Consider the following 72,089-nt stretch of genomic DNA (forward strand, 5'->3'; position numbering starts at 1 on the left):
GCCACTTACGATCACATTGGCCTTTATGTGGGAGATTCTAGAAATAAAGACATGTGGCTATAACACCCTCCTAACCACTAACCCATTTGCCTTATGTACAAAGACCATAATGGGTTAATGGTTTGTTTCCTCTATCTTCTTCTCAAACATAATGGCCTTTCCCTATTTTCCAGTCAACATTAAAAAGGATAGTCAACACTAAAGCTCATGCCCTTGGGAAGGCCAAAAACTAATCACTATTTTTGTAAAGAAAGCCTCATCTAGTGATGCCACTTTAAGCTTGAACAAGGAATTGTTTGAAAAGAAGCCCTAGGTGGCAGTCACATGAGGCTCGTTTATCAATAGCCTGAGCGGATAATGGAGTCTGAATTGTGGTCACGCACATCTTATTGAGCCATGTGGGTTCTACTAAGCTCATGCTTTTGTAACCGTGCCAAATGGGGATAGTTGCAAAACAGAACTGAGATTGTCTCCAATGCAGCACACATTGACCCTTGGTAGCCCTTGCATCAACAACACTGCAGTCTAGACAGCATAGACATCTTGGAGTTTGTGGTTCCCAACACCCCCCCCCCCCCTTTGGTGCATATTGTCTGGCACTTGGAAATTAGTTGGTGCCATGAGTTCGATCTCCAAGTTCCATCGAACGTGCCTCAATTATCCTCGTGTGACCAGCAAATGTGGCTCGATAGCCGCTTTTAATTAAAATTACAACATAGTAGGTGCAATAGGATGTTAGTGATAATTGCGCATCTTGTGACCATGCCCTTACCTTGTCATTTGCTGCTTTACAAACTTTTACTATTTCACAAAAGTTTTGGAAATGGAGACCACCTCCCTATTGTTATTTGGTGATTATCTATACTTTAATAAAAGGGGGAGGGATTCCGGCTCCCTCCCCTTGACATGTGGCACAATATCCTTCATCCGACGGGTGTGGACTGCAACCCAATTGAGAGAGAGAGAGAGAGAGAGAGAGAGAGAGAGAGAGGGAGGTTCCTTTGTATGTGATAAAGGGGGAGTGTTAATGTTTCTCAGTGCGCTCACTATGGGGGCCCTGCTCCCCCCCCCCCCCCCCCCCCCCCCCCCCTCCCTCCCAATGGGCCTCTGTTCCCAATATAGCTAGCTGTTTTACGACCTGTTAATGAATTTGAATTTGAAATGGAGGTGAGGATCGAGTCTATGCTGGCATTTGTGAACCTGTAATGAAAGCCGAAATCTAACAAAGAGAGGGATAGGAGGCAAGGAAAGTCGAGGGCTAGGGTGGTGAGGTCATTGTCAGTGATGGATGGTGATCTCGCTGCTCGGCCTTCTAGAGGTGTTGTAGGTGGAGATGTGTGAGAGACGGGCAAGCTAAAGTGAGGGTTATGGCCCACTGTGGGCCGATGAAGGAGAAGGTGGAGGGTGGTGAGGCGGGCCATTAAGCTGGGTCACTACGACAGGGGCATATGAATGTCACGAAGTCACCCAAGAGAAGCCCTCTATGGTGAGCGATGAGGTTGTACGACACATAGAAAGTGCGTTAGAAAGTTGGGCAGGCAAGTCCCACCCTAGCTGCCTCATCTTGCGTATCTGATATAGAGAGGTCATGTTCGTAGGCGTGCAAAAAAGTAGGGTGCCCCAATGACGACAGTTGAGGCGGCTTCTTTCGTGTCATTGATGTTGGCTAGGAAGCTGAATATGCGCATCAGGCAACGTCTGGCATATGGCTCTCCCACTGTTGCTCTGCTTATGTCCCCGAACCCTAACACCAACCTATCGCTCCTCTCCTATTGTGCCCCCTCCTCTTCACAAACAAATTAGCACCCCCTTTTTCCTCGCCACAACGATAAAGAGTGTGTCAACCCCAGTGCAAACGAGGTTGGATGCTCCATTGGTGGAAACCTTGGGACGGAGCTCAAAATGGAGACAATCAACATAGACAAGGTGCCATGTTCTTGCAAGGGCAACAAGCTTGGTGGCTGCAATCTTAACGTTCTACAACAACAATACTCTACTATCCTTGACAGCTTTCAAGCGAGTGTGCCGTGCGCAATGCGACATAGGAGAGAGGTGTACTAAAGTTAAATCAAAGGCAAAACGCAGAGCAAAATGGGCAAAGAAGATGCGGAGAGCCTACAGAAGGCAAGCAAGAGGAAGCTAAGAAGGAAAATGCAGAAGGTGCAAAGGGATCCAACAGAGTGTGTTGTTGGCCATGATGGAAAGGACGTTAAGCAAAGCACTAATGTATTCGTCTATTTGGATTATGTCGTAGCGTTTGTCACCTTGCTCACCTTTTCTATGCTTCTCATCTCTAGCATCATCCTGCCTGATGAAAAAACAAAGTTCTTTTCCGTCGTCCCCCAGACCTACGACAACACTATAGTACTTAAAAATTGATATGGGTAAGGTTCGACTCCCCATTGAATTGTTTTCGTAGAGAAGAAGGAACCCTCACAATGTCCAAAACTCTACTTTGTCATGGCCTAGGTGCTAGCTTTCTTATGTACCGCTCTCTCATTTCAAGCTTAGCTTTCGATGGTCTGCATGTCATTGTGCTGCATTTCCTAGTTGTTAGGAGTTTTGAAGAGCTTGCTGTGAATCAAGGCGGCCATTCTTGAAGCTCAGAGAGGTCTACAAAGAGATCTTAGAGAAAGATTTGCTTTAGAGGTTCAAACAAATGTTTGAAACGGGTGCTTTTTCCAAGCAGACACCTAGGGAGGAACAATGGATGAAGGTGGGCACAAGAAACATCATGTTCGGGAATCGGGGGAGAACAAACAGCAACAAACGTCTCCACAAGTGGCTCACCAAATGACAATATCCATGTGGAAAAGGAAAGGAGAAGTCCATATTGATGGTGATACTTTTCATTTTTACCAAACAAAGGCCTTATACTTAGGAAACTATGTAAATTCTTGAAAGGTTAGGTGTTTAGTATGATTCCAAGGAATTTGAGTGATAAGCTTGCTAGCTCCTTATCATGATCACGTAGTGCTTCACAATACAAGTGTAGAAGTCGGCTTGACTTGGGCCACTTTAAAGTTTAGTTTGAAGCATCACACTTATTGACACTTATCCTGGCATTCCAAGTTTTCGTGTTGGCCTTTCAAGTTTTCTAGGACTAGGTTTTTTGATCCTCATGTCTTCAATTTTACTGTAGATGCTGCTTCAGCGTGGTTGTGTTACACATGCTGAGGCCCATTCTCATGCTTTTTTGCTTGGGATCCATGGTAGGCAAGAGTCACTTGTTCGAACGTGGGAGATAGCAAATGCCAGTTCTGATTTTCATATTCTCCTATAGAATAGGGGGACTTGGGTGTTTACAGGTACAACCTATAGGTTCCACATTGTATCCGTCTGCAGTAATATACCGAGCCTGGGATTAGCATCCTTCATCAGAGAGAGAGAGAGAGAGAGAGAGAGAGAGAGAGAGGGGCCGCCGAAGGTGGCTGACCATACTAGTGAGACTTAATGTCCCGACTCCTTGCACACAACATTCCAAACCAAAAGCCACACAAAGAAAGTAAAAGATCTTTCCTAAAATTAATATGGTATTTTTCATAGTAATCACATGCTGTTGAATATAAGGGTGTGGTCACACATAGCATAGTTATCCGTTTGGATTCATTGAGGCGAACTAAGCCTCCTCTACTTTAAATGCATGCGGTTGGGTTGTTTGAGTGGTAACGTAAGAGCATACTCTTGTTAAGCCTTGTGTACCTTAAATGCATGCAAGTGGGTTGTTTGAGTGGTAACACGAGGGCATACTTTGCCCATGACAATTGGCATGTGTAGGTGCAAAGGGAGTTGGTCGTCAATTGCAGATGAAAGATGACACTGAGGTGATGGAGAACCTGTACATTGCAAGATAGAGAGCCACCTATGCATGAGCCATGTAGCTCTTGCAGCCCTTTTGTAGGTAGACTTCCTCTTGTAGATAATGCTTGAAGAGGTTATGATTGCAACATGTAGACTTTGACATAGTTACATTTTGGTAGCATGGTTGAGGCATAGTTATCAAAAAAGTAACAATGTCTTGCATGACCACTGCCTTATAATTTTCAAATGATGAGTAGAGGTAGAGATTAATATAGCATCCTGCGGTGGTAGCCTTACAATAGATTCAACGAGATGCTATCACTCCTCACTTCAAATGGAAATGGGAAGCTCTTACCTCTCACCACCCTTAAATTGTGTCACTCTCTTGGGTGCCACGTGTGGGAGACTACATAAGTGAGCCCAACTAACACGATTCAACCAAACTTGGGTGCTTGATTTGTTAAGTATACTTTTGTGAGATGATGGTCCTGTTTCATGCAAGGTATCAATATATATCCTCGACGTGTGTGTGTGTGTGTGTGTGTGTGAGAGAGAGAGAGAGAGAGAGAGAGAGAGAGAGAGAGAGAGTCAAATGCAACCATTATGTATGGACTCCTTGTGATGCAACCACAACGTGTACGTCTCTCTGATAGCTGTAAAACATACTGTCGAAACTGGCATGCTTTCATAGAAGCTCATGTTATGTTTTAGTAGTGAGTTGCGTTGCTATTTGTAGGCATCACTATTTATAAGTGGGAGGCAGACCAACTCTTGTTTTGTAGACCCAATGTTAGAAGACCCCTTGAATCAAGATTAATTTTTAGCTTGCCCATAGATTACAAAGATATTATAGGTTGATTTAGTGTATTTTTTGAATTGTAGTTCACACGTTCACTCGATGAAGCTCCACAAAAAGCAACCGTCCCTTATGGGAATGCGCCCCAATAACTGCACACTCACCAAATCACCATATCATGGAGTATATATTTGTCACTGCAAATCTCTGCATGCAAAGATGTTGCTTTAGATGACAATGCCACTTTGGTGTGATGGAATCCCAAGCAAAAGCCTCTCTTTCAGTTCTTTGTTATGCGGAGCTGTCGCACATAAATGTAGTTGCTCGTCCCAAACTCATTCATACAGAGAGAGAGCGACGACATCTGCCTCTCTCTACACACACACACACACACACACACTCTCTCTCTCTCTCCCGCAATTCTCTGCCCCCTCCTCGCACACAGAACTCGTCCAGGTGATAATGCTAGCAAAATTCCCTCACGAGCTGATCCTGCATTTCGCATATCTGAGGAGAAATGGGCATGTGGCAAAGGCATGATTTACAGCTCTTTCCAGTAGCAGGGTATGGCAGCTTCACCGACGCAGGCGGCAGCTTTGACACTTGAGAAAGAAGAGGAGAGAAGGGCCGCTATAGCCTGAGCTTGTAAGGTCCATTCTTGAAAGCTGCAGCAGAGCTTGATGTGCACAAGAGGCTGAGAATCTGCTCCCTCAGCTTGAACTTCGATTAGGTGATACTTGAGGGAAAGGAGCAGAAAGATCGTTGGTCATGGCACTTGTTGGTTGAAGAATAGGAAAGGTTGACAGCGATTGAGCAGCAATATTTTGTCGTCCCTTCGTTCAAAGCCCTTCTTTCTCGCACGCACTCTGTCTTCCATGCTTGAACCCCACGTGTAGCCCAGACTCGTTTGTTTTGAGAGAGAGAGAGAGAGAGAGAGAGAGAGAGAGAGAGACGCTTTTTTATTTCGCCTCATCAAAATGCAAACGCACCACTGGTGTGCTGGCGAGCTAACTGCTTCCTTCACAGAATGGCAAAATTTTTGCAGCTTTCAGCATCTGCAAGCATACTCTTATGTAACAAGCCTTCTTCACCTCTTGTTAGAACGCACAATCTTGGCTTCCCAAACTGGATGTTTGGGGCGTCTCTCTCTTCAACAGACTTGATGCTGAACAACGTAATTTGAGAAACCTTCAAAGAGAACGGGCACAGGAAATTATCTCCTCACGAAATGGATTTGCAGACTGCCCTGGATCATGCCATCTTCCAGCTTACGCCTACGCGCACAAGGTTTGATCCCTCATTATCTGAAGCTCTCTGTTCTCCATCTAAGTCCTTGACTATTGTAGGCACGAAGGGTACTAATTCATCACATATCAATTTTACTTTTACTAGAGACTGTTGTAACAAGCTAACTATGTTTGTGGGCGTTCTTTTGATTGCACAGATATGAACTGTTTGTAGTTGCAAGGGATGTGACGGAGAGAATGACATCTGGACTACTCAAACCATTTTTATTACATTTACAAGCAGCTGAAGAACAGCTTGCTAAGGGTGGCTACTCCATCAAGCTTGAACCCCCTGCTCGAAGCAAGGCTCCCTGGTTCACCAAGGGCACAGTTGAGAGGTTAGATCAGAAACAACATTAGATGGGTCTTGTGGCATCTTTGGTTTTGGGAGTGTTGTCGCTTATTTATTGGCTGTGGTATCAGATGTCTACAAATGTTGAATGCGTAAATTTATGCATCAAAATCAATATAGATTGCATCTCTTAATTATTGTTAGTATCATGTAATGCCTTCTGTTACTGAAATAAACATGCAAGAAGCTTATGACTGCATTTGACAAGAGCTTGTAAAATCAGATTTGTGAGGTTTGTTAGCTCACCGTTAGTGATTGAGCGGGGCAATACCATTGAGATGGAGCTAGTTCAATTGGAGGAGACCATAAAAATGCAAACTCTGACTGCGGCAAAAGTAAATGTGCTTTCCCTATCTCTGTAGGGTGAAATTCTTTCTGCGGATGTTTAGATTATTTAATAGCTGTATTTTTGTACTGCTCCAGGTTGAAGACCCTCTATTGGATGAATCCTCCTCAATCTATCTTCTGGGTATGCTGATCAGGTTTTTTGCAACTGTAATATAGACTCGTCACTTTGTATATTTCAGAGATTTTGCTTATCTAGATTCCATGGAAAGAGATGCAATGGCCTCGGCCTTCTTTTATTGAGCAAATTAAGTCTCTGTCTTGAAATCCAGCTTGGATTATTCAATGTTCCCTGCCTTGCCTCTTTCCCCCCCCCCTTCCCCCATGCACTGCGTCCCTGTTTCTTCTCTTTTGTGCTATGCTGGCAGTCTTTTTTGTTTAAAGTCTTAAGGATGTGCTGCTATAAACTTCACAGGGATAAATACCAATTTTGCTATTGGGATGTAAACTTGAATGATGTTGTCATCTTCTAGAGAAACTATTGGACCATAAGCATAAGGTCTTACAAATTTTGTATTTTGCAGCCGTATCTCATACTAATTTATATGCTAAAGTGGTGTCCGTGTTTGTAGTGCTGCTGTTAACATAACAAACATAGCATAGGAGAGTATATGCTAGTAGGCCCATTATGTGGACTGTCTTGAAAGGGGTGGCAGGTAAGGATTAATGAGCCAAACCAAGCTTTAGAATCCTTCTGATCATACAGTGGTGGTAGGAGTCAGCTCCCAACTTTGCTATCAAGTGTAAGTGGCTAGCCGGTACGGGGCCATGAGTACGAACAACTTGTTGAGCTGTCAAGCTCAACACTTCAAAAGAAATGTACGGTAATCTAGAGTCTGACCATTGCGGCTTGCATAGTGTCACTCTTGTTCTTGTTTAGCCTTTAACCCGGGAACAGTCAGATTCTACCCACAATGGCCAGGGCTCTCCTTCCTCAATGGGGTTCTGGTGCCCGGGGCATCAGTGGATGCCTGAAGGCCAATGGAACCCAGTTGGGTCTGCACCAGTTATTGCAATGTAGAGCTGGACTTGAGGGCCTGGTTGGCTCCATGAGTGGTTCCTGATGTAATCTTCTCTACGCTGCTCAATTTGAGTTGTGGTGAGTGGGGGTGTACTTTGTGCATTGCCTAGATTGATAAACAAGATCAGTTAATTGATAAATCTGCAATTGGCAGAAGCGTGGGGTTAGATTGGGGAGGGGGTTTGGAAATATGTTGGAACTCCTACTTTGCCTGCAGTCAGACATTATTTCCGCAAAAAGGCAAAGCTCAAGGGGAAACCATTGGGTGGGACTTTGAACTTGTCAAACAGAGCGAATTGTGATTTACGAGACCCTGGTAGATTCTCATCAGAGAGGGGCCATATTTCTATGAGAGTGCTTGGTTGTGTTGGGTAAGCTGAGTTTGTTGATGTGGTCCTCTTCATGTGGAATTATTGTCCATAAGATGCCCCAAGTATTTTCCACAAGGTTTCTTGGACTCTTGTGTGCAATGGCAGACATGTGAGACCACATGCTATATTCCAGGTTTCGTGTTTGTCATTGGGCAAACACGAAGGTGTAGTCCTGCAAGCTGTGGATTTGTTAGAAGCAGAAAGGGACATGGCATAATCCATATAAGGAGTTGCCTAGTTCCAACATTCTATCTGAAAGTCGGCCGAGTTTCAACATTTAAACTGAAAGTCTCCTCTACAGTTATCATGTCAGATTGCATTAGGTTTGTTTATTCTGGATAAGCACCACTGAAATGCATCATGAAAAATACACGGTTCTGGAATGAGTTTTAAATTTTCCTTTTGTGTGACTGTTTAAGAATCCTAATCATTATGGGTGTTGCTGATATACACATGCATTCCCAATCTGCAGAATTCTGCTCAGTAATTTTGTGGTAGCCTTTCTTCAATTAGAAAGTGAAAGACTTACATGTCTGCTAACAGGTGAGAAGAGTTTATCTCCATTTGGAAAACCCAGACCTCTTAAAAAGGTAAGTCTGTATCCATTTCTTACATGGCTTCCTTCACACTGATGTTAGAATTAAAACCCCCAACAAACCACCACCACATCCCTCCCCCCCCCCCCCCCCAATCCCCCCAAAACTCCCGCTGCCCCGGGTTCAACTTCCAGGCGTCCTAAGAAAAACTTGACTAAAGTTGTTCTCACTGCAGATAAGACAGGACTCTGCTGAAAATGACTCTGGAGCGATCAGCACAAACTCGAAGTAGGAACATTTTGAGCTCTTTTTTCCAGATTGCTGGTTTGAGTAATTCCGCACCTTCAGAGTCTCATTGTCGCGTCTGGCTTTTAATTCAGGCAACAGCTATTGAGAGCTCTACAGGCCCGCCGCTTGGTCTTGCAGAAAGAGCAAGGTATGGCGTTTGCTCGTGCAGCAGCCGCAGGATTTGAGTTGGTGCCATTGTTGCAATTAATAATGTTTGCTGAATGCTTTGGAGCTCCTCGTTTACGGTAAATCAGGACTGATGTTAGGTTTTGGTCAAATTGGGTTTAGGGTTACTGCATTTGACCTTAAACTTTAACATTGTGCAGGGATGCTTGCTGCAGCTTTGTAACCTTGTGCAGAAAACGACAGATTGCTGGTTTTTGCATTGGGGAGTTAAATTTGATAGATCAAGACATTTCTTGGGCTCTGCTAAACCCTGCTTGTGTTAGTATTTTAAAGTCCATGGAAAAGGGCGAGCCTCTCGAGGGAAAAAGCGATGAAAATGACGCAGTTCTTTTAAAGACAGTAGGTGATCCTAGTGTGGAAGGGGATCAGAAGGTTTTTAGTAGAGCCATAAACTCTGAGGATCCAAGTTTAAAAATACAGTATGAACAACAGCTTCCTTCATTTCATGCCCATCTAAATCCATCTGGCCAGTTTTCGGATTGGTCGAACTCTGCAGCTGTATACCAAGGCTGGCCTGCCATGTACATTGACAGGAATGGCCCCTCTGCAACCTTTAACGGTTATCATTATGGATATAGTCCAGGTAGCCAACAGAGTTTCACTGCCTTTTCTGATATGTCTCCTTCAGCCACAGGTTTATTCTGCTACTCTGCGGGTGTTACAAGTCATGAGATACAAGCGAACCAACAGACTTCTCCATCACTGGATATGAATGGATTCCCAATATTGAAGAAGCTCCAAATTGGGCATAGAGGCAAGAAGAAAGGTAGGATGGCCACACAGGATGTTAAAAGTGACGAGTCATTCACACATGGTTATGAGAAGGATAGCAGCAGTGACATGACAGATTCAACACTAGAGAGGTCTGACTCATCAAAGGCAGCACTCGAGGTTTTGCAGGATGATTATGCTTCCAAAGGTCTGGTTGCATATGGCCTGAAACAGGGGGTATCTAGTACTGCAGAGTTTAGAAAGAACAGGCTTAAGGTAGCAGAGGTGGATTCAGGGTTTATTGGAAGAACCCACTTTAGTGAGTTTTCTGAAGTACCAAGTTGCAGGGATGATGCTGCACTAACTGACGCTTCGGTTACTCTTTTACAAAAAAATGATGTACCACACTTAAATGGAAGTTTTGCCCTGCACCAAGCCTATGAAACTACACCGAATGTGCAGAAATCTTTTAGAGAAGTTTCAGATGACAAGGCTTTGTTTTTGTTCGAGCAATGCAGGGATGATAGCATTGGCAGTAGATCAAAGAAGCGATTGGAATTTCAGGAGCCAGAAACTCACTGCAAACAAAAAGTCGTCGGGGAGATGAAGGTGATAGATGATTCCTTCTTTGCATGTTCCCCTGCTGTCACCGGAGAACATAGAATGAAGCCAGCCATCGAGTCTGAACTACAAGGCAACCAAATTTATGATAAGATGTCTAAGCAAGCGCTCCGAGTCAACTCAGTAGTCTCCTCGAGACATGAGCCAGATGACTTGTTAATGTTGCACAGGCAACGGAACCATGAACCTTCTAGAAATACAAGTGATGTACTGAACTTCGACGCTGAGCTTCGTGATTCTGGAAAACATGCAACCCTTCTCAAATCGCATAAAACATCAATGGATTCTCAGAAAACATTAATGGGTTCTGAGCCCTCTCAGGAGCGGGTGAAGAATTTTTTGAATCACTATAACGAGAAAAGAGAAGCCAAGCTTAGAGACAATGCATGTAGCTCAAAGAGGGCAGAAAGAGAAGGAAAGCTGAACGCTATCAAAGAAGACTTAGATAGAAGGAAAGTCGATCTGGCCAAGGTGACAAGGCCAGAAAGAGCAAGACTGCAGACTGAGGCACAGCTGCGGGCAGATAAACTGCGGATGTACAAGGCTGACTTGCTCAAAAGCAAGAAAGAAAAGGTGCTTTTTTCACTGCTTCAATAATTTGCATTATATAATTGCTATGGTTAGACGCGTTACTGTGAAAGCTTTCCTTCATCCTCCTGTTCTTGTGCGTCTAGATAGATTATATTTTTTTGTGATTATTTGCAAGTTAGTCATGTTTAACCTCTTGCTGTTCGTTAGTGTGCCCTCTAGTTAGTCTGTCGTCGTTTCCTATTTAGTCCCTCACTGTTTCCTATGCTTAGTGTTATTAGCAGCACTTCAGCTTCTGAACAAGGACATGGAAGTGCAGTCTTTACCTCCAACATTTGCTTCCTTTATGGTGGACTAGGGTTTGTTTATGTTTTACTCCTAAGGTGCTCTAGTTTAATAAGTCAAGGATAGCAGCTGCAGGAAAATAGAAAGCTTCGCCTGTCAATATGCTTTTGTAGGCTCTGTTGAAAGAAGCTTTACCCCATGGCTAAGATACTTCGTTTCCGTCATTCTTGACACCGTCGAAGAAATGCCCAACAGGCACCTAATTTTCAAGCCAAAAAAAGGAATTCTGTTAGAAGATGAAGCTGTTAAAAACAGGCCCCCTCTTCTAACATTGCATTTTTCCCTAACATGTTGAAGATGGGCTCCCCATGTAACTAGATTATAAGTCACACGTGTTATGGGCATCTATTGTTGAAATTCAGCCATTTCTACTTGTATATAATTTTATAGAAATGGGAGTCTTTTAGGGATGTTTCCTTGTTTATTCAGGCACATCGTCAGCGTTTCATACTATCTTGTTTGTAGGTAAAGAAGTATTGATTGTGAGAAGTGTTACACTCAGCAATGTGCTTTTTTTCCAATCAACCTTATTATGGAATGTTCTCAACAAAGTGCATTCATACATACATAGAGCTCAAGTTTCCACTGCAACTCGATTTGTCTTCTAATTGCTTAAGCAACTACCAACGCGTCCTATGCCGGGAAATTATTCCTTTTTCTTTTATGTTGTTCTGCAAAAAAGAATTTCATTATTTTAGGATTTTTTTCAGGTTTTTGTTATCAAACTTCTACTCTTGTGAAAGTAATTTTCTACGGAGTGAGAGAACAAGATGGCTTCAATGGGTTCCCTCATATTATCCAACATGTCAATGTTATGCCAAGTTCTGCTTTAACACAATATGTAATGGTGTGATGATGTTTCTATCTCTTGCAGGAGGAGGAAGAAAAGCGGCGTTTAGACAAACTCAAGGCTCAACGACAGTCAAGAATTGCTGCTCGCAGCAACCTTGTTGGTCGTAGCAATGCCAACTCATTGAATCCAAGAGGACAAATGAGCTCACAGTCTTCAAGTTTGAAGCTTACCCCCGCTGCAAGTAGGAAAAGCAGGAATTCACTGAGAGATTCTCAGGGCAATATATCTTCTTCGCAGTTGGCTCGACATCTCAAGGAACATACCTTGTCAAGTTCTCCAAAAGGTGCCATACGCCAACCGGTCAGAAGCTCAACCTCATCTATATTGAGACAAACGGGAAAGGCAAGCAATGGATCCCAATCATCCATGAAAGCTGGAACTCTTAAGAGTCCCCAAAGAACCACATCTCCTCCTATCAAGAGCAATCGTGTGTTTTCTGCAGTTTTCAATAGAAACATGCAGACGAGTAGACCATCCTTTATTGGTAAAAAGGAGAACTCTACCATTGTTGACAAGAAGCAAGGGTTTCTCCCAGGCTCAGGTTCAGGCTTACTCTTGGATAAAAGGCTAAAAAGGTTACCTTCCAAAGAAATGCTGAAGACTGTAAATGAGCCTAAGCAGGAAGGAAGAACTTTTTTAAAGAAAGGAAGCGGTGGTGGTGCTGGAGTCTCAAGCAGAAATGTTCAGAAACTGAAACTGGCCAGTCCTCACCCAGCAATGAAAACTGACAAGACACCTCTTTCAACATCAGGTACACGAGCTTCAAGGCTAGATTCAAAGCAGAGAAATGAAGTCAAGATATTTGAGGGAAGTACTAGAGTCGCTACCTCAGGTTCAACCATTGAGAAAAATAAGATGTCCTTGTCCACACCTTTAGCTGTCGGTGGTCAATCCACAAGGGTGTCTGCCACTTCTAAACTTGCGGACTCAGCCAAACTTGAGGCAGGTCAGGCAAAAGTGTATTTGTACACCAAGCCTTCAGGGGCAGAAGGAATGATAATGCAATCCAACAGTACTCAGATTGGGGCATGTAGTGCACCCGAGAAGAATCATCTGAATACTGAGAGATCGACACTGAAGGGGTCACTAGGGAACTCTGCTATGTCCCGACTAATGCTATTTGATACAAGTTGTAAAGTTAATGGGGATCCAAACATAAGTTCAACTTTATCGAGTGCCATGGACTCTCCTCAGACCTTGTATAATCAACAGTCAAATGGGATAAAAAAGCTGTCAAGTTTGGGGCATATGAGCTTGCCCATTATAAGCCCAACAAGATCAGAAGATCAGGAGGTGTTTAAACGCCTTTCAGGCAAGGCACAGGCACCTTCTAATCAGCTTAAAGGGAAACCTGTTTCAGGCACATCTTTGAGTGGATTCAAATGACCACTGCATATGTCGAAGTAAGTACCTCAAGGAGATAACTTGCTGCAGATAGAAATATGTCCAGGCCTCTTCCAAAATGATATGTATTATGTCGCTGATATTTTTTGCAGACATACATCAACTGATGCTGGCCAAGAATATCGTTCTAATTACTCTGAAAGCACGCTGGCCAAGAAAATCAACTGATTAGAAAATCATTCTAATTGCTCCGAAAATTTAAAAAGACATGCTTTCAGTGGAAGACCTGGGCGGGCTTGCCTGGCTCATATAAAAGTCTGATATACACTGATGCCAGCTTAATGGCCTTCATTTTGGGGAACACTCTGAAGCTAAGCAAAGCCTTCATTTTGGGGAACACTCTGAAGCAAAGCAACTTTAGTGCGGTGGAATGAGTAGAGTGCTGATTGCTGTGTTGGCAGGGCAACATTTGGGAAGGGACTGGAAACCCGATACCAGTGTGCACTACGGAGTATGGAAAATGCTTTACAGGCTTTATGTGAGATGTTCCCAATGTAGAGAGGAAACAATTGGAAAGAGAACACTTTGATCTGTGCATAGTGGAATAAGGGAGGCTATAATTGCCCAGACTTCTATCAAAGCCTTGTCTATCTTGTAGTCCTAGCGACAGAATGATGTATGGTGTCTTGAGGCCAAGCTTCTTCTTTGTAGAAGAATCTTGCAAACCATGTTAAACCATCCAAAAACACAGCCTCTGGTTTTCATCTTCGAGGTGAGTAAACCATTCAGAAGAGCAGCATCTGGATCTTCCCTTAAAGTAGACAGGAACATGGAATATCCAGTGTCTAGAGGAGGAGACAAAGCTCATCTTTCACAGTTATCTTGGCATGGAATGGCAATAGCTTCTGTTATATGCCCAACTTACCTTTGAAAGAATGGGGCTATGAATTTTGTTTGTTCCTTATGTGGATCTTCAGCAATGCAGTGAGAAATGAAATGAAATGAAATGTTATATTAACGTCTTCAAAAGGCCAAAGTGACCTATGAGACCAGAAAGTTACAATGTGGTGGATTTGATACAAAGTTTGAGTAACAAATAAAAATATTATAGAATCCTAAATTGCTAGATGTGAGCTAAGCAGCTAGCTGGACTTGTGTAGTTTATGGGTAGGGGGTGAAGTGAGTGGATAATGCAGTGTGGGTGTATCCTCCAAAAGAGCTAAAGCAGAGGAGATCCAACATCAGTCGATGGCGGCTCTCATCAATCTTCTCTATGGTCAGTAGTCTGACCGTGCGTCGTGCATGTCTGGCCAAGTGATTTGAATTCTTTGATGCAGCCTCCGTCGATGTTGTGTAGTCCTCCGTAGTTGTGGGCGTTTGGATTTCCCTAGCTCGGTCGCTCGGTTGATCAATGTGCTTTTGGTGTGAGGAGAATGTGGCCTCTGGTGTGGTAGTAGCTCCTCCAGGTGTCCAATGTCTACTCTAAAGAAGTCTGTGATTTGTCTTTGAGATTGGCTAGCCTCTCCTCTCATTAGGCTCTCTCTGTGTCTGCGTAGCTTGAGAAAAAACAATCCCAAGCATCTCGTCCTCATACCGAGTGGTCCAAAGCCTTCTCTGAACAGGCAATGAGTGGCCTCGTATCTCATAGTAGATTGGGCAGTGGCATGTATAGTGCAACTCCGTCTCAGGCTCCATGTGACACAAGGGGCATGTCCTAGCCTCTGTTGGCACTTTGTTGTATCTCCCAATCTCGACCCGAAGGTGGTGTGAAGATGTGTGTATCTGGCCAATAACACATCCTATCCCATGAGACAAGTGGGTATCCATGTATTTGGGTCTTGTCACAAAGTCGTCCTTTGTAAGCTAGAGAAGATGCTCTCTATAGAAAGCCATATTCGTACCCAACTCTTGTGCCGGTTGAATCTGTTCTCCTGGTGTCTAGCTGAGTTAGGTCTTGGCAGATGAGTCTAGTGATCTCGGATTATGTAGTAGTCAGAGAGGGTGTATCGAATGAGTACTGGAAGGGGGGCAATCTGTCCATGCTGAACCCATGTGCCTGAAACCATGATGTCATCTCCCAATACCGGCATGCTGTATCTCCCTGCATGGCTAATTATCGGAAGGACTCAATTGCTAGGCGGACATATCTGTCTCTGGGAAGGTCCCACAGGCCGTGTATAAAGGAGACTGATCTGGTGAGCACCTCAACCACTAGTGGGGGGGGGGCAGCTAGTTGTGCTCGGATAATGTCACGTGGTGTTGAAGCCTTGGCTCTAATAAGCCGCAAGATCGTAGAGACCAGAGGCTTCTCCATGTCCCCCCATCCATCAGTACGACCCGACCTCCCATGATGGTCCAATGAAGGTCCCCATATCTCAGATCCATAGAGCAGTGCGGAAGCCACCAAAGTGTCAAAGAGCGAGAGCTTCGTCCGAGGCTCCTGAAACTAAACTTGTGATAACATTCTCTCCAATCCACATACATACCAAATGAGTAGGAGAGAGTGGGCAACACTACTTCACTTTGATAGTGGAGTGAACTAATGTAGATAGCCCCTCTGAAGTGCGTACATGCCCCACTACTGACTTGTATAATGCCATAATCCCCCGGATCAGCTATGTAGGTACTACCATCTCCTGTAGTCTGCGCATCAATCATGTCTGGGTTCTGTGTCAAATGCTTTGCGCAAGTCTATAAAACTACAATAGATTCGTCTCCCATGTGATCTGCCCTCCTCAATAAGGGCTCTGAGTGTTAGGATGCGGTCAAGAGTAGAAAAACCTCTCTTGAACCCTACTTGCCTGGTTGTGCGTATACCCTCCTCTCTGCCCATGTACTTAGCAGCTGCTCAAGAATGGAAGCGTACAACCATGTCAATGTGTGTCCAATCATGATAGTGCGATAATTCCCAAGCTCCATAGGGTCTCGTGATTTGAAGATAGGTGCAATAGTAGATAAGCTCCAAGTATCAAGCAAGCCCTCACACATGGCACGGTTGAACATACTGCTAGAAGCTCTGCGAGCAGATCCCTAGCATAAAGTTTGGTCCATAGGTCTCGCCCTCCTCTCATGTAGAGTGTCGCTCTACAATCACCACCCCTCCCATCTCTATAGAAGGCCATCTTTCCCTTCCCTAATTTCCAGCATGACTTCCTTCGTGCAAGCAAGCTTTGAAAGAGTAAGGTCATCAAAACAAAGAAAATTCCAGTCTTCTTTAAGGTGGGTCTCCTTTTCAAAGAGTCTCTCTTCACCTCGATAGAGGGGGAAGGACAGTACGAGAGGTCTTTCCTTTGATGCTTCCCCATTGTTTCCACTCTTTTTACCTACTCTCCATGCTTTTCTGTGTCTGTGGATCAATACTCATCAATCCCATGATGAGCTCTTTCTCTTCTTCATCAACATTATCCCGATCTTTGAGGTCAAAAACCCTCACATGTGAGCCTCGCATTCGTCGCCTTATCACTTCCTCCAACGTCATGTTGATGAGGTTGGGATTAGTGGGCGTTAAGTCTTTACCTTTCCCCTTCTTAGCTCTCTCTCTGTGTGTGTGTGGAGGTGCTTGCCAAGTGCTCACTTGAGAGAGAGAGAGAGAGAGAGAGAGAGAGAGAGAGAGAGAGAGAGATTTTGTTATCGTCCCTCGGAGGTCAAATATGACCCATGCGACCAAAGTTACATGTGATGTAGTATGTATGGGGATGGTAAGTGATTCTCGATGCTAAAAAATTGTGGGGATGCTACTACTCTTATCTCTTGAAAATTAGCACTCGAGTAACTACACCTGTGGTTTAAAATATTATTTATTGCAAACACTAGTGGAGTGGGTTTAACAATGTGAGGTTGGCACCGATTCCTATCGAGCGACTAATAGTTCAGTAACGGTTATGCCTTAGGCAAGTCTTGAAAGACTCCATTATTAAGACCACAGATCGTAATGGTGTCCCCCGTACCCTGTAAACAAGCATACAAACCAAGTTAATAAATCCCAATCCCACTTACCTTATTGCAATGGGATTGCATTGCAATGAACAACTCCAACATTTAATAGGTTACTCAAGGACCTTTCTTCTTAGGCAAGAAAAGAGAAACCTATCTCTGATACCAATGTCAAAGAATCTAATGCGTACTTTCAAATTCAACAGAATTTAACTATGAGAGGAGAGAGTTATCCTTAAGAGAAAGATAGCACAAGGAGATTATAGGTTGTGTCACGCTAATTTCTTTACACAATAACACATTAAAAACACTAAAATCATGCACATAATTAAAAAAGAATACACATTTTCTTGGAGCGCATCCACATCCAAAAGGATTTGTATTATAATCCTCTCAAACGAGAGCTTTGTTACAAATACATGCTTGTGCTCTTGCGGAGCCTTTTTTGAATCAAGAATATGGTGTTCTTCAAGATTCCATGGTATAACTTTCCTTCCCAAATCCTAAACACCCTATTGGTGGGGAGAAAGGAACTCTGGGAAAAGAGGAAAATGAGGGTGAAAAGAAATATTTTTCAAGCAAGAAAATTAACAATCTGTGTGCGCTTGCTCATGGACAAGCTCTTAGCATAGCTTTGTAATAGAATAGTAGAGACAGAGAAGAAGAAACTTTCATTGGCTTGGATTTTCTTCCATAGCCAAGAGCTTGAGTATAGAGTCCGTCTCTATGTGAGTGAACACGGGAGCGTGTGCGTGTGCGTGTGCGTGTGAGTGCGAGTGTGGTGCAGTGCAACAGAGACAATGTTTGGTGAATCTCTTAGTGTGAGAAGATAACTCACCACTCTTTATTCTTCTATATTATCCAAAGAATAAGGTATGGTTAGTGATGGACATCCGGCCACTTGGCCTGAACCCTAACAATCTCCCACTTGAAGGCCGATGTGGCCCAAATGGCTATAAGTGTAAAGGTTAGTATGTACAACTATACAAGTATGAAGAATGACCATAGCTTCATCCTATGCCCATCATCACTATGAAATGTACAAACCACTTTGAAGATAGGCTCTTTGTCAGAGCATCCATTGGGTTCTCATCCATGTGGACTTTGGCTAACTCAATGCGTTTGCTAGTCAAAATATCTTGTATACATCATACTTGACCTTGATGTGTTTTGATTTGGATGAAACATGGGGTTCTTTGCTAACGCTATTGCACTTTGGTTGTCACAATGTAACACTGGAGTCTAGTGTATAAAAAGGTCTCCCACTAGATGAGATAACCACACAACTTCCTTGCTGGCACTAGAAACTGCAACATACTCAGCCTCAATTGTGGAAGACAAAGTGCAATTTTGGAGACACGATCTCCAAGAGACTGTCTCTATAGCAAACAAGAAAATGTAGCTAGATGTGGTTCTCATAATGTCCACACAACCCGCATAATCAGAATCAATGTGTCCAACTATGGATGCATCACTATTCCCAAAGCGTAAGCACTTGTTGGATGAACCTTGGATGTATCTCAAGATATGCTTCACTGCTTCCCAATGCTTTCTGCTCATATTTGCCATATACCTATTGACCACTCCCACTGTAAATGCAATGTTTAATTGCATGCTAACCATGGTGTACACGAGAATTTTGATTGCTGAATATGGCACCTTTTTCATCTTTACCTTTTCAGCATCAGATTTCTTGCAATCATTCTTGCTAAGCTTTACATATGTAGCCATTGGGGTACTCAATGCTTTCCCCTTTGCATGTTAAAATGTTGCTGTGATAATTCAAGTATTCCACGCTTACGATCTCTCTTGATACGCATACCAAGAAAGTAATGTGCATCACCCAAATCTTTCATGGAAGACTGCTTGCTTAAGGTATCCTTGAGAAGTGCAATCTCATCTTTTGACTTCTTGGTTATAAGCATATCATCCACATACAAGATTAGAATGATGAGGGAATCATCATTTAACCTCCTTCTGTACGAGCAATGATCCTCTTGGCTCCATACATAACCTTGGGATTGAATGTACTTATCAAACTTAATGTACCACTACCTTGAGCTTTGCTTTAGTCCATATGAAGCTTTCTTGAGTCTACACACTAGTTATACCCTTATTGGCTTCTCAAGCTTTATCTCAAAACCTTTCGGCTGCATCATGTAATCTTCTTCAAGATCCCCATGAAGAAACACCATCTTCACATCCATTTGAACCAATTCAATGTCATCAATGGCTACTAAAACAAGCATAAGACACAATGCAGTCATCTTGACCACTTGAGAAAAAAATCTCATGAAAATCTATGGCCTTGTTCTACTTGAATCCTTTAGCAACCAATCTAGCTTTATATTTAGGCTCGGGATCTTTTGTTGTGTACTTCTTCTTGTACACCCATTTACAAGGTAATGTTTGTTTACCCTATGGAAACTTTTTCAATTCCCAAGTCTCATTGGCTAAGCTCGAATTATACTCAGATTGCATAACATGCTCCCAATTCATGCTATCTTACATCTAAATAGCTTCTTTATACAAGCGGACTCACCTTAGTCAATGACTAACAAATAATCTAATCCTAGTTGAAAACGCTCAGGTGCATGAGATATACGATTAGATCTTTGAGTGGTTGACAATTGGATTTCGCTCTCTCTAGAGCAACATTTGTCTATGTACTAGTGGAAGGTGCATCACTAGGACGCCTAGCATTTTGCATAACTGGTGGTGAGACAACAACCGCAAATCTTACTTAGCAATATTCAATCTGTTTCACTGAGTTCTATTCACCCTTTCTGCTATACTGTTCAGAGTAGGTGTGTAAGGTGTGGTGAACTGCCTTCTAATGCCTCGTTCATCGTAGAAGTCCTTGAACTAAGAGGAGATGTACTCACCTCCATTGTCAATTCGCAAAGCTTTAGGGTTTCTACCTGATTGGTTTTCTACCATTGTCAAGAACTTTTCAAAGACACTAAATACTTCGATCTTTTGCTTCAAGAGATAAACCCATACCTTCCTATTAAAGTCATCTATGAATGCTAGGAAGTATAGTACCCCCTAGAGACTTAATATGCATATGTTTGCATAAGTCACTATGAACAAGATCTAGAGGGCTTCCTAACTCCTTATCTAAAGGCACTAAGGTCAACCTAGTCTTTTTTTCATAAATGCAATGCTCGCATAAAGACAAGTCAGAGTAATCTAACAGAGGGATATAACCAAAACATTGCAATACTTTCATTTCTTTCTTACTCATATGTTCCAAGCTATACCATACATCTATAGACCGTAGCTTGGCTACACAAATAGATTTGTCTTTCATTGAAGAGACATAGAGTGAATACAATGAGCCAAACTTCAAGCCTTTAAGCATGACCATGTTTTATTTCTTGATGATCCAAGAACCATGTGTAACCCAAGTTATCTAATTGCCCGATATACATCAAGCTCTTTGTCATTTTGGGTACATGTTTGACATGCTGCATCATAAACTCGGTGCTATTACGCATACAAAGTTTTATGGTTCCAATACGTCATATATCGAACTCATAAGACTTTCCAAGTTTCACTGTATCATATGTAGCAATGTATGTGGAGAACCACTCCTTAAGGAGTCACATGAAAGCTAGCACTTGAGTTCACTATCCAATTATGAGCATACCACTTGTCAAGAGCTAACAATGCATCATCAGAAGTCAAATATGAGGTAAAGATCAATACATTTGATGGCTTTGTCACATCAGAAACAATCTCAACAACTAGAGACTCAATAATGTTAAGTTCTTCTATCTTCAGATGATTTTAGGTGTGTCGGACTTCGCTTTTTCTTTGCCCTTTTCATGTTGTAATGCGCGACAATATTTCTTCACGTGTCTCTTTTTATGGTAGTGATAACATTTAACGTTCTTTATGGCTCTTCCATGATGTACACTGTGCAGTACATGTCAAAGACTAGGAGCTTGCTTGTGCATTGTGTGCGAGCCTCGAAAGGCTGCAAACACACATCTAGAGAGTCCTAGCAAGCTCAAAGAACAGTGGTGTGTCACTCACCTCTCAATGCTTCTGTCATAAAGGACCTTGTGTTGCAAAGAAGAAGGAGCTGTTGCCAATGTTGTGCTCTAACGCCTCGCTGCTGTCGATGTCGTCGCAATGTTCGATCACAAACACACACACACACACACACGCACTCTCTCTCTCTCTCTCTCTCTCTCTCTCTCTCTCTCTCTCTCTAGCATACACACACACATAGAAGGAGAAGGAGACAGAGATGGAGCAAGAGCACTTCTTAGCTTACACCTTAGAGAATGAGGATTTTTAGGTCAAATGGACCTTTTATAAGAGTTTGGTCCATTCACACATAGGCATCCACAGTGGCCGAGCGTTGCAAAACTTATGTAAAAATAAGATAACTGGTGCGCCTCTCATCGGCGATCGCCTACACACCTATTGGGCTGACAAGCCCGGTCCATGACTCTACCAAATAAATAATACGGTGTCCGTAGTGGGTGATAGGTGTCCGTGAGGGTTAACACGCCCCCCTTTCTGATGTAGATTCCGTCCTCGAAAGCTATTGAGGTGAAGCTCGTTCGTCGAGGTGGAAGAGCATTTGCGATGAATTTCCTTAGCCTTCTTTAGTCACTACAAAATCAAACAAAATTGGCATGGTAATTGCATTTTCATACACAATTAAATAGCATACGCAGTAGTAGGCAGACAAATTGATTGGTAACAAAATATTAAACAATTTTTCAGCAATAAATATTAAACTGTAATATAATCAAACACATAAACAATTGTAAAGGTCAAAAACTAATCAAGTATGGGGTCGCTAATTTAACGGTCGAAAGGCACTAGAGGTCAACTATTAATACCATGGACAAGCTTCTCAATAATTTTTTCTGTCAATTAAGTTGTTTAATCACGAGATCCAAGTATTTTATGTCTGAGGGCTAACTAGAGGCTATACCTAGAAGACCTTGTAGTTAAGCTACGATAAAAGGAATTGCTCATGAAATCATCGCCTGACTTATTTCCTTTTCTTTGACCCCCCAAAGTCTTTTCACATTGATTCAATTTTGATGTGTGTGCTTATTTTGTATGCTTTGGGTTTTTTGCTTTTCAAGGAAAAGTGTCCACACTGGGAACCTCTAGGGCTCTAGTACCATATGCGATACATGTGACTGAAGTACCAAATCAAGCCGGGATTTCTCTTTCAACTTAAAATTTTACATTGTGGAACTTTTTTTTTTTTTTTTTTTATTTATAATTTTGGTTCGTTTTCAACATTTTAATTTTGTAACTTTGGGGGGTCATATAACACTATTACCCTCCCCAGACTCATCACACTAGTAAACTCCCTTTACAATACTTAAGCTAAAATTCAATAGGGACTAAGCCCACTAGAAAGCCCTAGTACATTGCACACAATGCTGTCTAAATCGGATTAAGAATCTAAAATTGATTATTAGGAAGGTATTCCCCATGGTGTTAAGAGAAGATCTCTAACTTCTAACTTGGTCAAACTAGCTTAGTCAGACTTTCTAAAACCTAGACAAGGGATTATGACAGAAAATTATATAAAATCTAATGTTTAATCTAGGCAAATGTGTGGAATATTATGCTACCAATCACAATTAAAGCAGACAAACATGGATGCAAAAAAAAGACAAGGGACAATGCTAATGGATAAGAAACACCTGTTCGTGTTGATGATCACGCTTGATTCAAAGAGTGAACGAGAGAAAGAATCCATGAAGGTCCAAATTTTAACATTAACAACATGTTCATACTAGAAAACACAAAGAATAATTCTAGGAGACACATCAGTGGGAAGAGACACCAATCCTTATTGAACACAATCAAACAACATAAAGAACCCTAACCTAATTATTTGCACTCCCCCTAGAGAGTTAAGGGAATATGATATTCTAGAGATTGGGGGGGAACCCTAAGGATAAACCCCTATCCTCATCATCATCAAGATAAACAAAGTCATCATCCGTGAGACCATATGTGCCATCCATGTAATCACGTAACTCTTCCTCATCATTAGAGGCACAAATGTTCACTAAGAACATCACTAGACGTTTATAGTTATCTTGGTCAAGAGGGTAAGTTTGTGCAATCGGAGAGACGTCCTCTACTAAGTATGGATCTGTCGTGGTCAAGAGACGTATCAGCCATTCTAACTCCTCAAAATTCCTCTCACACGCTAGCGTATCTACCAAATCCCATTCACATGCAAGCACTAGGTAGACTATGTGAAAAACTTGTGCAAAGTAAAGAGGGTACCTCTCATCCAAGCTAGGAGTGGATGACTCTATTGTACTAATCATATCTGTACACACAAATAGATGATGGTTAGAGTGCAAATATTATAAGGGTCGTGTCCTTGTGCCTAATATGTTTTTATGATTTTGTGTTATGTATAGAACTCGTAGGTATCCATATTTTTGTTTGGTGGCTCTTGCTCTTTTACTTTTTTATTTTTGTCTTGTGAGTATAAGGATTTATATATACATTTCCTAAGATTGGGAGATTGAGAGGTTAGCAGGGAGGGAGGTTAAGAGGGGAGTGAGTGAATGATGACTGTCAACAAACACTCCCCCCTTGGGTAGATTATACCTTTTGGAATGATGTCGTCATCTTTTGAAACCAATTGTTCCAAGTTGTTATGGGTGAAGGCCTTAACAAATAGCTTTCGACCTCCCTATGCTTATCATCTAGTTGCAAGGGTGGTAAGGTACTCTCTCATGATTTTATTTGAAACGTTGTTGTAGGTGGTGAACTTACAACGGGAGGTGCAAACTCTTTCTTGTTTGTATGGATATGTACAATGGTAGGTGGAGGTTGTGTCGAAGCTTCTATTTCCATATAGGAACTACATGAAGAGCAAGAAGCTTAATTTGACTTCCCCGTTCTTGTGCTAGGTGGAACAAATTGTTCTTTCTTTGGTACCTAAACTAGCTCTAGAGCAGGTGTGTAGCATTCCGTGATTTTTTCCTTTCCGCAATCTTCAACTCATTTTGGAGTTAATGGATTGGGTTCACATGGATCAGGTGATAGATAAGAGCACAATTTACATTTTGGCACCCAAATTTGATCATTTCCTTCATTGTAACCTCGGGCTTCCAATAGTTTTTTAGGAATCCAACGCAACGTTTCTTTACATTTCTTGGGGCGAGTGGGAAGTCTCTTACTAGGCTCCTGTCTTTTAGCAATATCAATGGTCGCTAAAGAAGATTTAGGGACCCACTTGTATGTTTTCTTTGTTATATTAGGATGGGTCTTGTGTGTCTCAAGCTTTATCTCAATTACAGAAGTTGAAGCTCTAGAGAGTTGGGCTATGGGGACATATGGTTCAACCTCTTGGACATGCAATGTTTTGGGTTTTATTTCCTTAAGAGACAATATCTCAGGGACTATGGCTTGAGTGGCACGGTTAAGAGTTGGTTTTTGCGTTGTGACCCCCCCAATTCCCCAATCAATAGTGCATTTGGTGGCTATCATCCACGTGCGTCCTAGGTTTATGTTACCCTCCATAGTTCCAACAGGCATGACCAAAAAGTCTTGAGCTACAACCCCGTTGTCATAACTGATAGAAGTGTGCCAGATACCAAAAACCGTGGTTTTTTTTCTTGTTGACACCCTTGACTTGGATAATACTCTCAGATAAGATGGCTTCCCTAACTGACACCACACCTCATATAAAAGCAAATTATACTTAGCACCCGTGTCCAATAAGGTGTTATATAAAACTTTTCCATAGTCGCTATTTAGCTCAATAGGGTATTGTAGAGGTGTGTCAGAGTCCCACCAATCATCTTCTGTTTCAACGTGGAATGCATGTGCAACTCCAAGGTTGGACTCTTGTTGGCATCTTATGCGATGTTGTCGCTCCTTAGCCTCAGCTTGAGCTTGTATCTTCTTCAATTTTGTTTGTGCCTTGGCTGTCTTTTTTTGATGGATGGCACGTAGCTCCTCTTGGCTTAAAGAATCATAATATCTTTTAAATTTGCTACCATTGAGGAATCCAATGGTTTCAACTCCATCAAGAGTCTTTAAATGAATGGTTCCTTGTGGGGTGATCTCACATACTCTATATGGACCTTTTCCCGCATATTTTAACTTTTTCTTTTTGTTACGCACTCCATACATAAGGACTTTATCACCAACATTGATATATTTGCTCTTTAGATGATGGTCAAACCATTTCTTTTGCATAGCCAATTGTCTTTCTTCATCTAATCTCTTAAGGATATATAAACCCTCAACTAAATGGTTACCATCTCAACCTTCCTGTGAAGCTATGCGCAGACTAGGAATTACAAACTTCCATGGCATAACTGCTTCTTGGCCATATACCATTTTGAATGGTGTACAATTAATAGTCACTTTGTAAGAAGTACGATAAGCCCATAGAGCTAATGTCAGCTTCAAATCCCAATCTGTGCAATGAGCTTCCACAGTTTTGGTCAAGATAGAGATTAAGGTCTTGTTAGTACTCTCAGCTTAGCCATTTGCTTGTGGATAATAAGGTGTGGACTTATGGTGAGCTATCATGAAGTTGGTAGTGAGTTCTTTTATCACTCCATTTATAAAATGAGTGCCATTGTCACTCACAATCTCAAAGGGATAACCAAATCTTGTAATAATGTTCTCAAAGAGAAACTTGGTAGTCGACTTTGCATCAGTCTTATGTGTCGCGCTGGCTTCCACCCACTTTGTCACATAGCCAGTGGCAACGATAATATATCAAGATTGAGTGCTACTAGCTACCGGACTGATTAAGCCTACAAAATCTAAACCCCATTTTTCAAATGGTTGAGTCACTTTAACCGGATGTAAGGACATCTTATCCTTTCGTTGTGTGATCTTGTAACGTTGGAATTCATCACATCCTTTTGCAAAAACTGATGCATCCTTGAATAAGGTAGGCCACCAATAGCCTGATTGCAACACCTTTCTAGCAGGTAGTTCCCCTGAGAAATATCCTCCGGCTATACCCATGTAGGCTTCTTGCAGTATGTATAAATACTCATCCTCACGGGCACAACGTCTAAGAATATCCTCCTTCCCTAGCTTGTAGAGAGTTCCTGCAATGGGAGAATAAGGTTCACACTCTTTTAACAGTTTTTGAGCTATATCCTTATGAAGCTCTTTGGGTGGAAAACCATTAACTAGAAAGTTCACAATCTTCTTACTCCATTCAGACATGGTCTTGACTAGAAATAAGGAAGTATCGAGAAATTCGTCATCAACTCCAGTAGGGGCTTCACCATTGGGTATGTGAGACAAATGATCCGTCATGACATGTCTTTTACTAGGTGTCACCACAATGGTAAAATCAAACTCAAGGAGAATTAACAACCATCGTGTAATTCTTCCCGTGGAACAAGGTTTATTTACTAAATACAACAAGGCTTGATGATCCACATAGAAAACAAACTTGTTGGCAAGAAGGTAGCAGTAAAATTTCTTCACTGCGTAAATCATAGCTAAACCTTCCCGCTCTGTAGTGGTGTAGTTTTTCTTGGCATCATTCAATTGACAGCTTGCAAAGCTAATGGGGTAGTCCAATTTATGTTCTCCTGGTTGAACTAGAACACACCCAATAGCAAAGTTTGATGCCTCAATATGCATATGGAAAATTTTATTCCAATCGGGCACTCGTTAAATGGGAGCGCTTGTCAAGGTCTTTTTTAATGACTCATAAGCATGGTCACACTCCGCGGTCCAGTGGAACTCAATAAGAAGCTTGTACAAAGGACGAGCTATCTCGGCAAAGTTTAAAATAAACCATCGATAAGAACCAACATGGCCCATGAACCTTTGAACTCCTTTATAGTTTGTAGGTGGTGGTAATTCAGCAACGGCTTTAATTTTTCCTTCATCTGTGGGAATCCCATTTTTGGACACTATATGCCCTAAAATGACTCCATGTTTAGCCCAAAATTGGCATTTGAAAGGGTTTAAGGAGATGCGATACAATCTGCACTTCTCAAACACTTTTTGTAAATATGATAGATGTTCTTTCCAAGAAGAATAAACACAAAGGTCATCTAAAAAAGCTTCGCAAAACTCCCTCAAAGATTCTCTAAAAGTAGTGTTTATTAATCTTTGGAAGGCAGCAGGAGCATTGGTTAAGCCAAAAGTCATTTCACAAAATGCGAACACTCCAAATTCGGTTATAAAAGCTGTTTTAGCTTGGTCCTCTAGTGCAATTGTGATTTGATTGTATCCAGAGTACCCATCTAAAAAGCTATAAGCTTCCTTTCCTGCAACTCTTTCAAGCACATGTTTTGAATATGACAAGGGGTAATGGTCCCTCCTAGTGGCGGCATTGATCTTCTTGAGATCCACACACACTCCGAGTTTCCCATTTTTCTTTGACACAATAACTATTGGAGACACCCATTCTGAGTGCTCAATAGGGTATATGAAGCTGCATTTTACAAGCTTTCCAATATCTTCTTGAACGATCTTTGCATCCTTAAGATTCATTAGGTAGGGTCATTGCTGAACTGGTTTAGCCATTCTATTCATGGGGATTGTGTGTTGCACCACGGAAGGTGGAACACCTTTCATATCATGATATGTCAAGAAAATATATCCTTGAATTCCTTGAGAAGTTCTTTAAGTACATACTCCTCAGTCTCTGTCAGATCTTGGGCAATGAAAACAGGTTTGGACTCTTCTCTTGGGTCTGCTAGCTCTATCTCTTTAACTATCGCTGGACCATCATAAACTCCATTGCTTCCATCAATAGGTTTTCTTTGAGCCTTTGTATACACAACCTTACGTTCCTCTGTGGTGTAGGATTTGAAATGTTCCGGTGCAGGTGTAAGTCTGTGGGGTCTTGTTGTTCTATGGATTGTGATTTCTCTTTGGCTTCCTTTTGTTGTTAAGCTAACTCTCGATTTTGTCATCTCCTTATGATACAGCTCAACTTTGGCTTCTCTCTAGCCTCTAGCTGTGCGATATCAATGAGGATTTTTAGGTCAAATGGACCTTTTATAAGAGTTTGGCCCATTCACACATGGGCGTCCACAGTGGCGACCGTTATTTTTGTAAAAACAAGATTAGTGGTGCACCTCTCATCGGCGATCACCTACACACCTATTGGACCAACATGCCCGATCCATGACTCTACCAAATAAATAATATGGCATCTGTCGTAGATGATAGGGTGTCCGTGAAAGTTAACAAACGACTCTTGTTCTTGTGATTTTGATAACATTTGTGTCTGTGACGATGCTGCCTTGGCTTGTCATGACGACTGCCACTAGCCATATACACATTGCCATGCCCACTCACATAAAGAGATTGACATCCAATCTCCTCAGTGAACAACGTGCTAGTAACGTCATTGAGCACTAGCTTCACGCCAACTGTTGAGTTACTTATGGCTGTATTGAACATATCCCATGACGATGGAAACAACGAACATAGAAATAAGATGGCCTTCATCTCATCATCAAAGTTAAGACCTTTAATTAAACTACAAAAAGACATTGTTGAACTCATTCAAATGAAAGCTAGCATTGCTGCCTTCTTTCCTGTTTATGCACATAAGTTTTTGCATAGCAAAAATCTTGTTTGAGGAACTTTTACCATCCCATGCTGCACATAAGGTATCCCATAAATCTTTGGCATTGGTATTATCCATTATTGTGAAGTAAATGGATTCACCAAGGTGCTCCCGCAAATGGTTGCCATAGCACGCTCATTCAAATCTTTCCATTGATCATGAGTGTATGCATTCTCTTTTCTCTCATGCTGTGGTGCCATCAAACCCTTATTGATCAACACATCGCACATACGCCACTTCCAGATAACAAAGTTTCTTCCATCAAACTTCTTAATGCAATTCTCATCCTTGTCTGAAGCACTACTAGCATCCATATTTGAAGAGAATGTGACCAAATAGACTTATGTGTAAATTTATGGGAGAATTTTGACAAAGTTTGCCCTGTAAATAGAAGCAAAACCTCAAAAAAATATGTAGCAAGATCACTGTGTGAATAATCAAGTGTGCCAAGAATGCGTATGGATGACTCGCAGAAAAATTTGGCACAGTCTCCTCTATTCAAAGATCAATATCTCAAGCAAAATTGAATAAAAAATAGCACATAAACCAACAAAGTATAATTACTAGGCATATACTGGCATGAATTTCTCAAATAAACTATCAGATGCCAACGCGGCATCAAAGCACCTATACTCGTCTATACATAACCTATGGTGAGGCCACAAAAGGGGATCTTTAGCGACCTAATCCATCTCACAATAGGTAACCTGGTCTTCAATGCTTGGCTTCAAAAAACCTCACACAACGACCCTCACAAAAGGCTATGCAGACTCAAAGACTAGCCACAGTCTTAGAAAGGGCTCTTCCGAATTGAGTCTCAAAAACGGCGGAGACTACCAAGAACAAGCCAAAGTTGGCTCCACAACATCATACGATGGCACTATCTGCAACTCAATGTACATGCGATGATAGTCACCACTACTAGTGTAGCAGGATCTACACACAAACAGGCATCAAAATAGTGCAAGCAACTCTAAACTAACCTCTCCTTGTTGGGAGTGAAAGCTGCTCTCAACAGAGCACAGTAGCACCACAAGTGCTAATCATGCATAAAGTGATGCATAAAGCTACCACTAGAGCAAGAATTGCCAAGCGTAGGCAAATCTGTCAATGGCATAAAGAGGAAAACACTAAATGAAAATTTTGACAAAATTTTGACAGCATAATGAAATAAAATTTCTCACAAAACCAAAAAAGACCAGCCACAATGAGTAACTGCAATTTCCATTCATGTGCCAAAATAGATATGCAGTAACAAGCTTTCTAAAAAATTACAGAGAAGAGTGCAAATCTTGTAATAAACAAGCACATCTGAACCTGTATCCATGTGTATCTGTAAGCCGACACAGCTATGGTAAAAAACTCAAAGAAAGTCGATCCCTGAAACACAAAGAGCGTACATCACTGTGCGATCCTATGTGTGTGTCAAAAACTGCTCGTCATCTAAAGTCGATGCCAAGAAGAGTATGCCAAGCTTGTTGAAAGCTGAAAATTGGGGTGTGTGTGTGTGTGTGTGTGTGTGTGTGTCGGGCGAGCGCCATGCTGATCTTTCTGTGTGCCAGATAAGCCCTCCCTCGATCTCTCTGATGTCGATGCCGATGCCGAGAGAGAGATCGGCTGAGATATTTCTTCTTTCTTCTTTGGCTTCTCTTCCTTGCCAAGGATGTATGCATGTGTGTATGTGCGTACACACACACACACACACACACACACACACACACACACACACACACACACACACACACACACACACACACACACACACACACACACACACACACACTTGTTGAATTGCCGACACTCGAGAGCTCACACTCTCTCTTCTGCGTGGCATTGCCTTCTCCCTTTCGTTGCTTCTTCGCTCTTCTTGTTCACTCTCTCTGTAGCTTTGTCAAAGGTGTGTGTGTGTGTGTGTATGCGTGTACACACACACACGCACTCTCACACTCCTTTACTACTCTGCTTGTTCCTTGTCGTTCTACAGAGAGACTTCAAATTCACCAATGTTGCTTGTGAAATAAACTCCAATGCTATGTGTTTTGAAAAACAACGCTACTGTCGGTAATCACTTAGCGCTACCTTTTGCAATGTTTCCATTCTACTTGGTTCTCAATTTGCCTTGCATCATAGATTTGATAAAAAAGCCTTTTTTTCGATTCCCTATAATGCTTTGTCCTTGCATTGCCAATGTGCAAACCTTGCATAGTCAATTGTTTGAATTTCATGCTCAGCTCTATGCACCAAGATCCAACTACGTCTTGGAGCTTGTGCACGCACGCACACTGAGAGTGGATCAAGAAACCCCTGCAGCTTTAATACCACTTGTGAGTGAGCATGGGAGCGAGTGCGAGTGTGGAAATATAAAAGAAAGAAAGAAAGAAAGAAAAAAAACACGCCATCATGGCAAACCTTCCACAAGCACCCACAATTACTGAGCAGCTTGCCAACCTCTCACGTATGAACGTATGCAAAGGCAAGAGCTTGAAGATAAGTTATTGCATTCTGCACGAATAGAATTTTCACTGGCACCCAAGCAAAACAAAATTAGCAAAAAAACCTTCACTTTCAAGGATTTTGATGGCACTAAAGATGCTAACACTCTTCTAGCATGGGTTAGTCAATTAGATGACTATTTTCAAGGTGAAGAGTTTTTTGAACGTGAAATGATAAAGTGTGCATTAAATCACCTCATCAGTAGCACTGCATTGTGGTGCAATGCCACCAAACAGCATGGTGAAAGACCATGTACCTTGCATGCATTCAAAAAGTTGTTTCTACCTCAATTTTTGCCCACACAGTAGAAAGCTAAAGCACGAGGCCAGTGGGAATTAATTTGACAGGGTCAAAATGAAGATGTAGAGGGCTACACTGATCATTTTTGGAATTGTTTAATTCAATTGCAAGCTATTGAATATGTCAGTCTCAGGAAATTAAAACGTAAATATATATCTGGCTTAGCACTACAAATTGGTGCTGAGATAGACATGTTTGAACCGGATTCACTGTCAAAGGCTAGTAATTTGGCCCTCAATGCGAAGAAGAAGAAAGGTGGACAATCCTCTCACACCGAACAAACTACTAACACTAACCGTAACAAGAGAGCTTCTTTCTCTCCTAACTTTGACATAAACAAACATCAAAGCTATACCTTTTTCAAGATGCAGATTTGACAATTCTGCCACAACTTCTTAACCTTATGGCAACAACAACAACAACAACAACATGCATCAATGAGGCAACCAAAATTCTTCCAACCAACGTCCTGCTCAAAATTCTAATGGTAATAAAAAGGTAAAGTGTTTCAAATGTTTTCAGTATGGTCACTATGCAGATAAGGTCCTACTAAGAGCAATGGCCAACCCAATGACCAATCTAATGGAGTCACCCGAAATCGAAACCAAAGACCCTTCAACAACAACCACCCCAACTGTGCTATTATTAATCTCATGGAAGATGCTAATCTCGATGACAATGAAGTGGAATCTAATTATGGTGAGGGATATTATCCTTAGTATGATCATGATGACAACTCATCTTCAGGTACTCCTATATCTCCTCACACTTTGTTTAAAGTGCAAGGCACAATCAAGGGTGAAAGTGTCACCATTCTTTTAGATGATAGCAACATCCATGATTTTATTTCTGCACGGTTGGCACAACAAATCTCTCTCTCTCTCTCTCTCTCTCTCTCTCTCTCTCTCAAATTTCTTCACCTCACAAAGTTAAAATTATCTTTAATAATCAATGTATTAATTGCAAAACCCAAGTCACTGTTGAAGTTTGCATTGGTGAATTTACACACACACGTACATTTTTGGTAGCACCATTGCATGGTCTTGATATGATTTTGGGAATGCCATTTCGTTACGAATTTGATCCGTTGATTAATCATAAAACATGTACCATGTCTCTCACTCATAATAGTCAAAATTTATACATCCAAGCAACACTAGCACATAAAAAATTTCCACTTCTCTCTCACACTCAAGCCAAAAGAGCAATTCAAAAACAAGGAAAAACATATGTGGTGCTGGTAAATCAAATTTCCGTTGAAAATGAAACCTCACATAATTCTTCACATGATGATTTTCTCTCACAATTTAAGAATTGTTTCATGCATGATCTACCACCTGGAATTCCATCTTCACGCCCAAAAGATCACAAAATAGATATTATACCGGGTAGTGAACCCCCTTGTAGAGCACCTTATCGTGTAAATCCAACTGAACACAGGGAGATACAAACTCAAATCAATGACTTTCTTGATTGAGGACTTATAAAACCTAGTAGTCCACCATATGGGAACTTTTTGTATGTGTATTGACTACAGGGCTTTAAACAAGAGCACGATCAAGAATAGGTTCCCTATTCCTAGAGTGGATGATCTATTAGAAAAACTGAAAGGGGCAAACATCTTTAGCAAAATTGACCTCAAATCAGGGTATCACCAAGTCAAAATGTTTGATTAAGATGTCTACAAATCTGCTTTCAGAACAGAAATGGGACATTATGAATTTCTTGACATGCCATTTGGTATAACGAATGCACAAACCACTTTCACATGCATGATGAACAGAATTTTCATTGACCATCAAGATTTTGTGATTGTATTCTTTGATGAAATTCTTGTATTCAGTAAATCAGAACAAGAACATAAAGAGCACTTAACACATGTATTTGAACTGCTTGCACATAACCACTAGTATTTGAATCGCGCACACAAGTGAGTGTGTGTTGGCTAAATTATCCCTCAAGCTAATAAGGTTCCAAGATTAATTAACTTGGACTCGTAAACACAATCTTGAGTATTTGCTAAGCCATCACAAGCTCACCATAAACAAGGGAGATGTATTGCAAAATAGACTTGTGTTTATTCATTATGAAATGAACTTTAAGTAGCTCTATAGCATTGCACCACATCATGTGGGATAATTTCACTCCTCTCCTTGACTCACACTTTAGGACAAAGTTCACACTTTACAATCCTCCCCTTGAGGTTTGGACTAAGACAAAATACTGAAGATGCAATATCCACAAAGATGATAAATTGGTATCCACACAAGATGGTAACATCCATATAGGCTGACAAAATCCACACAGGATGATAATATCCACACATGAAATTAAAAGTCCTCCCCTACAAGTAGAGAAGCTGCATCTTCAAAGTATGTCGTCATAGAAGACAAGGTTGTTCTTGCCTTCGTATTCTTGTTCGTATTCTACCATGTGAGCTGATCCTTTGATAGGTCTCTTCCTTCGTAGCTTTTGATGTTGCTTCTACTATTGCTGCTTTCTCCACTGCTACTGCCTCCAGTTGAGTAGCAGTGAGAAGGGGGGTGTCCCTTCTTACCGCATTTGTTGCAAGGTTTGTTTGTGTAGCAGTCTTTTGCTACGTATCCCATTCTTCCACATTCATAACACTTTCTTCCAGTTGATGATGTTGATGGTGAATATCTTCCCCTTGAGGATGTCTTGACAAAAGCCCCTCCTGATGATGTTAATGAATCTTTCTGCTTTCTTTCTTCTGCTTGGATTGAGTGGATGACATCTTGGAAAGGTGGAACCAGTTACTTTTCTTCAAGAATTGTGACTAAGTGGTCATATGACAGTGGAAGTGCACTTAATAGTACGACCACTTTGTCGTCTTCTAGTACTTCGACCTGGATGTAAGTGAGCTACGTGACAATGCTCTTAAGCCTATTTACTAGGCTAGCAATGTCCTCCCCTTAAGTCATAATGATCTTGTGAAGTTGTCTTTTGAGACTAACTTTACTTCTTTTGGCCCTGGCTCCAAAATTACTTTCTAAGACATGCCAAGCTTCATGTGCATGCTTACATTCGTCTATGAAATGCACATAGTTGTCATGCAAGGAGGTGATGATGATTCCTAATGCTTGTTCCTCTTTGGCCGCACTTGCTATGAGTGTAAATGCCCTAGTATGTACTCCATTGGGTTCGGCTTGTTGTTCTAGGGATGTGCTGATAACAGACCATAAATATTTTTTCATCAACTAACCCCTTAACTTTGTTTGCCATGTGTGAAATCCTTCCCGGTTGTACTTTTCAATTCCATTTTCCCCCATTGTGCTAATAGAGGGGTCTTAGCTTAGGAGACTCTCCTATCCAGTACACGGGCACAAATTCCCCTTCGAAGATGATAGAAAATTTATTTGCAAATTATTGTGCTTGGTTGCAAATATTTAGGGTTCATTGCACGCGTGCACGCATGCACGCGAGAAAGAGAGAGAGAGAGAGAGAGAGAGAGAGAGAGAGAGAGAGAGAGAGAGAGAGAGAGAGAGAGAGAGAGAGAGAGAGAGAGATGAAATGAAATGAAATGTTATATTAACGTCTTCAAAAGGCCGCAATGACCTATGAGACCTGAAAGTTACAAAGTGGTGGATCTGATACAAAGTCAGAGTGACAAAATAACCTAACAAAAGTACAAAACAAAGATATATACTATGCGGTCCTAAGTTGGTCGATGTGAGTCAAGCAAAAAATAAGCAGAATAATGGGTGGCTTGTTGGGATCACAAGAGATCTAGCATCGGTCGTTGGCGAATCTCATCAATTTCCTCCATGGTTAGTAGTGTGACCGGGCGTCATGTATGCCTGGCCAGCGTGCTCCGAATTTTCTGTCGTAGCCTGCATCGATGCTGTGTAGTTCTTCGTAGTCACGGGCGCCTGGATTTTCCTAGCTTAATCGCTTGGTCAATCAGTGTGCCTCTGGTGTGAGACGAGGGGGAGCTCTGCTGTGGGAGTGGCTCTTGCGGCTGCCCCATGTCTGCTGTGAAGACGTCTGTGATCCGTCTTTGAGACTGGCTAGCCTCGCCATTCATCAGGCTATCTCTGTGTCTGCGGAGCTCGAGCAAAAACAAACCCATGCATCTCTGATCTTCGTATCCCATGACTCTTGAGAGTGGTCCAAAACCCTCTCTGAACAAGCAATGGAAGCGGCCTCGTATCTCGTAGTAGACGGGGCAACGGCATGTAAAGTGTAGCTCTGTCTTAGGTTCCATGTTACACAAGGGGCATGTCCTGTCCTCTGCTGGTACTCCACTGTATCTCCCAGTCTCAATCCGCAACTGGTGAGAAGATGTGCGTAACTGGCCAATAGCACATCGTATCCCATGAGACAAGTGGGTATCCATGTATCTGGGTCTCGCCACAAAACCATCTTCCGTAAGCTGGAGGAGGTGGTCTCTGTAGAAATCCATCTTCGTGCCTAGTTCCTGTGCTGGTTGTATCTGAAGGAGTACGAGCGGAAGTGCGACGCGAGAGAGAGTGCGAGAAGAAGATCACGACGATATAGTGAACTCGCTCTACTGTAATGTGTAGAGCATAGTGAGTTCTTATTAGGTTTTTACAAAAGAATATGTGTACTTACCTGGGCGACCACATTGGGCTTTATACCCCAACAACCTCCCACTTAAAGTCCAATGTGGTACTTTAAGTGTGAGAGAAGCTACTATACAAGCTAATATACAAGAGATGTAGAGAAGTGATGTACTACCCTACACCTAACTTCTTGCGAAAATGCGCAAAGCTCTCTGAGGGAAGTCCTTTTGTAAGTAGATCAGCAGGATTTTCTGTGGTGTGAACTTTGACAAGCTGAAGTTGCTTATCCTTGAGCATTTCCCTGATGAAATGATACTTCACATCCACATGCTTTGTCTTTGAGTGATAAACTGGATTGCGAGCCAATTGTATAGCACTTTGACTATCACAATATACCACAGGCATCTCTTCTTTGATTCCCAAATCTGTTACTAGTCGATTAAGCCGAATTGATTCTTTGCATGCCTCTGATGCTGCAACATATTCAGCCTCTGTAGTAGACTGAGTAACACAATATTGTAATCTAGAACGCCATGATACTGCTCCACCAGCCAATGTAAAGACATACCCTGACATAGACCTTCGGTTGTCTAAGTCACCTGCATAATCTGAGTCTGTAAAACCCTTTACACTTAGCTCCTGACTCCCATAGCATATACGCATACTCTTTGTAGCTTTCAGGAATCTCAATATTCCTTTCACTGCCTCCCAATGTTTCTTGCCTGGGTTTGACATGTATCGACTTACTACTCCCACTGCAAATGCAATGTCTGGGCGAGTAGCAATCATTGCATACATCAAACTACCCACTGCAGACGCATATGGAATCTTATCCATTTCAGCCTGTTCTTCTTCAGACACTGGACAATCTTGTTTGCTAAGTTTCACATATGGTGGCAATGGAACACTCAATGCCTTTCCCTTCTCCATATTGAAACGTTGCAAAACCTTGTCAATATACTCTGTTTGAGATAACCAAATCAACTTCTTTGATCTGTCTCTCTCAATGCGCATACCAAGTATATGACTTGCCTCACCCATGTCTTTCATGTCAAATGATTTTGCCATCTTTGACTTCAAAGCTGAAATTTCTTCCAAGTGCTTGCTAGCAATCAACATGTCATCCACATACAAAATAAGGATCAGCCAACTGCCATCCTTAGCCTTCTTTGAATATAGACAGTGATCGAACTCACTACGTTTGTAGCCTTGAGAAAGCATAAACTTGTGGAATTTATGGTACCATGCCCTCGGTGATTGTTTTAAGCCATAAAGACTCTTTAACAACTGGCATACCCAATCTTCCTTGCCTTTCTCAACAAACCCTTTTGGCTGCTGCATGTAAATTTCCACATCTAAATCACCATGCAAGAACGCTCTCTTGACATCCATTTGGTGCAACACCAAATCTAATATGGCAACCAATGCAAGAAAGCATCTAAATGTAGTCATCTTGACCACCGGAGAGAAGACTTCCTCAAAGTCAATGCCTTATTCTTGCTTAAAGCCCTTGGCAACAAGCCTTGCTTTGTACTTTGGCTGACTATCATGTGTGGTGATCTTATACTTGCAAACCCATTTACAGGGTAGAGCCTTTTTGCCCCGTGGTAATTTAACTAGCTTCCATGTATGGTTTTTATGCAGAGCTATCATCTCTGACTGTATGGCCAATTGCCAATTCCCGGAGTCCTTCATTTGCACTGCTTCCTTGTAACATGAAGGCTCATTGCAATCAGTCACCATGACATAGTTCATAGATGGAACAAACCTATCAGGAGGTCGCGTGACACGTCCAGATCTACGCACAATAGGTGGCTCAGGCTCAGCCACAACCTGTGGTTCCACTCTATCCTATCCTTGCTCCTCTTGAGCCCTGACATTTTGTCTTGCACGTGCAGGTCCATCTTCTTGGAAGACAACTCTTCTAATCTCCTCAACCCTCTCTGGTTTAGAATGATATTTGGATTCATTAAAGTGAACATCATTGCTGCGGACAACCTTTCTGGATTCGGGATCCCAAAGTCTGTACCCCATCTCACCAGAATTACCATAGCCTAGAAAGATGCACTTTCTACTCTTTGGCTCAAGTTTGTTCCTAAATTCCTTTGGAACGTGAGTATATGCCTCACAGCCAAAGACTCTGAGATGCTTGTATGAGGGCATTTTGCCTGACCATACCATCTCTGGCACTGAATCCTTCTGCAAAACCTTGCTAGGAGATCTATTTACAAGATGAACAGCTGTTGATACAGCTTCAGCCCAAAACCCATTTGGCAGCTGTGCATTAGACAACATACTTCTGACCTTCTATTGTATGGTCCTATTCATCCTCTCAGCAACACCATTTTGAGGAGGATTGTAAGGAGCAGTAAGTTCACGTTTTATACCTTTTGACTCACAAAAGTCCTGAAAGGCCTTTGAAACATCCTCTCCACCATTGTCAGTGCGTAAGCATTTAAGCTTCTTGCCACTCTGATTCTCCACAAGTGTCACAAACGTTTTGAAAACACTAAACGCTTCATCCTTGTGCTTGAGAAAGTAAACCCATACTTTCCTCGCGTAATCATCTATAAATGTCATAAAGTAAGAAGCTCCCCCTACACATGAAGTGATGCCACTGAGTCTATAATCCAGTCACTCAGTGCATTTCCATCAGATGCTGTAAGAAGAGCTGAGTCCATTGTATTCTTCAAGAAGTAGATGTCTCCTGACACTAGACTGTCATCCTCTGAAATAGTGTTTGTCACATTTTTTTCTTGAATCTTCATTGAGGACTTGTTCTTCTCACCGTGGTCTTCAGCTTTCTCTTTGCCTTTTTCTCTGCAGTCTCTTTTCATGTGACCCTTCTTGCCACAATGGTAGCATTCTATGTCACTCTTGCCTTTAGCACTGCGGGACTTGTTACGAGACTGATTCCTCTTTCCACCTTTGTACTTTTCTTTGGTCCTTCCCCTGACAACTAAGGCTGTTCCTTTGCCTTTGTCCATTGTCTTTCTATTGGTTTCTTCAGTAAGAAGACTTCCTTCTACACCTGCTATGTTCAAACCATCTGGAGGTCCAGAATTACTCAAAGCTGTGCGAAAAGTGTCCCAACTTTCCGGCAATGTGATCAACAAGAACATAGCTCTAACAGGTTCATCAAACTTGACACCTTGAGCTGACAACTGACTATAGATTGTGTTGAATTCATTCAGATGATTGGACATAGGTGTCCCTTCTTTCATCTTCAAGTCAACAAGCTTCTTAAGCCAGTATACCTGTGAAGCTGCACTCTGCTTCTCATAAAGATCACTCATCTTTAACCATGCTTGATAAGCCGACATCTCGTCTGCTACATTGAAGTAAACGCTTTCTGCCAAAGTCAGCATAATGGTAGAAAGTGCCAATTCATCCATTTCGCTCCATTCATCTTCGTCCATATCTTCTGGTTTTATCCCCTTGAGCTTTATAGGTTTTATCTGCTTCTTTTGTACCAACACGTGCCAAATCTGCTTCTTCCACAATGGGAAATTGGTTCCATCCAGCTTCTTGATATTGTAAAGAGCAGTGTCCTGTGATCCAGCCATAGCTACGCTTCACAGTGGTTTACTTTCCTGGGAAAAATTCGGCAGAGTTTCCCCTGTAAACTGACCTCTGAACCAATATCAACCTGTCAAATGAACCAAGAAAGCTTCAGATTCTGCATAAATTTTGGCAGAGTCTCCTTTGTAAAATGGCTCTGGTGTACTCAAAAACAGACCAAAAAACAGCTCAAAAAACACTGTCTCTCTGACACTATAAGCTGCGGGTAAACCTGTCTTGCACCTGTACTGTCTCTGACTGTCCTGTCACTTTCCTGTAAGCATAGACTGCGACAATGCCTCAACGGCAGTAAAGCAAAGATGCAATCCCAACTGTCTAACTCACAGTCAATACATCCTAGCTGCCTATCTAAGGGTGCTCGAGGGATCGCTCCAAGACCTGTATCACCGAAAGGATCTCAACATTCGAGAATCCCCCAGCTCAATAAAACCTCACTCGACCCTCAACAAAGGCTGCAGTAAATCTGACAGTACATAGACTTCCCACAAAGTCATACATCCACAAATTTCCCACTGTATGCTGTAACCGCTGCGGCGGTTGTTTGCTGCGTGACTCACAGCCAGCAAACCCTCAACAAACATACATAATCTCTTACAATACATCCCATGTGGAAGTACCTGCAATGTCAGGATGAAATCTGGAATATCAAGCAGCAAACACAAGCTACCTGATGAACTAGTGGATGTCGCCTACAGTCTGTGTGTAGATACGCCCGTGTCGTATGTGACACGCCTCCAAGAACTGTGAGCCGTCCTTCGATGTGTAGACAGCCACAAATCAACACTCTGGGAGTGTCGATATCCTCAGCACCTGCAGTCGTAGGCCAAAAACCCCAAATTTGCAGAGTCGGATCTGCACCCGCCGAGACCACGTAGTCAAAAATGGCCTGCGTAGAACTTTGTCGAAGCCGAACGGTGGCCGAGATGACCTCAGAATGTCTTCGCCTATCAAATTTCACTCCAATCTGAGCTGGTGACTCTAGCCTCCTGCAGTGCTGTCCCGAGCCTCGATCTGAGCTCTGATACCAGTTGAAGGAGTACGAGCGGAAGTGCGATGCGAGAGAGAGTGCGAGAAGAAGAGCACGATGATATGGTGAACTCACTCTATTGTAATGTGTAGAGCATAGTGAGTTCTTATTAGGTTTTTACAAAAGAATATGTGTACATACCTGGTGGCCTGCCCACTTACCTGGGCGACCACATTGGGCTTTATACCCCAACAATATCCATGTCCTCCTGGTGTCTAGTTGGGTCAGGTCTTGGCGGATGAGCTTGGTGATCTCTGACTGTGTAAGAGTGAGAGATGGTGCATCCAATGAGCTGGAATGGTGGTAGCCTGTCTATGCTGAACCCATGTGCCTGAAACCATGATGTCATCTCCCCATACCAGCATGTTGTATCTCCTTGTATGGCTAGCTGTCGAGAGGATTCAAGTGCTATGCGAGCATATCTGTCTCTAGGAAGTGCCCATGTGCGGTTTATGAAGGAGACTGATCTGGTGAGCGCCTCCACCACAAGTGGGGGGGCCGCTAGCTCTGCTCGGATAATGGCCCGTGTTACTGATGCCTTGGCTCTAATGAGCCGCGAGATCATAGAGGCGAGAGGTTTCTCCATGTTCCCCCATCCGTCTGAGCGACCTGGCCTCCCGTGGTGATCCAGTGAAGGTCCCCATATCTCGGTTCCCATATCCGTCAATGAGGCAGAGCTTCGTTCGGGGCTCTTGAAATTGAACCTGCGAACACATCCTCTCCAATCTACCCAATGCTGCGGGGGCTCTAGTAAGTCTGGTCTCTGCTGCTCTTCTAAGTGAGAATGCGGGTCCGCTAAAAACCACTCCAAGGTAAGTGTAAGCGTCTGTGTACTCCACAGTCTCCTAGCCGTATGTGAATGTAGGTGCTGACCTCCTGATCCACTGTGGGGTGGTTTTAAACACCATAACCTTGGTTTTACCCAGGTTGACAGACAAACCACTTTCGTGGGCAAACGTATGCAAAGCATCCAATTGACGTTGCATTCCTTCTGGGGATTCGGAGATCAACACTATGTCATTAGCATATAACAAAAGTGGAATCCATGTCCCTGCCAACTGAGCACCTTTATCCCCATTGCTGTCAATGTAGTCAGAAACCTCATCCACATACATACCGAAAAGAGTAGGAGAGAGCGGGCAGCCCTACTTCACCCCAATAGTGGAGTGAACCGGTGTAGAAAGTCCCTCTGGGGTGCGTACATGCCCTACTACTAATCTGTACAAGGGCATGATCCCCCAAATGAGTTCTGTGGGTACTCCCATTTCCTGTAGTCTGCGCATTAGTCTAGCTCTGGGTACCGTGTCGAAAGCTTTGCGGAAGTCCACAAAGCTACAATAGATGCGTCTCCCATGAGATCTGCCTTCTTCGATGATGGCCCTGAGTGTTAGGATATGGTCAAGAGTAGAGAAGCCTCTCCTGAATCCTGCTTGCCCAGTTGCACGTATCCCTTCCCTCTCTGCCCATCTACTCAGCTGTTGCTCCAGAATGGATGCATACAACTGTGCCAGTGTGTGCCCAATCATAATAGTGCGATAATTCCCAGGCTCCATGGGGTCTCCTGATTTGAAGATAGGTACGATCATAGAGAGGCTCCAAGAGTCTGGTAGGCCCTCACACATGGCCCGGTTAAACATAACTGCTAGAAGCTCTGCTAGTAGGTCTTTGGCATGCATGAAATGCTCAACGACTAGGCCATCATGATCATATGCTCTCCCAGTCTTCATCCTATCAATAGATTTCTTCACCATCTCAGCGGTGAAAAAGACACATGCGTGTGGGCATGGATCAGGGGGGTTGGGGAGGGCCGGCTGTCCAGGTACTGTGTACAAAGATGATGTGTACTACCCCCAGGTCTCTGTGGAGGAAATAGCAGGGGGGGGGGGGACTGCTCATGAAAGAGCCGCCATGCCTCACGCGAGTCCTGACTCAAGAATAGCTGATATAGATCCTACTCGAGTCGAGCCAAAAAAGCCCTCTTCTTCCGCCGCACCAGGTGTTGGAAGTCAATCTGTGACTGTCTGTGAGTGACGTCCCCCAACAACACCTCCCTCTGAAGTCTGGCTCTAGTATGGCGGCACTCCTCATCGTACCAGTTGTTCTGAGGCATGCTCCCTGATCGGCGGCTCTGCTCATGTTGGGTGTGTGGGTATGCTTCTGCTGCTGCCTCATGTAATGTCTGTGTCAGTATAGTAGTTAGCTCTTTCAGAGGTCGCCCCGGGTCCTCAGTGCATAGGCATCTGTAGATTTTGTCCATGTATATAGAATCCATCTCCCGTGTGAATGTGTAGCGAGTAGGGGCTGCTACTCGTGGCCTGTTTGTTACACTAAACTGGAAGGAGATGGTCATCGACACCAGAGCATGATTCATTGCCACCCGATCGGTCTGGGCTCAACTGTGAGATCTTGTATACTAGAGATGAGATTCGGCTGTGCCATGACATAGTCTACTATGGTGGCTCCATGTCTGTGTGGGAAGCATGTAAAACCTCCCGAAGCAGGAAATCTCTGTAGGCCGTTCAAGATGGCCAATCCATGTGCAGTGCCCATGTCTATCAGGTGTCACCCATACTCAGTACATTCCACATCGTGTGATAGTCTAGAAAGGCACGTCTCTACAACATCTAGCTCTCTTAGCATCTCCTCTAAAGTATCATAAAACACTGCCTGGTGATGGGCAGTCCTAGCATTGAAGTCCCCTAGGATGATAATGTCACCGTCCCTAGAGAACTCCCATATGTCATCATCCAAAATAGAGAAAGGGGACTGTCCTCTGGGTGATGCATAAACTGATGTACTCGGGGGAAAGTAGCAAATATCTAGATAGAGGTATCTGCCTGTCTCTGCTTTCAGTCTCACCCACATGTACCTAGCATGCTCGTCCCTGCGGGCTATATGTATCAGTCGCTGCAGATCCTCTCTAAATAACACTGCCACTCCCCCCGAGCCCTGCCCTCTGTGCTCTGAGCGTGTCTCCTGTCTGTAGGCTGTCTCCCACCTGTATCCACTGATGTGAGGCATGGATTGCCCTGGGGCTTGGTGTGTCTCAGAGTAAAAGATGATGTCTCTTCCAGTAAAGCTATCCTCAAAGGCACCCACATGAAGACGCATAGATCCATTGCAGTTCCAGGCAGCTACTTTGAGTGTGGTCCCATAAGTCTCGCACCGTCATGTGGAGCGTCGTTCTAGTATTACCACTTTTTCGTCTCGGTAAAAAGCGTTCTTGCCTTTTTCCCTTGCCGCTCTAATCTCCGGCATTACTTCCTGCATATGAGTGATCTGCGAGAGGGTGAGATCATCCCCGAGAAAGATGCCATTCTCTTTAAGAGTTGGTCTTTTCTTCAAGAATGACTTCTTTGCTTCCATGGCGGGAAAATGGAGGATGAGTGCTCTTTCTTTTGAGGTTTCTCCACTGCTTCCATTTTTCTTTATGTTGCCCACTCTCCATGCCCTTGTGTGCGTCGGATCATGAATCCCCATCAAGGCTGTGAGTTCTTTTACTTCTTCGTCCACATTGCCTTTGTCTTTAAGACCGCAAATTCTCACATGTAAAGCGTGCACCCTTCTCCTCTGCTCCTCCTCTAGTGTCTGATTAATGATGTTGTTGGGTGTGGGCATGGGCGTTATCTCCTTGCCTTTTCCTTTCTTGGCCACCTTGATCCATTTCTCGGCTTTGTCCACCTTCTGTTGAGTTTTGGTAAGAACATCCACCAAAAAAGTCGTCATTTCTTTATGCTGCTCTTCTCCTTCTTTGATGGCCCGTACTTGCTCCTTGATCGTGTTGATTTCTTCGATTACTGAGGGTTGCAGTTCGCCCTCTTCCAGTGTGTTTCTTGATCGTGCTTCGGCGAGGTCTTTCTTGAGTGACTCGATCTCTTCCTCTTGGGTCGTCACTCGGTCTTCTAGCGTGCTTATCTTGCTCTCTTGGATCAGCACGTGTCCTTCGAGAATGTTTATTGTGCCCTAGAGGTTGCGGTTCATCTTGGTCATGATCTCCGTCATCTCCTCTTTGCATTTTTGAATGACATCCTCTAGGGGGTCGGCTTTCTTGTTCATCTTCCTCATGCTTGATCGCTGTCCGCAAGGGAGTTAGGTGTACGTGTGCACCCACCCTAGCAGAGGGCGCGGCGGCTGGGAGTCACTGGATGTACGTGTGCACCCACACTAGTGGCGATCGCGACGAGTGGTGGAGCGTGAGGCAGTGTGGCCAGGTGCCCTCAATAGAGAGAGAGAGAGAGAGAGAGAGAGAGAGAGAGAGAGAGAGAGAGAGAGAGAGAGAGAGAGAGAGAGAGAGAGAGAGAGAGAGAGAGAGAGAGAGAGAGAGAGAGAGAGAGAGAGAGAGAGAGAGAGAGAGAGAGAGAGAGAGAGAGATCCCCCTTGTCTGAAGCTCCTCTTCACAAAGTGATGGAAGGAAAAAAAGACAAGGGTTGATCTTTTCTTTGCTTGATGAAGCTCTTCTTTGGATGGCCTCAAAGCTCGTGGTCAAAAGTGCACCTACTCTGCCTTTTCTTTCTGTTGTTTGAGGTTTGAATTTCAAGGCTCGAGAGAATGCTCTTTTGGAAGCTTTGATTGACATTTTCTTGATGTCTTTTTATGTAGGTTAAGGGCTGAGATCAGTGTCTTCTTGCAAGACTGGTTGCCTTGGGGTGAGAAGTTTTGCCTTGATGCTGAAGCTTTGAAGCTTGATGTAGGTCTCCTTTGTAAAGCTTGGTGTGAGCCACCCTTAAAAAAAAAGCTTTGGATGCTTTGGATGCTTAGGTTAGCTAAGCCAGACCGTGGGATAGCGCTCTTGCTAAAGCCAGGAAGCACGGGCAAGGCAAGCAGGTTCCGGGCATGCATGGGAGGCGGTCTGGGGAGGGCGTCGATCGATTGGAGGTGTTAATTGCTGTGCGGCCGATCGGAATTCAGACTCGAGTTTCGTCTTCAATATAGTTTATCGAGTTGGTGAAGTCCCTTAGTGGGAGGTTGGGCAGTGGGGATGGGCTGTCCTTACAACACAAAAGTCAACACCCTATAAATAGGGTCTTTTCCCACGGGTTCAACAAAAAGGGATTGAACATTTAATGCATGAGATTCTTCACACATACACACACACACCCACACACACACACGCACATGCACACACGCACACACACATACACGCACACACACACACACACATGCACACGCGCACATGCACACACGCACACACACGCACACACACACACACACACACACACACCTAAACACACTTCCCTATTGTAGAGCACAACAAAATAGTAGCATAAACTCTCAAAAAAGTTCAAAATTAATTAAGCAATTATTCTCACATGAGATGTCCAATTGGAGCATGGGAGGATGCATCGCGAAGCTCATGACACTGGCTATGGATGCTCATAAGTGAGGAAGCAAGATAGTGTCGTACTTGGGAGTCATGGAACACACAAAATGGTGAAAAAGGACAAAACTACTGAGAGAAATACACCTAATAATTAAGACTAATGCTAATTAATCTCATAATTAGTCAAGAGAGTAGTGGCTCAAAGGGAATCAAACCCAACAACGTGCTCATACTAACTAATTGATGCTAATTAGTCACAAGGTATGCAATGGGAAGAGAAGAAGAGAAATACCAAGGATCCTAATGATGATTAGGAGATGCCAATCGAACTAACACGCAAAAGTACAACAATAGTCCTAGCTAGCACACCGTAGCTCTGATATCACTTGGTGGGAATGCGATTGTGTTAGCTAGGGTGGATGAAAGAGAAACATTGTGCACACAAGTGAGTGTGTGTTGGCTAGATTATCCCTCAAGCGAATTAGGTTCCAAGATTAATTAACTTGGACTCATAAACATGATCTTGAGTATTTGCTAAGCCATCACAAGCTCACCATAAACAAGGGAGATGTGTTGCAAAATAGACTTGTGTTTATTCATTCACGAAATGATCTTTAAGTAGCTCTACAACATTGCACCACAACATGTGGGATAGTTCCTTCTCTCCTTGACTTGCACTTTTAGGACAAAGCTCACACTTTACAATCTAAAATTGAATATTTGGGACACATTGTATCGGGTAAGGGAATACATGTAGACCCCAAGAAAATTGAAGCCATTCAGTCATGGCCTAGACCCAAAAATTTACATGAACTTTGATCTTTTATTGGTCTATGCAGTTATTACACGAAGTTTGTACGTAACTTTGCTTACAAATCTCATTACCTCAGTCTCCTGTTAAAGACAAATTCTCCTTATGTATGGTCTGATTTGCAAGAAATTTCCTTTAATGCACTCAAGGATGCTTTGATAAATGCACTAGTACTACAATTGCTTGATTTTGATAGACCATTCTCTGTCGTAGTCACTGATGCTAGTGAAAAAGGTATCGGTGCAGTCCTTATGCAAGATAACCATCCACTTGCATTTGAAAGTCGTAAGTTTAAACCGTCTGAAGCAAAATTTAGTACATATGACAAAGAGTTGACTGTTGTTGTACATGCTTTTAAAATTTGGAAACACTATTTAATGGGTGCTGATTTAATCATTAAACTGATCAACAAAGTATCAAGTATTTACTGTCTCAACCCTTAATAGATGATAGACATATTAAGTGGGCTGCATTCATTCAAAGTTGTCAACCCAAAATTCAATACCAACCTGTCAAAGGAGAATGTTGTAGCTGATGCTTTGAGTCAAAGACCCTCTCTTAATAGTCTATCAACCATTATGGGTATTTCATTTGATTCAATGCCTGACACTTATGCACAAGATCATGATTTCAAAACCACATGGTTGCATATGATTAAGAACTTTGTGCACACATTTTTGGAATACATATTCAAGGAAACTTTCTTTATTTTCAAAAGGAATTGTGTGTAACTAAACCTTTTCATACATTGATCATTGAAGTGTTGCACAAACCACCCTATGCTGGATATAGAGGATTTGCTGCTACTTTTCAAAATTATGTCGTGATTTCTATTGGCCTACTATGAAAACTGATGTTAAACAGTACGCTTTAACTTGTTTGATTTGTCAAAAGGTCAAAGCAGCAACAAGTAAGAAGGGACTTTACACCCTCTCCCTATTTCTAAAAAACCTTGGAAACATATTTCAATGGATTTTGTCACTGGATTTGCACTCACTATTCACAAGAATGACATGATTTGGACTGTCATTGACCATTTTTCTGAACAAGCATACTTCATTCCTTGTAAGAAAACTCTCACAGCACATCGAGCTCCACTTCTATTTCATAAAACTATCTTTCCACATCATGGTTTGCCTAAAGTTATAATATTTGATCGAGATTCCAAAATTTGTAGTGCTTTTTGGACTACTATTTTTGAAAATCTTAGAACCACACTTGATTTTACTTGCATTCCATTCAGAGTCCAATGATCAAACCAAAGTCATCAATCACACTATCATTGACTTTTTAAAAGCTTATGTTTCTTCTCAACCCAAGAAATGAAATGATCAAACCAAAGTCACCAATCGCACTATCATTGACTTATTAAAAGCTTATGTTTCTTCTCAACCCAAGAAATGAGATGATTATGTGTATATTCTACAGTTTGCATATAATAAAACTACTCACATTGCCACATGTAAATTTCCATTTGAAATAGTGTACGATCATTCTTTGCTTACTCCTACTTCACGTCTTTCTAATGTTATACCTATCACTGATGATTTTACTACTAATTTTCATGATATTTATGCAAGTGTGCATTCTGTCATTACACACCACAAGAACTTTACACTAAACATGCTAACAAGCACCACAATGTACAACAATTCAAAGAAGGTGATTATGTTATGCTTCACATTGAAAAACGGAGGATCAAAAGTGTTGATACTTAATGTTTTTTAAAACCTTGCTCCTTGTTTTTACGGCCTTTCAAATTTTTTGATGTGATCAATGATGTTTCCTTTTGTTTACACCTACCTTCGCATTGGCACATTCACCTTTTGTTGTGATCAATGATGTTTCCTTTTGTTTACACCTACCTTCACATTGGCACATTCACAATGATTTTCACATTAGTCTTTTTAGAACTTTTAGAGGACCCCTACCTACACATCACATTTATAAGGATCCACCTTCACTTGTGGACCAAGAAGAACAACTCATCCCTGCACAAATAGTTGATCATGAGACCACCACCACAGGCATTGGCATGGTTTAAAACCGCTATCTTTTGACCTTTAAAGGCCACCCTCGAGAGGATGCCAAGTGGATACCTGTTTTTTTTTTTTTTGGAAACTTCCCAGACCTTCTCCACACTTTCCATCACTCACGGTCCAGTTGATTCTTATTTGAGAAACTGAGGACAATTGCTATCCTTGGTGGGAGGGATGTTATGAGACTGGGCAGCCTCCTGTGCATGTGGTCAACTGCAATTGGGGTAGCTGGCTTAATGGTTATTTATGTGATGTCTATTTGAAGTTTACTAGCAATGAGTGTATGATGGTTTGTAGAATTATAATTCTGGGAGTTGACGAGGAGGTGCCGGCAAATAATAACTATTTCACTCATTTTATTCTAGCACAATATTTTAGATCTTTTATCAATGATCCACTATGGCTGCTTTGTAAATAGGACAATGAGAACTCACCCTATGAGGGTCATGCAATAAGTAGTGTGTTCCACTCATAACTAAAGAGTGTAAAAGAGGGGCCTCCAATTTTTGGCACCAAGAATAATATCAAATATCAAATACCAAACTGCAGAAGAGGTGCCATGGAGTTTGGGGCTGCAATATTTAGGCCTTTCTTATGTAGATTCTCTTAATTTTCCTGTTTCCTTTGTCTTAGGCCATGCTGTGTTACTTTGTGTACTCCATGATTATGTCTACATCTCTTACACCCCTCTTACACTCTCTTACACCCTTTCCTTGTCAATTTTTTCTCTTTTGTGTGTGTGTGTGCAGTCATAGTCTAGGTGTGTGTGAGTACTTGGTAATTGAAAGGGATGGTGAAAGGTTGACAGAGAAGTTTGCAAGCAAGCTTGATAATTTGAAGCAACTGTTCTCCTCATATCACCTTTCAACATGAGAGGAGTAAGGGAGCCAAAAATCCAATGAGCCTCTGTAACATTTAATGGCCTAGTAACTTGTGTGTAGCGGAAAATAGCATGAACATAGTGAGCATTTCATTAGAATAGATCCCTAATGAGAATAACACGAGTGCTTGGGTGGAGAGAGAAACAAAAAGTATAACACCGATTTAGATAGCATGAACAATACTTCAAAAGAGAGAGAAATTAAGCTATTGACAGCAGTTGTCATAATAACTAATATCTAATTGTCCTAAATGATTTTCTCATGTTAAACTCATTATTTAATATGGGGAAGTGCCAGGGGAGGAAAAGCTAGAATATTGGTTAAGCTGGCAGACTGGCCATAGTAGGGATCCAAAGGAGGGAAAATAGGGATCCAAAGAGGGGGCTATCTGCAAAAGAGCAATGTGCAACAATGGATTAAAAGACTCTAAGGTTCAGCCCATTAATACTTTCAAAATTCAAAGGTTGTGTCCAATGGAGAAAAGCTTAGGAAATTTGGATGCTTTTTATGTGTTTAAAAACGTCTTCCCAAGTCCTAGAAAGGAGGGGGCGAGCCCAAGAAGTAGGGGATTAGAGAGAAATACACACACACTCACAAGATTCCTTTGCACACAAGGGGAAAGAGGGACACATGTCAACTCCCTAGCCCAGATGCCCAACTCAAATCCTATTGGATGGCCATGGAGGTGGACCGATGAGAATTAGGATAGAGTAAATTTAGTTTAATCAATTTAAAAACACTTAATAAAAGAACCAATAAGAACTAAGCTCTCTAGAAGACTATTGGAAAGTCTCCCAAGGGGTCTAATGAGCAGGAAAAGGGGTCCAATAAGAGTTTAGTTGCATTTATTAATTACCTAAAGCTCTCACAAAAGGGGACAGGGGGACACATGTCAGAAGGCTATCAATTATGCTACTTAACTTTCATTGGCTAAGCCTGAAAAGGGCCAATGGGGTTGCAGCATGAGCAAATAGCAAGAGGGGTCGACCAAGAGAGAGAGGGGCTGATTTTCTCAAGGAATTATCCACACACACTCACACAAACTCATGTGTGAAGCAAGAAGACTCTCTCTCTCCTTCTCAAGCTTTAATGGAAAGCTTATCACCTACTCCAAGCTTGTGAGAAGGGAGGCCTACACCAACAACTCTTGGCTTTGTGATGCAAATCCAACCAAGAGCCAAGCTATCTAACTAGGTGTTATAATTTTTGTTGCTCTTTCCACCCAAGCACTCTTGTTATTCTCATTAGGAATCTATTCTAATGAAATGCTCACTATGTTCATGCTATTTTCCGCTACACACAAGTTACTAGGCCATTAAATGTTACATTGGTATCAGAGCACAAGGTTTCTCTTTTCTTGCTCCAGAAGGGAGGTCCTCAAGCTAGCTATAAATGGTTGATATTATTAATTGCATGTGAGTAAGTAGAATAGGGAATTTTCAGCCTTGCAATGCACCTGCCTTCGTGCAGATAACGGGGAATCACTGTCGAGAGCTATGGTCTTAACAGTGGAGTTCTACGGGGCTTGCCTACGGCTTAACCACTATTGAGCTATTAGAAGCTTGACAGAAGCCGGTGCTGTTTTGGTGTTGAACGATCCTCTCTCCTATTTCTTGCAATTAATGGTATTCGAGCCACGGGTACAATAGCTTGAATGCTTTTTCTAAAGGGGTAAAGAGGAGTAGCAACTAGGGCTTGAGGTGCCAAGGTACACCTAAAAATTTTACACCTAAAAGTTGTTAGAATGGCTGACAATACTAAAGAGAGTGAAATTAATGTTGATAACTTTGATTTTGCTAATGAGCAGGCTACTAATGATGCCCCTATGCTTGTTAACTACATTGTTTCTAGGCTTCAACAAGCCATGGGCAATCCATCCCTCCAAAGTGAAGTGCAATGGCAGCTTCGTGCTCATGGGATTCTCCAAGCTCCCCTCCATGACGAGAGAGCTGAAGGAGTACGAGCGGAAGTGCGACGCGAGAGAGAGTGCGAGAAGAAGAGCACGACGATATGGTGAACTCGCTCTACTGTAATGTGTAGAGCATAGTGAGTTCTTATTAGGTTTTTACAAAAGAATATGTGTACATACCTGGCGGCCCGCCCACTTACCTGGGCGACCACATTGGGATTTATACCCCAACAACCTCCCACTTAAAGTCCAATGTGGTACTTCAAGTGTGAGAGAAGCTACTATACAAGCTAATATACAAGAGATGTAGAGAAGTGATGTACTACCCTACACCTAACTGCTTGCGAAAATGCGCAAAGCTCTCTGAGGGAAGTCCTTTTGTAAGTAGATCAGCAGGATTTTCTGTGGTGTGAACTTTGACAAGCTGAAGTTGCTTATCCTCGAGCATTTCCTTGATGAAATGATACTTCACATCCACATGCTTTGTCTTTGAGTGATAAACTGGATTGCGAGCCAATTGTATAGCACTTTGACTATCACAATATAACACAGGTATCTCTTCTTTGATTCCCAAATCTGTTACTAGTCGATTAAGCCAAATTGATTCTTTGCATGCCTCTGATGCTGCAACATATTCAGCCTCTGTAGTAGACTGAGTAACACAATCTTGTAATCTAGAACGCCATGATACTGCTCCACCAGCCAATGTAAAGACATACCCTGACGTAGACCTTCGGTTGTCTAAGTCACCTGCATAATCTGAGTCTGTAAAACCCTTTACACTTAGCTCCTGACTCCCATAGCATATACACATACTCTTTGTAGCTTTCAGGTATCTCAATATTCCTTTCACTGCCTCCCAATGTTTCTTGCCTGGGTTTGACATGTATCGACTTACTACACCCACTGCAAATGCAATGTCTGGTCGAGTAGCAATCATTGCATACATCAAACTACCCACTGCAGACGCATATGGAATCTTATCCATTTCAGCCTGTTCTTCCTCAGACACAGGAAAATCTTGTTTTCTAAGTTTCACATATGGTGGCAATGGAACACTCAATGCCTTTCCCTTCTCCATATTAAAACATTGCAAAACCTTGTCAATATACTCTGTTTGAGATAACCAAATCAACTTCTTTGATCTGTCTCTCTCAATGCACATACCAAGTATATGACTAACCTCACCCATGTCTTTCATGTCAAATGATTTTGCCATCTTTGACTTCAAAGCTGAAATTTCTTCCAAGTGCTTGCCAGCAATCAACATGTCATCCACATACAAAATAAGGATCAGCCAACTACCATCCTTAGCCTTCTTTGAATATAGACAGTGATCGAACTCACTACGTTTGTAGCCTTGAGAAAGCATAAACTTGTGGAATTTATGGTACCATGCCCTCGGTGATTGTTTTAAGCCATAAAGACTCTTTAACAACTGGCATACCCAATCTTCCTTGCCTTTCTCAACAAACCCTTCTGGCTACTGCATGTAAATTTCCACATCTAAATCACCATGCAAGAACGCTGTCTTGACATCCATTTGGTGCAACACCAAATCTAATATGGCAACCAATGCAAGAAAGCATCTTAATGTAGTCATCTTGACCACCGAAGAGAAGACTTCCTCAAAGTCAATGCCTTGTTCTTGCTTAAAGCCCTTGGCAACAAGCCTTGCTTTGTACTTTGGCTGACTATCATGTGTGGTGATCTTATACTTGTAAACCCATTTACAGGGTAGAGCCTTTTTGCCCCGTGGTAATTTAACTAGCTTCCATGTCTGGTTTTTATGCAGAGCTATCATCTCTGACTGTATGGCCAATTGCCAATTCCCGGAGTCCTTCATTTGCACTGCTTCCTTGTAACATGAAGGCTCATTGCAATCAGTCAACATGACATAGTTCATAGATGGAACAAACCTATCAGGAGGTCGCGTGACACGTCCAGATCTACGCACAATAGGTGGCTCAGGCTCAGCCACAACCTGTGGTTCCACTCTATCCTGTCCTTGCTCCTCTTGAGCCCTGACATTTTGTCTTGCACCTGCAGGTCCATCTTCTTGGAAGACAACTCTTCTAATCTCCTCAACCCTCTCTGGTTTAGAATGATATTTGGATTCATTAAAGTGAACATCATTGCTGCGGACAACCTTTCTGGATTCGGGATCCCAAAGTCTGTACCCCATCTCACCAGAATTACCATAGCCTAGAAAGATGCACTTTCTACTCTTTGGCTCAAGTTTGTTCCTAAATTCCTTTGGAACGTGAGTATATGCCTCACAGCCAAAGACTCTGAGATGCTTGTATGAGGGCATTTTGCCTGACCATACCATCTCTGGCACTGAATCCTTCTGCAAAACCTTGCTAGGAGATCTATTTACAAGATGAACAGCTGTTGATACAGCTTCAGCCCAAAACCCATTTGGCAGCTGTGCATTAGACAACATACTTCTGACCTTCTCTTGTATGTCAGCAACACCATTTTGAGGAGGATTGTAAGGACAGTAAGTTCACGTTTTATACCTTTTGACTCACAAAAGTCCTGAAAGGCCTTTGAAACATACTCTCCACCATTGTCAGTGCGTAAGCATTTAAGCTTCTTGCCACTCTGATTCTCCACAAGTGTCACAAACGTTTTGAAAACACTAAACGCTTCATCCTTGTGCTTGAGAAAGTAAACCCATACTTTCCTCGAGTAATCATCTATAAATGTCATAAAGTAAGAAGATCCCCCTAGAGATAGGTTAGGCATAGGTCCACACAAATCACTATGAACAAGTGCCAACTGTGTATCTCTTCTACTGCTTCTATGCTTATGTGGCTGCTGTGTTTGCTTACCATACAGACTGTTAAGTATGGAGCCTGATTTACCAGTGTAATTTTCTGTGGTAAAAGCGCACATTTGTAAGGCCCCCATTATGAGGAGTAGCCATCGTGCATGAAGGAAAATCACTCACCGGAAACCAAAATTTTCACGGACAAGAATCAGGGGCAACTTTAAAGGCCTCGGGGGCGGAGGCCCTCTGAGACTTTTTTTTTTGCCGGAATATTCTTTTTTTGCCGGAATATTATGGCCGGACGACGGCCGGAAAGTGGTCGGAAAACAACCGGTCGGTTGGCCGGTAGTCAATGGTCGATGGTCGGTGGTCGGAAGTCAATGGCCGGTGGCTGGTGGTCGGAAGTCAATGGCCGGTGGCCGGTGGCCGAATTCAAAAGCGGACTTGTCTTCTCAAGGGCGGCCACACATGGGCGGATTGGAGGGTCCGATTTGGACTTATTCGCACAAGGGCGGCTACACATGGCTGTCTCTCATAAGAGAGGGCAACCCTTTTGGCCTATAAAAGGAGGCCATTTCTACACACATTTCATAGTGTGAAGTTGATGCAACAAGGTGAGTGTGAGGTGGTGAGAGTGAAGCAAGGCGGGAGCTCCATTAAGGGTATAATCCCTTTGTAAACTACTTCTTGTTTTGAAGTACTAAAGCCATTGAGTGGCTGCTTTCCCGTGGACGTAGCCCACATTGGGTGAACCACGTATATCGTGTGTACTCTCTCTCTCTCTCTCTACACTCTATAATCTCGTGTATAAAAATCTGTCTCTCTCCATTAAGTAATCTACTCAATTATCTATTTAGCTACGTCTTATTTCCTAACACAGACAATGTTCACAGAATTCAAAATCCTTAAATGAAAAGCCAGGAAAATAACCAGAACGAGACAAGATTTCCATTCCCTTCTTGGACATATGTCCTAACCGGCTATGCCACAAAGAAACGTTCGGCTGCTCGGTTACATTGATTACATTTTTAGAGACATTTGATACATAAATCATGTAAAGTCCTCCAGACTTTACTCCATGTGCTACTGTCATAGAACCCTTGGATATCTTCCACATGTTCTGTCCAAAAATGGTGACATAGCCAGCATCATCAAGTAAACCTGTGCTGATTAGCTCTTTGTAATTGCGTAAACATGTCTCACATTCTTCAGCGTGAAAGAAGAGCCATTTTGAAACTTTAATTGAACATCTCCAACACCTAAGATCTCACATGTCTGCCCATTGCCTAGCCGAACATGATCTTTAGTGGTCACATAATAAGTAAACCACTCCTTGTTTGGAGACACATGAAGTGATGCCCATGAGTCTATAATCCAGTCACTCAGTGCATTTCCATCAGATGCTGTAAGAAGAGCTGAGTCCATTGTATTCTTCAAGAAGTAGATGTCTCCTGACACTAGACTGTCATCCTCTGCAACAATGTTTGTCACATTTATTTCTTGAATCTTCACTGAGGACTTGTTCTTCTCACCGTGGTCTTCAGCTTTCTCTTTGCCTTTTTCTGCTTTCCATTCTCTGCAGTCTCTTTTCATGTGACCCTTCTTGCCACAATGGTAGCATTCTATGTCACTCTTGCCTTTAGCACTGCGGGACTTGCTACGAGACTGATTCCTCTTTCCACCTTTGTACTTTTCTTTGGTCCTTCCCCTGACAACTAAGGCTGTTCCTTTGCCTTTGTCCATTGTCTTTCTATTGGTTTCTTCAGTAAGCAGACTTCCTTCTACACCTGCTATGTTCAAACCATCTGGAGGTCCATAATTACTCAAAGCTGTGCGAAAAGTGTCCCAACTTTCCGGCAATGTGATCAACAGGAACATAGCTCTAACAGGTTCATCAAACTTGACACCTTGAGCTGACAACTAACTATAGATTGTGTTGAATTCATTCAGATGATTGGACATAGGTGTTCCTTCTTTCATCTTCAAGTCAACAAGCTTCTTAAGCCAGTATACCTGTGAAGCTGCACTCTGCTTCTCATAAAGATCACTCAGCTTTAACCATGCTTGATAAGCCGACATCTCGTCTGCTACATTGAAGTAAACGCTTTCTGCCAAAGTCAGCATAATGGTAGAAAGTGCCAATTCATCCATTTCGCTCCATTCATCTTCATCCATATCTTCTGGTTTTATCCCCTTGAGCTTTATAGGTTTTATCTGCTTCTTTTGTACCAACACGTGCCAAATTTGCTTCTTCCACAATGGGAAATTGGTTCCATCCAGCTTCTTGATATTGTAAAGAGCAGTGTCCTGTGATCCAGCCATAGCTACGCTTCACAGTGGTTTACTTTCCTGGGAAAAATTCGGCAGAGTTTCCCCTGTAAACTGACCTCTGAACCAATATCAACCTGTCAAATGAACCAAGAAAGCTTCAGATTCTGCATAAATTTTGGCAGAGTCTCCTTTGTAAAATGGCTCTGGTGTACTCAAAAACAGCTCAAAAAACAGCTCAAAAAACACTGTCTCTCTGACACTGTAAGCTGCGGGTAAACCTGTCCTGCACCTGTACTGTCTCTGACTGTCCTGTCACTGTCATGTAAGCATAGACTGCGACAACGCCTCAACGGTAGTAAAGCAAAGATGCAATCCCAACTGTCTAACTCACAGTCAATACATCCTAGCTGCCTATCTAAGGGTGCTCGAGGGATCGCTCCAAGACCTGTATCACCAAAAGGATCTCAACATTCGAGAATCCCCCAGCTCAATAAAACCTCACTCGACCCTCAACAAAGGTTGCAGTAAATCTGACAGTACATAGACTTCCCACAAAGTCATACATCCACAAATTTCCCACTGTATGCTGTAACCGCTGCGGCGGTTGTTTGCTGCGTGACTCACAGCCAGCAAACCCTCAACAAACATACATAATCTCTTACAATACATCCCATGTGGAAGTACCTGCAATGTCAGGATGAAATCTGGAATATCAAGCAGCAAACACAAGCTACCTGATGAACTAGTGGATGTCGCCTACAGTCTGTGTGTAGATACGCCCGTGTCGTATGTGACACGCCTCCAAGAACTATGAGCCGTCCTTCGATGTGTAGACAGCCACAAATCAACACTCTGGGAGTGTCGATATCCTCAGTACCTGCAGTCGTAGGCCAAGAACCCCAAATTTGCAGAGTCGGATCTGCACCCGTCGAGACCACGTAGTCGAAAATGGCCTGCGTAGAACTTTGTCGAAGCCGAACGGTGGCCGAGATGACCTCAGAATGAAATTCTGACAACACCGAGCCCTTCGTGCTGGCACACGAGGTTTGGGGCCGTGTCTCCGCCTGTCGAATTTCACTCCAATATGAGCTGGTGACTCTAGCCTCCTGTAGTGCTGCCCCGAGCCTCGATCTGAGCTCTGATACGAGTTGAAGGAGTATGAGCGGAAGTGCGACGCGAGAGAGAGTGCGAGAAGAAGAGCACGACCATATGGTGAACTCGCTCTACTGTAATGTGTAGAGCATAGTGAGTTCTTATTAGGTTTTTACAAAAGAATATGTGTACATACCTGGCGGCCTGCCCACTTACCTGGGCGACCACATTGGGCTTTATACCCCAACAAGAGCACCTAGGAAGCCTCCTTGTGAGACTTCCAAAAGAGGCCTCTCTCCGATTCGAGAAGAAGAAGAGGATCCATATGAAGGGATTAGAAATTTTCTTCTTGATGACACATCTCCTTCTCAAAAGAGAACTCAAGGGCCCCAACGAGAAAGAAGTGAGTCTCCTGCCACCTCGGTGGAGATGGCTCCACGAAGACGGTGGGCTAAACGCTATCCATCACCTCCAAAACGGAGAAGAACATTGCACACTTCTCCACACCATAATTCAAAGAGGAATGACAAAAAGCAAGAGAAGAAAAAGGTGAGAAAGAGGACACCCTCTTCTCCATCTTCTTCATCCTCTTCCTCTTATGAAAGTGATGGTGAAGACAAAGAAGATCAAGGCAAGAAAAAGTCGAGAAAGAGGTCACCCTCTTCTCCATCTTCCTCAAATTCTTCATCTTCTGAAGAAAGTGATGGGTGCAACCTTTGAATCATAAAAAAGAAGAGGCCATAGGAAATCCGAGCCGCGTGGAAGAGGTCGTCCAAGCTTAAGAAGTTCAAAAAGGGAGGAAAGAGCATCTCTTTCCTTACCTATGATGGCACCTTTGGTGCTACGAACAAAGTCTTGGCCTTTATCCAACAATCCGATGTGGCGTTTGGAGATGAGGGCTTCACGGAGTCCTCTAAGCTACCCCTTGTAGCTATGCACTTTCAAAAGTCCGCCAGGCAATGGTGGTCTAGCCTACGGGCCAATGATGAAGCTTCTGGAACATGGAAAGCTTTAAGAGCTTCCATTATAAAGCAATGTTTGGCCACCGATGCCAAAGACAAAGTACTCACCGAATGGCGAAGCTCGAAGCTCTCTCCCTACGAATCCATTACAAATATGTAGACAAGTTTTGGGACCTACAACTCAAAGCCACTGTCTTTAAAAAGTTGGATTTTGGAGAGCAAAAGCAACAATTTTGTGCGCGCTTAATTGAAGAAATGGCGGAGTAGGTCAACTCCCAAAGGCCATGCACCATATCAATGGTTATACACCATACTATGGTGGCTTCTCGAATCAATTTCCAAACAGGGGCTAAGAGAAATTCTAAGCCGACGGAAAACAAGGGTTCCAATGAGGCTAAGGGGAAGGACAATGTCCCCAAAGTCTCCTAAAGGCAATTCCAACAAAGCTAAGGAGAAGGGAGTTTACAAAGGCAAAAACAAACTCTCTCGTGAAGAGCTTGAGCGTTATCGCAAGGATAACCACTGTTTCAAGTGCGGCGAGCAAGGGCATGCATACCGCGCTTGTCCCCAAACCCGCCATGAACCTCCTAGAGTTTCGTTGGTCGAAATCCAAGAGGAGGAAACTCATCACAAAGGATCTCCTCTATGCCATGCTTGGGAAAGGTAAGAGAACATGATGCTTCTCTTTGACCCTGGTTCTACTCATAATGTCATATCCACAGAGTTGGCCACCAAGCTAGGCATACAAGCCTATGAGATGGGAGATGTCCTACCCACAGACGGTGCTTTCAAGGGGCAAGAAGCTTCAACCACTCCCTTAATCGGGAAATTGAGGCTCCATGTCCAAAGCTTTGTGGACAAAGAGGACTTCTTTATCTCTCCTCTCAAGTAGAGGATGTAATCCTAGGGGCACCATGGTTTGATCGCATGGCTGCCAATGTTAAATTCCATGAAAGAAGAATCTACTTTAGGTTCAGGGAAAAAGATATGTACATAGATGCTAAGCAAATGGGTAACACCATACCCATTGTACAACACAAGCTTTCAACAAGTCAATAAAGAGCTCTATTTCCGTGTACATGATTTTTGTTAAAGATTCTCAAAATGAACCTAATGCTTTAACAAAAGAAAATATAAACAATCACAAAGAATTAGAGTTATCCAATTTTCTCAAGGGGTTTCAAGATGTCTTTATTGACGACAACCCTAAACTGAAAGAAAAGTGAATTTTTCTTGCAAGAGATTCAGTATTTAGGTCACATTATCTCTCAAGATGACATCCAAATGGATCCATCAAAGTTAGAGGTAATAAAAGGATGGCCTAAACCAAGTAATCTTCATGAACTAAGAAGATTTATAGGTATGTGTGCATACTATAGACGCTTCATAGAAAAGTTCTCACTAATAGCAGGACCATTACATGACCTAACAAAGAAAAACGTTAGGTATACATGGTCTGCAAAGGAGAACAATGCTTTCAAAAAGCTTATCTCTCAACTTGTGCTTACACTACAGGATCTCTCAAATCCATTTGAGGTCCAATATGACACTTGTGGTGATTGCCTTGGAGCCGTTTTGCTTCAAGAAGGGCACGCCATAGCCTATGAAAGTTGAAGGCTCGACCATGTTGCGCAAGCTCTAGGCATATATGAAAAGGAAATCCTCGCAGTTCTACATGCCTTAGACTCATGGAAGCACTATTTATTTGGGCCTCCTTTCATTCTGAAAACCGATCACCAAAGTCTTAAGTACTTCATGATGTAGACCAAGCTCTCCGACAAACAAATGAGGTTGGAAAATTTCCTTTCGCAATTTCATTTTCATATTGCTCACATTGTTGGCAAGTATAATCAAGTAGCAGATGCACTCTCAAGATGGCCGAGAGTGAATGCGGTTTCCATAGCAACTCACAATGATCTATCTTCTATGATAGATGAGTATGCTATTGATCCCAATTTTAGAGATGTGATTTCAGCCCTTGCATTAGGGAAGAAAGATGAACCATTTACTTTACAAGATGGTTATCTTCTCTATGGCAATAGACTATGCATTACTAACTCACTACGCGAGAAAGTAATGTATGAATCTCATGCTGCTCCTTATGCGGGGCATAGAGGGATTCAATCTACCTTAAAGGGAATTGAAACATATTTCTATTGGCCTACCATGAAAGCAAACATACAAGAGCATGTTTCTAAATGTGTGGTATGCCAAAAGATGAAGTTTGATAGAGGGAAGCAACTTGGGTTGCTTCAACCTTTGCCAATCCCTAATTCACCATGGGAGAGCATATCCATGGATTTTATCTTTGGATTGCCTAAGTCTATCCATGGGAATACGAGAATATGGACGATAGTAGACAGGTTCAGTAAACAAGCTCATTTTATACCTGTCAAAAAGACTATCAAAGTCCATCAACTGGCAACCCTCTTTATATCACAAATCTTCAAGTACCATGGCTTGCCAATGTCCATAGTGTTGGATAGAGATCCTAGAATGACGAGTAACTTCTGGAAGGGTCTCTTTGAGAATTTAGGGACAAGGCTAAATTTCTCTTCGGCCTATCACCCATAAACGGATGGCCAAAGTGAAATAGCTAACCTAACAATTCTTGATCTATTATAAGCCTATGTAACAGAAGTAGATCAAGGATCCCAATGGGAGAAGTACTTACCCTTAGTGGAGTATGTCTATAATAACACTGTACATACTTCCACGGGAAAAGCACCTTTTGAGGTGATTGAGGGAAGATCAAAAAGTCCCTTGCTACTTAAGGTACACAGGAAGATCTTCGCTGTGCAGATGAGCATAGCAGAGACCTACAAGAATCTTTCCAAAAGATTAAGGATGCTATCTCTATCTCACAGCAAAGGCAAAAGGCTGCTGTTGACAAGCACAGAAGAGTCCAAGCCTTTAAAGAAAATAATTGGGTCTTACTCAAATTTCCCAAGGCTCGATTAAGGCACACGACGGGCAAGAATCCTACGGGACACCAAAAGTCCTATGCTAAGTTAGCAAAAATGTACTATGGTCCTTTCTAGATTCTTAGACCAATCAATGAGATGGCCTATCAACTCAAGTTGCCCAGCCATTGGCTCATACACATTGCTTTCCATGTGAGCCTACTAAAGCCTTACAAAGGAGAGCAACCTCAAGAAACAACTATTGAAGACCCATCGGAGATCGAGGACCAAGAAGAGGTGCTGCAGCCCGAGTCCATTCTTCGACATGAAGACAAGGTATTAAGAGGCGGTAAGACTATCCGACAATATCTTATTAAGTTTAAGAATTATCCTTTTGAAGATGCTAGATGGATGCAAGGCATACAATTAAAGGATAACCTAAACCTTGTCAATGCTTACAATGCTTCCCTAGAGTAAGCAAATGTACAAATGTTAAAAATGAACAAAGTTTTTGTCTTATAAGACTCTCTTTTTATTTAATGTACAAAAATGAAGTAGTATGCATGCTTAGATCAAGTTTGTGGAGACGACGTCTCCCAAACACCAAGTAGAGCTTGTTACTCTACTATGGAAGATTGATAGGACTAATGTGCATACATGCTTGTGGTAGATTAGGCTCTCAAGCGCCAAATGGACTAGTCATCCATTTTAGAACGATGTCGTAGGGTAACATAGGGATCCTCTACTCGCTAGGAAAAAGGACTAATGAATATGATTTATCTTCTCTACCCCCGACTATGATTTCAAGGGAGAGGTAATGTCATAGTAACTAATATCTAATTCTCCTAAATGATTTTCTCATGTTAAACTGATCATTTAATATGGGGAAGTGCCAGGGGAGAAAAAGCCAGAATATTGGTTAAGCTTGCAAACTGGCCACAATAGGGATCCAAAGAAGGGAAAATAGGGATCCAAAGAGGGGGCCATCTGCAAAAGAGCAATGTGCAACAATGGGCTTAAAAGACCCTAAGGTTCAGCCCATTAAGACTTCCAAAATGCTAAGGTTCCAAAATTCAAAGGTTGTGTCCGATGGTCAAAAGCTTAGGAAATTTGGATGCTTTGTATGTGTGTAAAAAATTCTTCCCAAGTCCTACAAAGGAGGGGGCGAGCCCAAGAAGTAGGGGATGAGAAAGAAATACACACACACACACACACACACACACACACACACACACACACACACACACACACACTCACAAGCTTCCTTTGCACACAAGGGGTGTTAACCCTCACGGCTCACGGACACCCTATCACCTACGAAGGACGTTGTAACCTACGGCGGACATTGTATTATTTATTTGGTAGAGTCAGGTACTGGGCTTGTCGGTCCAATAGGAAAAGGGTAAGAGTGATCGCCGATGAGAGACGCACTCTAACTGGAACATTCAAGGGATTAGTTGGCTAAGCATGGGCGCCCTAGTGTGAATGGGGTGAACTCATATAAAAGTCAACTAAACCTAAAATTCACTCATTCTCTCATTTTTCAATAAAAGAGTGCTCTTGCTCCATCTCCATCTTCTTCTTCTTCATCTCCTTGTGTGTGTATGCGTGAGAGAGAGAGAGAGAGAGAGAGAGAGAGAGAGAGAGAGAGAGAGAGAGAGACTGCGATCGAGCATTGCGACGATGGCACGGCGGCGGCGAAGCAGTTGAGCGCGGCGAAGCAGCGGCTCCCTCTTCTTTGCGGCGAGGAATCCTCCACGAAGCAAGCGTAGAGCGGTGAGTGAAACCATCATCATCTTTGAGCTTACTAGTTTAGGCTTGTTGTGTGCTTAGAGCCATTTGTGGCTCGCACACGGTGTATCGGCAAGTTCCTTGCATTGACACGTGCGACATAAGCGCACATTTTATGTTAACCCTCACGGCTCACGGACACCCTATCACCTACGACGGACGTTGTAACCTACTATTGAAAGGACGCCCTTTAAACAATGTTTCCATAAAGGTTGCATTAAGATTCCTCAAAGATTCTGTGTCCATAAAGATTCCATTAAGATTCCTCAAAGATTTTGTGTTTGGCCATATAGGATATGTCCTTGTGAGTCTTGCCCTCCGATTTCGAGTCATTCCGATATGATTTGAGACTGTTTCGAGCTTGTAGTGTTTCGTAGGATGCGTTGTCTGTTTCTTTGCTTCATGGTAGTGTTGTGGTAGGATTAGTGACTGTAGAGTTTTGTTAGTGTCTAGCTCAGGGTTGACAACCCAGAGATTGCCTCCATGCCCTAGTTGGGTCAGCTACGTCCTCGGATTGACAGTTTGTTGTTCTGTGTTCTCGCTGTGCTACATCGTCCGTCGCGGCATACCCGCTAACACCTACGGCGGACATTGTATTATTTATTTGGTAGAGTCAGGTACTGGGCTTGTCGGTCCAATAGGAAAAGGGTAAGAGTGATCGCCGATGAGAGGCGCACTCTAACTGGAACATTCAAGGGATTAGTTGGCTAAGCATGGGCGCCCAAGTGTGAATGGGGTGAGCTCATATAAAAGTCAACTAAACCTAAAATTCACTCCTTCTCTCATTTGTGCAATAGAAGAGTGCTCTTGCTCCATCTCCATCTTCTTCTTCTTCATCTCCTTGTGTGTGTGTGTGTGTGTGTGTGTGTGTGAGAGAGAGAGAGAGAGAGAGAGAGAGAGAGAGAGAGACTACGAGAGAGCATTGCGACGACGGCACGACAGCGGCGAAGTGGTTGAGCGCGACGAAGCGGCGGCTCCTTCTTCTTCGTCGAGAGGAATCCTCCACGAAGCAAGCGTAGAGCGGTGAGTGACACACCATTGCCTTCTTTGAGCTTACTAGTTTAGGCTTGTTGTGTGCTTGGAGCCATTTGTGGCTCGCACACGATGTATCGACAAGTTCCTTGCATTGACACGTGCGATAGACGCGCACATTTTTGGCGCCGTTGCCAGGGAATGCCGTGCATTAAGCTCGAGTAGCACTCTGTGCTTCTCCGTGGTGCAATTTCAATTATAGGAAAGGTAGGGAAGGAGTGTGTGTGTGTTGAGAAGAGGGATTTGGTGTTATACTGTGTGTTTTTTTTGTTAATGGAGTTTTCAAAGGTACTGTGTTTATTCTCTGTGTATTAAGGTTGTTAGTTTTCTTTGTTAATGGAGTTTTCAAAGGTACTGTGTTTATTCTCTGTGTACTAAGGTTGTTAGTTTTCTGTGTACAGTAAGTAAGAAGTAGATCTAAGAGAGCTAATAGAGTGTCTTAGTGTGTAACAATAGGTATATTAGTTAGAAGTAGGTAGATAGAGTGTGTGTGTGCTCTCGCGCAGACCGCAGCGATCTTATCCTTAAAAAAATAAAATAAAAAATAAAAAAAATAAAATAAAAAAAAATTTAAAAAAATAAAATAAAAAACTTTACAGGTAGGACTAAGATCGGAAATATCTCCCATACCCAAGCCCAGACCCAAGCCCAAGTTCACGCTCCGGCCTAGGCCTCAGTCGCCTTAAAAAAAACGAATTTTAGCTTCACACGTAGCTAAAAATCGTTTTTTTGAGGACCAACGAAATGTCAGATGCTCGAAAATTGTGCTGTAAAGCACATAGCGACCCTCTAAGTCATACGCTCATTTCGAGCTATCACACACTTTAATAAAAAAATCAAACATTAAAAAATATTAAAAATGTAAAAAACACGAGTGAAAACGGACGCTTAAAAAAGGTAAGCGGTTAACCTTCGTGATTATTCACCGGCGTTTGTAGGCACATGCATCTGCGCTCTAGTCGTGTGCTAGAGACGGAGCAACTAGAGAGAATTTCGAATTACGCGAGTTCTCAATATCCACCTACTTTAGGTTCCGGGCCCTCGGCCGGGACCCAAGGTAGTACAAACCAAGACCCGAACATAGCGGCTAGTGACTCTTCCTCTGACTACGACATCATGGAAGGTTTCCCAATGCCTAATCCCGATAGCTCAAGCCAAGACATGCATGCCATGGGCCCACGGTTCGGGTCGAGCGTGCTTAGCCACCTGAAGGAAACCTTTAATAGAGCCACTCGCTCCGAGCATGGAGATAATGATGTAAATGAGGGGGGTGGGGAAGTAAATTCTCCATTTGTGACCAACGTAGACCCTATACCCTTAGAGAATGTGCACGTGAATACTTCATTCACTGCACCTCTTGACTCTTCAGAGTTATTTCCCTCCAAGGTCATATTACCCGAAGGTAGAAGCCTTGCCGAAGTGCAAGAGGTTGAGCGATATATCCTTGCAGCGAGGGAAAAGGAAGTTGAGAGCTTACGCAAGGCGGAGCAACGAAGAGAGTTAAAAGCGAAAGCCCCTATGTCAATATCATTGCTAAGAGAGCAATCAAGTGCTCCTGACTTAGCAACTGCTAAAGGGAAACCTCTATAAAGCAACATTGCATCTAGCTCAAAGGACACCCCTAGCACCTCAATCCTAGATGGAGTGTTCTTAAATGAGAAGTGGGAGTACGAACTACAAACGGAAACTCTGACTGACCTATACACTGGTCACACCTATCACGTGGGTTGGTTAGATGTCCTACAATCCACAATGGGCGCTACCAGTGTAGAGGATCAACAACAAAGAGTTTGTGAGGTCATCCATAGGGTCATTGAGTTAGAGAGACAGAACAAGGGGATCAACATGCCTTCAACAGGTCTCATGAGATTCTTGGATACAGGGAAGGCTAAACAACCGACCTTATCACAAATGGAGACTCCCTCGGTAAGTCCAATGGATCCTCCATATGTTGTTTCTCCAGGGGTCTCGGTGCAATCTGAGCCCACAAGTGATAGCTTTACCTTTCCAAGTCTAGCTCATCTTTCCCTTGATGACACCACGGCTACCATGCCTACCCCAATGATGGGCATGCCGAGAAACACGCCATGGACCTCATTTGTTAGTAAAGCACCACTACATGGTAGCTCAATGCCTTTAACAGTACCTACAAGTGTGTACCAATCGTATGCACCTATGGGTCATCACACTCATGTAGTCCCTACCCCTCCCATTGTTTCAACTACCTATGCTCCACAACCACAACACCCAAGTTCTTATTTCCATGGGACTATACCGGCTAGCATTAGCATGTCACATCCGACGTCTGCTATGACTAGGGCCACACATATGAACTTTGGGTCACCACATGGCACAACATCGTACCCAACGTGGAATCCAAGGGCTTCCTATGCGCCAAGCCCGATGCCAATACCTACTCCACATGTAGTCTCTGGAGCGCCTTCACCCACGGTGCCTGCTCATTTAGGCGACTTGACAACATTTGCTCAAGCTATCGGTCGATCTATTGCTGAGAATATGCGTAACACGCTTGATAGAGAACCTAGAAGTAAGGCATTACAAATAGCCAAGCTCACACAAAAATTTAGTGGAGACGGGGATGTGAGAAAGCATATCGAAGTGTTTGAACAAATATACGATTCTCTGGGAGAACACAATGACCTACATAAGAGCAATGCTTTAAGCCTAACCTTAAGTGGAAAAGCTGGGGATTGGTATAGAACCCTAAGGGTGGAAGAAAAACGATTTACCGTACTCTTAGGAGATTGTTCTTAAAAGAATACATACGAGAGGGAGTACTTTGGGGTGTAGCCTCTCAGCTCCAGAAAGCCCAACGAGAGGAAGGAGAGTCGGTGAGAGACTTTATTAGTCGCTTGAAGCATTTGAATTCTCGTTGTAATCCAAATGAGCGCTTCAACAATAACCAATTGCTCGATAGATTCATTAGGGGATTACGACATGAGGATATCTACAATGGCCTAGTCATTAGAGGTATCACCACTTGGGAAGCAGTCACCACCAATGTGATCCAAAAAGAAGATAATTTAATGATTCAAGGAGAAAGAGTGTCTGTTGAGCCTAAATCTATTAGCTCGCAAGCATCAGGGCATCAACCAATGACCCTAAAGCCTATTGCTAAGGAGCCAAAGATATCTGAGATGACTTTAGAAAATCTCACCAAGGCTATTCAAGAGAGTCTTAGAGACAATCGTGCTCCACAGAACAATCATATGTATCCAAGAAGGGAGCAACAATGGTGCTCAGTATGCTATGGACCGCATAGTACCAATGAATGCCCTACTTTTAGAGTAAAATTCAATAGGAACTCCAATGCATGTGGGAGGTATGGTCATCAAGCTAAGGATTGCATAGTATTTAAGCGCGCGATGGCCAATAGACCAACCTTAGCATGGACATACACATCTCGAGTGCATGCATTGATGCCGGCCCCACCTCTTGAACAAACATCACAATACATGGTCCCTAGGGCCCAAAATGTTGTTCAAACAACACCCTTACCACCTCCAGTGCTAGGACCGCAACCACTACATCCGAGAATCACTTCTGTGAATCAAGTGGGTTGTGAGTCATCTATTGCTTGTTTGGAAGGATGTGAGGAAGATATAGATCCTAATATCGCCTATGGGATTGATGTGCTTGAAGAAAGTCCACAATACTACATGGAGGACTATTGGGGACAAGTCAAACCTCTATATCAAGTAGGTGCTCTTGTGGCAAGAGGTCAAAATATTAATTACACTGCTAAGAGACCACCTCTTCAATGCTATGGAGGTCCACATCGTGTAGCCGAGTGTCCTATTAGGCTACAAAAGAAGCCACACTTATGCAAACCAATCAAGCGAGCACGTCTACAATGCCAATACTCATGTGTAATCCATGTGGCATAGATCATTTGATCGCCCAATGTCCAAATAATCCAAATGCACCGAAGATCACGCCATTAAACTTGATTGAAGTTACCGAGGAGCCATCACAAAGTACACATGTGGTACCAGTAAACGTACTCACACGATCGATGCTCTAAAAACAAAACTATATTCTTGAGGAAAGAGACACGGCATCAATTGCCCACTCTCAGAAAAAGAAGAAAACACGAAGAAAGAGATCGCATAAAGCAGCGAAGTTAGACTCCAGTTCAAAGACCAACATAGGGACTCGTGACGACCCCGTATATATGAATGACGCTGCGTGTTCCCTACGCAGCAACAACCTCACCAAGTCTATAGACCCTTGGACATACCTAGTGTCATCCAAGAAGAAAGTGGCTTAAAGTCATGGGAAAGTGGGCGTACTCACTTCTTGATGGAAAGAATGTTTACAGAGAGACTACCTGATCCTATCAAGGAAATGGAGATCCCATCTTCCCCACGTCAAGGAACTCAAGGCCAAAAGGTGCCGTTAAACATTGCCAAATTGATGGATTTCATGTCTTCAGAAGTTAGAACCACCATCATGTACAAACTATATAAAGATCCTGAGCTAGTCTCAGCTCTTCGAGCCTTCTTCAATGGAGAACTAAAGTTTGGGCTACCACAATTTGCACAGATGGATGGAGCTGGGGAGATGCCAATAGAGGAGGAACACTTAGATCCACAACCCAACCTAGATGAGAACCTTGTTATAGAAATACCTGTTAACAAGTTGGGACAATACTTTGAAGGTGATGAATCCAATGCGACCATACCAATCACTACTAATGGATTAATTGTGAAGGGAATCCTTGATGGTGGCGCTGGGGTTAGCATTGTGACTAAAAATTGATGGGAAACTATGGGAAGACCTCACCTTGCGACCACAACCATAGTAGTGAAGATGGCCAATGGGTCTATTGTTAAACCTATTGGGATGCTAGAAGATCTCAAGATCAAGGTCTTTGGACATAAAATAAGGATTACCTTCATTGTTATGGATTTCTCCAAGCACACTATGGCATCGGAAATGATCTTAAGATGTCCTTTCATGAGGGAAGCAAAAATGGTGCATGACTGGTCTAAAAACCATGTCTACTTGTAGTTCCAAGATTCTGTCATTCGAGTGGATTTGGTAACTGGTCGAGCACATCCCCTAGGAAATAGGTTTATAATTGATCATAGATCTGACACCACAGTTCACTCGGCCCCATTGCAGTATTGTTACACATGTAAAGCGGACATCGATGTTGGGGAAGATTCTCCTTATATGGATGTACTACCTGGGATGACTGAGTCGGACAATGTGGATTGGGTCCACCTAGCAGCAACCATAGACACTTGGGGAAATAGGGGTTCGACCTGGGTAACACCTGAGGGGGATGAAATGCCTGTATCCTTAAATATACTACAAGCAATGCATGTAGCTTTTGACAAGACTCATCCTAATATAACAAAGAAAACATACAAGTGGGTCCCTAAAGCTTCTTTAGCAACCATAGCTAGTGCTAAAAAACAGAATCCTTGTAAGAAACGTCCCACTCGCTCCAAGAAATGTAAAGAAACGTTGCGCTGGATTCCTAAATGACTATTGGAAGTCCAAGGCTACTATCAAGGAAATGATCAAATCTGGGTGCCAAAACGTAGATTGTATTCTTACCTGTCACCTGACCCATGTGCGCCCAATCCTGTAGCTCCAAAAAAAATTGAAGATCGTGGAAAGAAAAAAATCACAGAATGCTACACACCCGCTCCAGAGTTAGTTTGGGTGCCGAAGAAAGAACAATTTGTTCCACCTAGCTCAGGAAGGGGGGAGTCCCATGAAGCTTCTAGCTCCTCATATAATGCATCCATAGAGGTAAAAGCTTCTCCACAGCCTCCACCTACAATAGTGGACCTCTATGAAGCTTCAAAGCAATCCACACCTCCAAGTGTTCAAGAATCACCTGATGAGCCAATTCAAGTTCGATCTTGGCAGAGTACCTTACCACCCTTGCAACTTGATGAGGCACCTAAGGTAAGAGAAAACTACTAGCAAAAATCCTCACCTATTACCAACTGGAACGATTTTTTTCAAAGGGTGACGAGCTCATTTCAAACGGTATGATCTACCCAAGGAAGGGGGGAGTGTTTGCTGACAGTCATCATTCACTCATTCTCCTCTCAACCTTCCTTCCTGACCTCTCAATCTCCCAATCTTAGGGAATGTATATATAAAGCCTTATACTCACAAAAAACAAAAATAATAAAGAGCAAGAGTAATTAGCAAACGAGTATGCACAATAAAAGTCAAAACATTGACTCAGACCTACACATTCGTATCCGGTGCCCTAAAACAGAAACCTATGCCATAAAACACCTTTGATCCTCATCACTCGAGTGATGGAGGGTAGGTAGGATTAGTACAATAGGAGTGTTTTTGTTTTAGAGTTTAGTGATTAGCAAAGTCCTTTTTCCCACTGATGTGCCTCCTAGAGGTATTCTTTGTGTTTCCTAGTGTGTACAGGAGCGTGTTGCTGTTGTTAGGATCTGGACCTTCATGGAATCTTTATCTTTACTCACTCTTCAAATCAAGCGCGATCATCAACACAAATAGGTGTTTCTTGTCCATTAGCATTGCCCCTTATCTTTTTGCATCCATGTTTGTCTACTTTAATTGTGATTGATAGCATAATATCCAGCACATTTGCTTACTACCAAACATTAAATTCAATGTAATTTTTGGTCATAATCACTTGTCTAGGTTTAAAAATCAAGCAGTCCGACTAAGCTAGTTTGACCAAGCTAGGTGTTAGAGATCTTCTCTTAATACCATGGGGAATGTCTTCCTAGTAATCAATGGTTACTTAGGTTCTTAATCCGATTTAGGCAGCATTGTGTGAAATGTACTAGGGCTTTCTAGTGGGCTTGACCCTATTGACCTTTAGCTTAAGTATTATAAAGGGAGTTTACTAGTGTGATGAGCCTGGGGAGGTGTAACAGTGTTATATGACCCCCCAAAGTTACAAAATTAAAATGTTGAAAATGAACAAACAAAAAATCAAAGTGCCACAATGTAAAATCTTAAGCTGGAAGAGAAATCTCAGCTTGATTGGGTACTTCACTCACATGTATCGCTTATGGTACTAGAGCCCTAGAGGTTCCCAGTGTGGGCGCTTTTCCTTGAAAAGCAAAAAACGCAAGGCATACAAAATAAGCACGCACATCAAAATTGAATCACTGTGAAAAGACTTTGGGGGGTCAAAGAAAAGGTATTCAGTCAAGCCATGATTTCATGAGAAATTCCTTTTATCGTAGCTTAACTACAAGGTCTTCTAGGTATAGCCTCTAGTCAGCCCTCGACATGAAATACTTGGCTCTCGCGATTAAACAACTTAATTGACCAGAGAAAATTAAGAAGCTTACCCATGGTATTAATAGTCGATCTCTAGTACCTTTCGATTGTTTAATTAGCGACCCCAAACTTGTTTAATTTTTTACCTTTACAGCTGTTTATGCATTTGATTATATTGCAATTTAATGTTTATTG

At 42.6% G+C, this 72,089-nt stretch overlaps 1 protein-coding gene and 1 pseudogene across 2 annotated transcripts; both read left to right on the forward strand.

Annotated features, from left to right (window-relative positions):
• LOC147446759 (uncharacterized) overlaps positions 1-2,797 on the forward strand; it is a 6,613-nt pseudogene extending 3,816 nt beyond the window's left edge.
• Positions 2,798-4,848: 2,051 nt separating this feature from the next.
• On the forward strand, positions 4,849-14,402 carry LOC147446760 (uncharacterized). 2 transcript variants are annotated; one of them, XM_086525935.1, is made up of 10 exons: positions 4,849-5,884; positions 6,042-6,221; positions 6,459-6,570; positions 6,659-6,704; positions 8,516-8,562; positions 8,744-8,796; positions 8,889-9,041; positions 9,123-10,887; positions 12,062-13,443; positions 13,537-14,402. In XM_086525935.1, exons 1-9 carry the CDS (start codon positions 5,826-5,828, stop codon positions 13,424-13,426), a joined length of 3,780 nt encoding a protein of 1,259 aa, XP_086382061.1. In that variant the 5' UTR covers positions 4,849-5,825; the 3' UTR covers positions 13,427-13,443; positions 13,537-14,402. The 2 variants fall into 2 exon arrangements, with proteins under 2 accessions (XP_086382061.1, XP_086382060.1); XM_086525934.1 differs by having other exon boundaries at positions 4,850-5,884; positions 12,062-14,402.
• The last annotated feature ends 57,687 nt before the right edge of the window (positions 14,403-72,089 follow it).

This window comes from Adiantum capillus-veneris, chromosome 12, assembly GCF_014529385.1.
Source record: "Adiantum capillus-veneris isolate H3 chromosome 12, ASM1452938v2, whole genome shotgun sequence".
Taxonomy (NCBI): domain Eukaryota; kingdom Viridiplantae; phylum Streptophyta; class Polypodiopsida; order Polypodiales; family Pteridaceae; genus Adiantum; species Adiantum capillus-veneris.

What these genes read in the sequence shown, in the direction of transcription:
- LOC147446760 (XM_086525935.1), top strand. Translation starts at nt 5,826, where the DNA reads ATGGATTTGCAGACTGCCCTGGATCATGCCATCTTCCAGCTTACGCCT. An exon ending in CTTACGCCTACGCGCACAAG is followed by an intron (nt 5,885 to 6,041) that starts GTTTGATCCCTC and finishes TTGATTGCACAG; the next exon opens with ATATGAACTGTTTGTAGTTG. An exon ending in ACCAAGGGCACAGTTGAGAG is followed by an intron (nt 6,222 to 6,458) that starts GTTAGATCAGAA and finishes TTGTAAAATCAG; the next exon opens with ATTTGTGAGGTTTGTTAGCT.